Source organism: Mesoplodon mirus, assembly GCF_964341445.2.
Source record: "Mesoplodon mirus genome assembly, chromosome: 18".
Classification (NCBI taxonomy): Eukaryota; Metazoa; Chordata; class Mammalia; order Artiodactyla; family Ziphiidae; genus Mesoplodon; species Mesoplodon mirus.
In genome coordinates, this window is record NC_138994.1 from 34,526,599 (window position 1) to 34,598,687 (window position 72,089).

General features: G+C 40.9%; 1 protein-coding gene across 1 annotated transcript; it reads left to right on the forward strand.

Annotated features, from left to right (window-relative positions):
- Positions 1–3,244: 3,244 nt before the first annotated feature.
- Positions 3,245–31,436, forward strand: LOC309793394 (RAD52 motif-containing protein 1-like; the record flags this gene model as incomplete). Its single annotated transcript, XM_082603866.1, has 6 exons — positions 3,245–3,250; positions 26,227–26,349; positions 26,726–26,894; positions 27,852–27,950; positions 29,601–29,686; positions 31,148–31,436. The coding sequence occupies 6 exons, from the start codon at positions 3,245–3,247 to the stop codon at positions 31,247–31,249; spliced, it is 585 nt and encodes a 194-aa protein (XP_082459992.1). The 3' UTR covers positions 31,250–31,436.
- Between the last annotated feature and the right edge of the window lie 40,653 nt (positions 31,437–72,089).

A 72,089-nucleotide genomic window follows, 5' to 3' on the forward strand; every position in this document is an offset into this window, starting at 1 on the left:
GACCAGTGTGGTGGCTACGTTGGGAATACACTGAATGGGGGCAAAGGGAAGGAGATAAAAGTGCATGGGACCAGAGTGGCAACAATGGAGGTGATGAGAGATGTAGATTGCTAGATACAATTTGAAGGCAAAGCAGGATTTGTAGATGGATTGAAGATGGAGTTTGAGAGAAAGACAGGAGTGACTGTGGCCTGAGCAATTAAGAGATGGAGCTAGGGGGGCCTCCCTGGTGGCGCAGTGGTTGAGAGTCCGCCTGCCGATGCAGGGGATACGGGTTCGTGCCCCGGTCTGGGAGGATCCCATATGCCGCGGAGCGGCTGGGCCCGTGAGCCATGGCCGCTGAGCCTGTGCGTCCGGAGCCTGTGCTCCGCAACGGGAGAGGCCACAACAGTGAGAGGCCCGCGTACAGCAAAAAAAAAAAAAAAAAAAAAAGAGATGGAGCTAGGGAAGACCATGGTGGAGCACGTTTGTGGGGGGAACTCAAGAACTCACCTCTAGACATGTTGAGCTTGCGACGTCCATGAGAGTTTCATGTGGAGACGCTAAGAAGCTGCTGGACTAGGGTCTGAAGCTCAGGAGAAAGCCCTGGGCTTGAGCTACAGGTTTAGAGTCCTTTCTCAGGGTAAAGACGCTACTCAAAGCCTTGAGACCGAAAGAGAAGGGCAGGCAGTGTAGTTGAAAAAGAGAGACCCAAGGACTGAGCCTTAGGTCTGGACAGAATAAGATGTGGCCATTGCTGGGGATGGGGAGAAAAAAAGTGAGGGAAGGAAGCGGGCGTGAGTGGGGAATTATTTGGGGCTGTGGTTCATCAGATCAGAATCAGAATGGAGCACCATTAATGGTGACCAAGGGGTCTGTTTCCCCCCAACTCCACTCCTACCTGCCTGCCTCTAGCTGTGTACAATCCCAGTGGTCTGATGATGGGCAGGGCCGTCAGCTGCTCATTCCATGCTTCTGCACTCTTTCACCACCACCCCTCGCTCTCATAAAGGTTTGGTCATTCATTCAACAAATCTTTGCTGAATGCCTATATATGTGCCAGGCCCTGAGTGAACAAGCTAGACAAGGCCTGTGCCCTTCTGGAGCTTATACTCCATAAGGGGGCTGGGGCAGATAATAAACAATCAACAAATAGACAAACAAGAACATTCCTAATCCAGGGTAAAAGAATAGAGAATGCCCTGCTTTGGTGCAGGGGATCATGAAAATTCTCTTCCAGGAGGGGACATCCGAGCTGAGACCTGAGCGCTAAAAGGATGATGGCCATCAGATCTGGGGGTCAAGGATCTGGCTGGAGGGAGGCTTGCACTGCTGCAGGGGAATGTTGAAGGCCAGTGTGCTGATCATGGTGAGGAGCCCCCTCACATGGGACCTTGGAGGCTATGGTTAGGAATTTGGTTTTATTCTAAGTGTGACGAGGACACCTCCCGTGGGTTTAAGCAGAGGACTCACGTGACAACATTTCACAGACCTCACTGGGTTGGTCAGATGGAGAGCAGACAGTAGGGGGCAGAGTGGAGGCAGCGAAAGGATTTAGGAGGGTTTTCGAGCTGAGGCCACAGGTGGCATCTTGCACTAGGATGGGCCAGGATGCACGTTGTCTTGAACGAACGGGTGGGTCAGGCAGTCATACATATATCAAGCTCTTCTCTGGGTCCAGGCCTATGCAAGGCCAAGAAAAGCACCTCCTAAAGAAACATGAGCGAGGTACAGTCCTTGCCCTCAGCTTACTGAAAGCTGAATTACAGGAAACTCAGACCACACATATTAAGGTGCCGGGTAAACACAAAGCAACCAGTAAGTCAGTGCATAGGAGAGGCTGACTAGGTGCAGAAGGGGGACTGGAAACAGTAACTGGCTACCGCGTAAAGGGGAGACTTTGGAGCCTTCTCCAGACGGGCGGGGCGGCTCATTTTCCAGCGGGCAGTGGCAGAGGGTCGCGAGCAGCGCTGCCTCCCTGCCCCCAGCCCACGGCCCCGCGTGGCGGCGGGGCCTGGATTGTCCAAGAAATTGGCTCCGGGCTCCAGTTTCCCAACTCACTCGGAGCTCAGAGAAGCGGTGACAAAGGCGAGGGCCCTCCCGACACGCCGCGTTCTCAGCCGGCCTGCAGTGACTCACCACCTCGCTCCCTCCCTCACCGCTGACCCCGGGCCAATCCCTTAAGGAGTCTACACCCCACTCTTCTCACTTGGCCGGGACAATTGCCTGGTGGAGTTTTTAGCTCCCCGGGGGCAGGGCTTTTGTCAGCAACCGTCCAGGTTCCTCGAGAGAGGCTTCTCCTAGGGGCTGGTGGAGCGTAAAACCTTTGGGTGGACCCGAAGGCCCCAGGCCCTCCCCGTGCACCGAAGGAGGGCTTTAATGCCTGTGCATTCTTCTAATTTCAGAGCCTTTCAACAGCATTTTATACCGAATACAATTTCGCAAGTCTTGGTGTCCTGGAGGAATTTTCCCTTGGACACCTCTTGGTCAAAATTTGCTAGGGGAAAACAAAAAAGCAACCAGAGTAGGCCCCCAAAGTCTGCAAAGCAGAGACCAGTGGCAATGGGAGGTGAGAGTGCGGCGGACTGACCAACGGGCCCCGGGGCAAGGGGACCACCGCGCGAGGGCGCGGGCCGAAGCTCTACTCGCCCGCGCAACCGAAAGCGGGCGGCGAGTATCGCGAGAGCGCTCAGCTCCCCTGCAGCGAGCCCTCGGGCAGGAGCAGAGGCCCAGGCGGCGGGCGTGGGCTGCGGGGACGCTCGCCTGGTTCTCCGGCTGGCATCTCGGCGCCCCTACTTCCAGCGCGCCCCGTCGCAGCCAGGCGACCTGAGCGTCCCCCAACCAGCCTTGGGCCGGAGTGCTGCCCGCAGTCCTCCGCTCGCCCGGCCGCCGGCGCTCGCCGCCCGGCCGCCGGCGCTCGCCGCCCGGCTGGGACCCGGCAGGTGGACTGCGGCGGGCGCACCCTCCTTCCGGCCCCGGCCCCTCCCTCGAGCCCTGGCGCGCCTCTGCTCCCCGGCCAGAGCTCGCCATCTGCGCCCCCGAGTTACCTGCCTCGGGAAGTCCCAGTTCGCAAGCAGCCGGGACTGTAAAAGGGTGGATTCGGCAGAGCCCAAAACCACATTTCTAGGGGAGGGGTGGGGTCCCCATCTAGAGGGTCGCAGATCGCATTACCGGCCGAGGGGAGGAGACAGCGGAAGGGAGAGTCAACAGAGGTAAAAGTTGCTTTTCGCTTACTACTCCCCCTCCCCCTCCCTTACGCGCTGCGATGCCGGTAGGCTCGGGGACACAGTGTCCGCCCCGGAACGGTTTGGCAGGACAGAGGTATCTTTCCATACGCGGATGCTGCAGTCAGAGCGCCGCTTGGCCTGCAGGGCTGCCGGGCTCCGGGGCCCCGAGGGCGACCCCCGTCTGCCCGGGGGCGGGAAGCAGAAGCCCGCCTCCGGGCACCGAAGATCTAGAGCAATAACAGACGCATAAATAAACCAATGAGCGGCTCTTTGCTGCCAGCAGCAGGGAAACCTCGGGCTGATTAAATGCAGACGCGGGGTGTCTTCCAGGACAGGAGGGCGGCGGGGTAGAGGGAACCGGCGTGGAGGCGAAGGGTGGGGGGAAGGGAGGCCGGGACAGGAGCGACGGGAAAGACCCAAAGCCACGTTTTTGTTTTTGTTTTTTTTTTGCTGTACGCGGGCCTCTCACTGCTGTGGCCTCTCCCGTTGCGGAGCACAGGCACCGGACGCACAGGCCCAGCGGCCATGGCTCACGGGCCCAGCCCCTCCGCGGCACATGGGATCCTCCCAGACCGGGGCACGAACCCGTATCCCCTGCATCGGCAGGCGGACTCTCAACCACTGCGCCACCAGGGAGGCCCCAAAGCCACGTTTTTAAACATGGCGTGGGGGGGGGGGCGGTTTTAAAGGCAACCAGTACGGGGGAGGAGGGGACCGGTCTGCGGGCCTCTGGACCTTTTTTAATACATATTACTTTGAATACATATTACCATGTGAAGTGTTAGTATTCACTTCAAAGTGAAGTTGGTGGTTGGCCACCGAACAGGTTGTCACACGAAGCATTCTAAAATGGGAAATGCCATAGTACTGAAGTTTGTGGTGAAGCGAGGGTCTGTGTCTTTGAACACATCGCTTTTTTAGTCTGCCCTTTTGGCTGGGAAGCTGGGACAATATTTTTAGGTAAGGCGGGAGTTTTGGGGAGTCAGTAAGTGCCTCTCTATCAGCTGGTGTGCTTGATTTTTGCAGTTGTTAGCAAGAAGTTTCATTTCTAATACCATAAGTATTCAATCTACATTGTTTTAAAGTCTGTATACATTTATGGACAGTCCAGTGTTTTACTGGAGCAGGGAGTGATGCCAAAATAACAGGGGAAATCATTTCTACTTGCAAAGGACCTTGTGTAGTTTAAAACTATAGAGCATATTCATGAAAGGCTAAGAATATTGCAGAGGGACCTACAACTAAGTAGACCAGATCTTACACATGCACTTTTGTCCTCTGTTTAAGAAGTAGGCATGGTATTGATATTAAATGCAAATTAGTCTATAATTATCTGTCAGACTCTATTTAAGATTCTAAATACAGGCCCAGCACAAGAAGTAAGGTCCTTTGCCTGTTGTTTTAAATGCTTAACAGTTTGAAATGCCTAGTAGACTTGGGGCCAAGTTTATCAACTTGTCGATAAACAAGAGATGGGGAGGAGCTACTTAAAAATTATAAACAAAGTGTTATGGCTGTTTATTTCCATAAACTTAGATAAGTATACATGCAAATATAATTTGATTTCTAAATAATAGTTTGAATTGTTTTCTAGGAGAGAAGTATGATATGTGTGGAGAGTGTGGCCGCAGCAGCTTGTAGTTCATTTAAATTGCTGGGTGTAGTCAGGATGACTTCGGTAGCACTGGCTAGGAGCCACATAAAACTTAGTGGTCTGTCACTTCACCGGTGGCTGAGATTATACTTTTGAGCTATCCTGAATTTAATAAGGTTAATATTCCTCTTTCAAAAATAAATAGTAGATATAACATGAAGATTTTTAATTTATATGTATATATATGTGTGTACATATATATTTATATATGTATCTATCTTTATTTTAAAAGCTACCAATTGTCTAAAGCAAATTGAACGTTTTTCAGCATACTACTAAAGAGTCATACCAACTTGTTTACTGGTGTAAATTGTACTGGGTCAGTTTCTCCAAGGGCAGGAAGTTGTCTGGTAAAGCCAGAATTTGTTTTTTTTGTTTTGTTTTTTTTGCGGTAGGCAGGCCTCTCACTGCTGTGGCCTCTCCCGTTGTGGAGCACAGGCTCCGGACGCGCAGGCTCAGCGGCCATGGCTCACGGGCCCAGCCGCTCCGCGGCATGTGGGATCTTCCCGGACCGGGGTACGAACCCGTGTCCCCTGCATCAGCAGGCGGACTCTCAACCACTGCGCCACCAGAGAAGCCCCTAAAGCCAGAATTTGTGTGTTCAACTTGTTTTGACCCCCAGAAACCCTGATTCATCATTAGGTTCTTCAAAGAATGCAGGCACATTTTTTTGAGTAAACCATTGTGACGTGTGAATGTTTGTGATTTTTGTTATTTCTGTGCCATATTTTAGGTGTTCTCGGAACATCTGAATTTGCCTTTTTGCTTTCTTCTGTCGATATTCTCCTAGTGGTGAAAATAATCCTGTGAGGCGAGCTTCCTTTCAGTAGGCAATATGTGTAACTAATATAGTTTAAAAACTTATTTATTTTTATGTAAAACTGATGCATGCTATGGTCAACAAATCCAAGCAGTGCTAAGTGTATATAGGAAAAAAGATAAAAAGCCTCTGCTCTCCTTCCTCCATCGTTAGCCATGTCCCCCTAATCTGACCGTAGAAAGCAGTTGGTGTTACTTGGTGTTTGGAAGACCTCTCTTGACTCGGTGCGCGGGCAGTAGTGAAAGCAGAGGGAGAAGTCATGGAAGGCATGGCCACGGAACCCGTTTAGATGTTAGGCAGGTATTCCACCCTTATTTCCTGTGATGTTAATTAATATTGATCATCTTAAACTTCCATTAGTTTAAGATAACTGTAATTGAATTGTTAGTGAAACACTCAAACAGTTAATTGCATTGTCAGGTTGGTAAAGTTTTGATTTGTTGATCTTGTAAGGAAATAAATGTTTGGAAATTGAATTCACGTAACCTTAGGGCTGGGAGTAATGTTGGTAATTATCATCTGTGGAATTTTATGATGAGATGCACAGTATACTTACTCTAGGCTTTGTATAACTCATTATGTTTCCTTTAGTTTTCAGAACAACTCCAAGATAGCTGTTATTTCTGCTTTGCAGAGGAGATTTAGGTTAAATGTGAATTAACGAACATAACGTCGCAAGACCAGTAAGTGGTGGTGCTGGCGCTGTGCCTTGGAAAGGGCGTTCTCTTTCCACTGCAGTATGCTCTGCTGCTTCTATCTAGTCTGTCTTATTTTCCAGATGAGGAAATTGAGGCCTGGAGAAGTCAAGTGACTTTCCCAAGGTCATACAGCTGATTAGTAGTAACATTAAACCAAACTTTTATCTCAGGACTCTTGGTCCTGGCTGGTTATGCTACATTTTACTGAAGTACTGTGGACCAAAGGACCATATGCTGTGACCACTGGATACAAATGCTTCAGAACTGATACATCAGCAGTGGTGTTTTCTAGTATGTATTCAAAGGTTCCTTCTCTCTCTTTCAGAAATTATAAAGAGCTCTGATGGGCTCTTTGGGTGATACCCAGTGCAGTGAACTGCAGGTGAGTAAGGTCTGGGAGAGCCTTATTTACAAAGCAAGGACTTGGTAATGCCTGAGGAAAAGACCAAAGGGACTTAATCTAGAGGAGGGTGTCTGGTCAGCAAGATGAGCTGGGACAAGGTGGAGGAAGTAGGGCCCTGGTGCAGCAGCGGTGACCTGACTCAATTGGCTACTTCTGGGGCCGACTGGATGATGGTGAACCTACTCCAAACAGACTGCCTGATGCTTTGTCAGTTTGTTTGAAGAGAAGTGAGGGTAGGTTAATCTTCCACTTCTGTTTTGCATGAGTAACTGCACAGGGATTCAACCTATCTGCATATGATTGGCTCTTCAGAGGTCCTTCAGTTTTTGTGTCAACATTCTTGAGTGTTGACCGCCCAGTGCTCTGATGAACAGGTTAAGTGTTAAATTGTCTGTTTTTCCTGTTATCTACTATGTGTGTATTGTCATGAATGACTATATATCTGCATTTCTGAGGATCTGGATACCAGGAACATACCAATGGAAACAGAAGGTTAAACTTTTTCCCTAATGGTTGTATTAGTCCTTCAAATTATTTGTTTATTGCTGAAATGCCCTAAGAATGACATTTTAGTCTTGAGTATTTATTATTTCACAGTAATTAATCTTCTTGGTCCATTATAGTATCTTGGCCGTTCAGTATTAAACTAAGAAAATGGTAATACTACAGAAAAACAATTAGAAGACTGTTCTAATATTGTCCTTGTGGGGCATCAGTGCTAAAATTATTTTTTGATGTATTTTTAATGCTAGTCCCAGAGACTTTAATGAGACAATGCTATATACTTTTAGGGTTTATAATTAAACTTAGGCTTGGCTACTTATTGATTGCTAAAGTAAAACATTGTTGTAGGGGTTCTTTGTTTCTTGAGTTAGGGTAGTTTGCACGATTCATCCCCCACAGGTTCATGGGGATGATCAGAAGGCTAGCTGAGCTGGTTTCTTGGTCCTTGGAAAGCTGGGGTCTGGGTTGTCATAGGTCATTGTGATCAGAAGTACATGAGCGTTCTCAGTTAAGGCCAAAGTGAGCAATAAAAGAGAGGTGTGGACCTCTTCCTGAGACTATATCGAGTTTGCATCCTGGGACCCCTAAGTTTGCTCAGTATGGTAGAACTTCCTCTCTTAAATTATAAAATAATTTAAGAATTGTTATTAAGTAAATTGTTAAATATTTGGGTTACTACCCCTAAAACAGTTGATTTTATTTTTGGCATTCTGTTAAAAATATATATAGAGAGATATATATCTCTCTATATCTATCTATATATACATACACACACACATAGATTATTGTACTCCTTTTTAATTATAATGTATATAATTTGAATTTTTCCTACTTATTAGATTATGAAACATTTCCATGTTATAGTTGTCACAATTTTAATTGACATGATTACACTTTGAGAGGCTGCAAAATATTTCATCAAGTCATGCCGTCAATAATTTACTTAACTCTTTTTATGTTAGTTATTTATGTTGCTGGCTCGTTTTCAGTTAATACTTTAATGTACATTATTGTAGATATTATTGTACTTTTCTTCGGGCTCATTAGATCTCTAGGATAAATTTTTGAATGCATTATTGTGTTAAATGGTATGAATGTTTTTATGGTTTTTGATATATATATCGCCATCCTGTTTTTCAAGAATGTTATACCAGTTTGTACTACTAAGAGATATACAGATGTACCTGTTTCGCCATAACTGGATATAAATACATTTTTTCCTTAAAAGTTTTTGCTTATTTAATAGTGTAAATTGGCCTTTGTACTTCTTTGTTCTATAATGTTGAATTTTTCTCTTTGAGTCTCTTCATGGTGAATTGTTTGTTCATATCCTTTGCTATTTTAATCAGTAAACTATCGATGTGGGCTTTGGATGGTAAGGCAAGTATAACCAGCTAATAAACAGGTGATTATTAAAAAGATGATCAGAACCTGTTCGGGGAGAATGTTCAGAGAGAGTCTAGTCTGGATGGTAAGTTTTCTTGAGAACATAGTGGTTGAAGGGGAACGGGTGAGTTATTCCAAGGTTCAGCTCAGCACATGTTTAGTGCGCATCCATTGTGTACCACGTGTTGCATCCTCTTAGTGCTTCTCAAGTCATCGTGGCGTATACTTGGCTGAAGGAGGAGGCTGCTTGAGGCTGCTTGAGGCTTGACTTGTGGGACTTTGGCTGCTGAAGTCTCTTTGTGGAGGGCTGAGGGGATGACTGACTAGAACCTCTTTAGCTCATTCAGGGCATACCACAGTGCCACGGCACAGTCTTTGAGAAGCTCTGTTCTGAAGGATACAAAGACGAATAAAGCATCATTTCCTCTGACAAGGAGCGAATCATCTAGTAGAGAGAGTAGGGGCACCAAAACAAGAAAGGACTAATAGGAATTTGAAGGGTGCTGTAAGAGGGGTTCAGACAAGGTGCTTAGGGGTTCAGTGGAGGGAGTGATACTGCCCCCTTGCGGATGTAAGGGAACACTTCAACTGAGGAGGTGGCATTTAAATTGCACCATTAAATTGCACCACTTGCCCCAGGGCAAGAAGAGGGCATTCTGGAGGGAAGGGTAGCTCGAGCAAAGGCTGAGGGGTGGTGTTGGAAATGAGGTGGATGTCCGGAAACTGAGTATCCAAATTACCCGGACCCTGGGTTACATGAAAGAACATAGTGGACAGTGAGGCTGTTGAGAGGTCATGACTGGGTTTTGGAGAATGCATATGATGGATTGTGAGTGAGGAGAAACTAGAGACAGGGTTTTCAGTCGAGTTCATGGCACTACTCCAGGTGAGGGATGATGAGTGCCTGAGTTAGTGTGCTTGGGAATGAAAGGAGGTGGTGGAGTCAAGAGGTACTTTGGAGGTTGAACAGAGAGATGTGGTGACTGATTAGGTAGGAGGGGAAGGAACAGTCAGTTCTGTGTCTTAAGTCAGAGATGATGCTGAGGTATTTGTGGTTGGATGGCTGGCAGAATGGGACAGCAGGAATACAGAGGTCAGGAGGAAGAGCAGGTCTTAGGGGTTTAGAATAGAGAAAAGATGATTTTGGTTTTGTGTGTTGAGTTTAAGGAACTAGTAGAAAGGTGAAATCAGAATCTTAACCCTGGAAGGAACAGATGAGGAAGTTCAGGGCCCAGAGGAGCTAGAGGGACCAGTGAGGTCTCACAGTTAGATAAAGCAGAGTGAAGACTGAAGCTTCCTGATTCCCAGTGCAGCACTCTCTTCAGTGCCTCAGACTGAGAAACTTCTCTGCTGTGGTGTTTTCCTCGCACCCAGGTGTGCTCAATAGGAAGTTGGAAGTGGCAGAGCTTATGTTGGGAGTGAAGAGTTTATTTTTTAATTACATTTTTTTATTATGGAAAATTTCAGATGTATAGAAGTGGAAAGGGTATAATCAATCCCACTGTACCCATTGTTCAACTTTAATAGTTAGTGATGTTGTTTCCTCTGTTTCCTCCCTCTCCATCAATTCTATTGAAGCAAATCGGATAAAGTGTTTTGGTGAACTTGAACTCTGCGTATCTGTAGTTAAGGAGAATTGAACAGTTCAGTAGGGTATGTTCTGAGCTTTCTGGGTGGGGGTCTAGAGTGAACAGAAGTAGCATTAATTGCCAGGATTCCTGGGCAAGTCACTTACGTCTTCTGAGCCTTCGTTTGTCTGTGAGACGGAGGTAATAATGGCAGCGTCACAGAATCACCTGAGATAAGGTGTAGAAAACCCTCTGTGAACTGTGAGCCTGAAGTGTTATGCAGATTTTAGTTGTTGGTAATAACAGAAAGGTAGTGCTATTCCTTTGGGCTTCTGTGTTGCTGGCATTCAATACATTTTTATTATTCAACAAAGAATGATGTGAGGTACCTGAGGCTTCAACAGGGAACAAAACAGACAAAATCTCAGCTCTCCTGGAACTCATGTTCTAGGTCTGGAGTATAATAGGAAGCTACTACCTTCATAGTGATTAGTGTGGGCCAGACACTGTTCTAAGTGCTTTCATATTTTACCCTATTTAATTCTTGCAGTAATGCCTTGAAGTGTAGCCCTGTTACTATTCCCATTTTGCAGATTTGGAAATCAAAGCAGATTTTTAAGCAGATTGCCTCAGGTCACAATGCCGGGATTCAGATTCAGGCAGAGCTGGCTTCAAGCCTGTACTCTTACCCCTGTGCCATTAAAACGCTTTAGCTCATTCATGGCGTACTAGTGTTTGGTACAAATACAAAAGGTAGGCCCTGATTGAAATTATTCCTAAACAAGTAAGTGTTCTCTTCTTGAGGGAGAAAAAAAGACAAAACCAAATGAAAAAAATGGCAGTACACAGTTCTCTGTGGATGGGGGTATATTAGTATTCTTACACAGAAAAGAATGTTTCTTCCTAACTTTTTATAGGCTTCAGCAACTTTCTTGGATTCTTTAGATACAAATGGCCACCTCAGTGGAACGAAGTCATTTTCCTGCTGGTACTTGGGAAGAGTCTCTTCTTGAATGAATCTCCTTCTTGCTTACAATTCTTCTTTTTTCTCCTACTCCTCTCTTTCCTTACCTTGGGGCAGTTCCCTTCTCTGATTTCCCCTGTTGTCTGATCCTCCTTTTCCTCACAGCTGTGGTGTCCCTTCCCAGTGTCATCAGCTGCCCATGTTCTCAGGGATTTCCTTCCTTCTGCTTTTGCCTTCTCTTCCCTAGCCTGCCTCTGTCCGTCTTCTTGGGTCTTACCCTCTGTTGTGGCTCTTCTGAGTTTCTTCAGCGGGACTAACGTCAGGACCAATTTCCCGCCTCTGGCTCTGGCTCTGCCTTGCCAGCTCGTGGTTCTTCTTCCTGGGCAGGGAAGATGGGGAAATGGGCAGTGAGCATTCCTTAAGTTTGCATCAGGATTAGGACATGGGCCTCACTCCTTTTAAGGAGGGTTAGGAGGGTATTATGGCTTGCATACCTGTGGGGTTTTTTTTGAATATTGTTAAAATATACATAACATAAAATTTACCATTTTAATCATTTTAGCATACAATTCAGTGTCATTAAGTGCATTCACATTGTTGTACAACCATCACCACCATCCATCTCCAGAACTTCATCTTCCCAAATTGAAGTCTGTACTCATTAAACACTAACCCTCCATCCCCCTCTCCCTCAAGCACCTGGCAAACATCATTCTACTTTCTGTTTCTCAGAATTTGAATAGGGTCCATTCATACCATAGGTACCTCATGTAAGTGCACTGATACAATATTTGTCTTTTTGTGACTGGCTAATTTCACTTAGCCTGTCTTCAAGGTTCATCCATATTGTAGCACGTGGCAGCATTTTCTTCCTTTTTAAGGCTAAATACTATGCCATTGTATGTAAATACCACATTTTTAAAAATCCATACAGTTTTTGATAGACACTCAGGTTGCTTCCACCTTTTGGCTGTTGTGAATAATGTTGCTGTGAACTTGGGTGTATACATATCTGTTCAGGTCCCTACTTTCAGTTCTTTCAGGAAATACCCAGAAGAATTGTTAGATCATATGGTAATTCTGTGTTTAATTTTTTGAGGAATCCCCATATTGTATTCCATAGCAGTAGCACCGTTTGATGTCCACCAGAAATGTAAAAGGGTTCCAATTTCTCCACATCCTCGCAAACAGTTATTTTCTATTTTTTGGATAGTAGCCATCCTAATGGGTGTGAAATGATAATATATACTTGTTTTTAAAGGTGTTTTATGTAGAATAATAGAATTTCAGGACTGGAAATGGTATTAAAGATTTCTGGTTCAATTAGCTGTAGACAGCAACAAATGTTCTCATATGTCTTAGCATTTTCACTTCTTTCTCAGTTGGAGAAAGGCATTTTGGGCAGATGGGTCTCTACTGGATCTTCGGCTCAAGATGAACTATGTCTGACCCAGGCAGGGTACATGGAATGCAGCTTTGCCAGAGATCTGCTCTTCTCTTCTGCCAGTGACTCTCTTTCTTATACTTCTTTACAGTTTCCAACTGTGTCTTCTGGGTTATTTAATCTTCTTTCCAGCTTCATTAAGGGATAAGGTAATTGTATTCAAATAAACATTTTTATTTAAAAAAACTAGGTAAGTTAGCAATTAATGAGCCCAAGATCAGTATAAACTGCTCAGATGATTAAAAAGACTCTATTCAATATCAATTTGAAGGAAACCTAAATATTACTCCTGGATGTTAGCTATAATTCCTTACTATGGAAAATAAGTCACCCCTTTTCAATTTTTTTTTTTTTAATTTGGAGGAGATGAGTTAAGCAGCATAAAATAAAATATATTTTATATTTACGAGAAGATTATAACTTCTGGATTAGTTTGGGTTTTGAATCATTTTTAAGTTAAAGAAAACTGTTAGTTTAATTTATATTATGAAAATCTTTACGCCTACAGCAAAGTTGTAAGAATAGTATAATCAATACCCAATTGTTAGCGTTATGTCATAATTTGCCTTGTCTCCCTTTCTCTGTCAAATAGATAGAATTTTTTTTTTCCTGAGCCAGCTGAAAGTAAGTGGCAGACATCTTACATGGCATTTCATTCATACTTCATCATGTGTCTCCTAAGAATGAGGACATATTTCTTCATAAACATAATACCATTATCACACCTAAGAAGATAATTCAGTAATACTAATAGTTATACTATCAGATATCAAGTCCATGTATAATTTTTCCTATTTCTTCCCAAAATATATTTTATTTCTTTAGTTTGTTTTTGACTCTTTAGTTTCTTTTTTTTAAATTAATTTATTTAATGTATTTATTTTTGGCTGCGTTGGGTCTTCGTTCCTGTGTGTGGGCTTTCTCTAGTTGCGGCGAGCAGGGGCTACTCTTCATTGCGGTGCACGCGCTTCTCACTGTGGTGGCTTCCCTTGTTGTGGAGCATGGGCTCTAGGCGTGTGGGCTTCAGCAGTTGTGGCGCACGGGCTTACTTGCTCTGCAGCATGTGGGATCTTCCCGGACCAGGGCTCAAACCCGTGTCCCCTGCACTGGCAGGCGGATTCTTTACCACTGCCCCACCAGTTCTTCTTTTATCAAAAAATTATGTCCTCATTTGTTTTTATGTGATGATGCCTTTATTTATTTATTTTTATTATTGTTTATTTTTGGCTGTGTTGGGTCTTTGTTGCTGCGCGCGGGCTTTCTCTAGTTGTGGCAAGTGGGGGCTACTCTTTATTGTGGTGCGCGGAATTCTCATTGTGGTGGCTTCTCTTGTTGCGGAGCACGGGCTCTAAGTGCGCGGGCTTCAGTAATTGCAGCACCCAGGCTCAGTAGTTGCGGCACACAGGCCCTAGAGTGTGTGGGCTTCAGTAGTTGCGGCGTGTGGCCTCAGTAGTTGTGGCTCGCAGGCTCTAGAGCACAGGCTCAGTAGTTGTGACATACGGGCTTAGTTGCTCTGCGGCATGTGGGATCTTCTCGGACCAGGGCTGGAACCCGTGTCTCCTGCATTGGGAGATGGATTCGTAACCACTGCACCACCAGGAAAGTCCCAGACGTTCCTTTTTTTAATGACAATTTTGAAGAGTCCTGGTTCATGTATTTCATAGACTGTCCCTCAACTTGGGTTTGTGTGATGTCCTCCTCATGACTGGAATGGAGTTAGGGTTTTGGGGAAGGAGATGTTTACTTTTAATATTTTGTTTCATCTCTCTCTCTTGGCTTTTTATATAAGATATTCAGTGCATATAGATATATATTTTAAAAAGCATGCTTGTAGACTATTATTTTATAATCTGCTTGCTATTTTGTAATCTGGTTGGGATGATGGTGGTATGCTTTTTTTTTTTTTTCCAGTACGCGGCCTTTCACTGTTGTGGCCTCTCCCGTTGCGGAGCACAGGCTCCGGACGTGCAGGTTTAGTGGCCATGGGTCACGGGCCTGGCCGCTCCGCGGCACGTGGGTTCTTCCCGGACCGGGGCACGAACCCGTGTCCCCTGCATCGGCAGGCGGACTCTCAACCACTGCGCCACCAGGGATGCCCATTTTTTATTTTTTTGCGGTACGCGGGCCTCTCACTGTTGTGGCCTCTCCTGTTGTGGAGCACAGGCGCCGGACGCACAGGCTCAACGGCCATGGCTCACAGGCCCAGCCGCTCCACGGCATGTGGGATCTTCCCGGACTGGGGCACGAACCCGTGTCCCCTGCATCGGCAGGCAGACTCTCAACCACTGCGCCACCAGGGAAGCCCGGTACACTTTTGTTTTAATTATGCAGTTGGCTCTCTTGCGTTGATTTACATTTTATTTATAAAGCTCCACTGCTTTGGATTATGATGTGTTTACAAGGCTACACAGATAATCTGGAAGGGAAAATGAAGAAATACAAATGACAGAAAATATTTTATAATAATAAAATTTTCTTGGCAAGCAGCAACCTTTTCTCAAAGTCAGTCTTTTAATATAATTGGCTTGCTTCATAAATATGGATTTTTTGTTTTTTCATATCTTTATTGATTAGTAAGCATATTAAATGACTTGGGAGGAATCTCACTCTCTTCAAGAAATAATTTGGAATTATTGATCCAGAATGCTGACAGTTCTCAAAAATGGGTCAGGAAAATCAAAGTAATAGATGGAAAAACAATCTCAATTTTAGCTCTTGATATAACTTTTCTAAAATTTAAGGTTCTTTTTTATAATTTAAGTTACTAAAACAGATGGTGGAAGGTCCATCAAGATATTTATTTTATGTATTTAAAGCATTTTACTTTGCTGTATTGAATTCCATTCATTCTGGAATTTAGGAGAATTTACCTCTTTATGAAAGAGATGATTCAAAGTAGAAAATGATTGATGACCTTCGCTTCCAGTTTTCTTCTCAATAGACTTAGTCTCTCTTCTAATGCTTCTTGCATACTCAGTAATTGTATAAGTTTTAGAGAAAAATGCAAGTCTGGCTGAATATTAAGCACAGTACACTAAATAAAGCTTTTTTCCTTTGCAGAATATTTTACATGTGTGTCCCATAGATTCATCAGAGATTCTAGTTTTGGATAAAGGCAAGTACATTTCAAGACAATACAACATCCCTATCTAGGACATTGGCATTCAAATGAGAAGTGAATTTGGTTCAGGACAGTTCTTGAACTGCTTAGCATTTAGGTTATTTTAGGTCAACTCTTTGGGAAATTCAATTAGAGTATTTATTGAATGGTTTTAGTGAGCTGATTGGTTGTCATGTCATGTCATAGATGATATAAAACATGACTCCTATTTATAAAATAGTTGTGTTGGTCAGATAAGGCATCTTACATGGTGTATTTAATCCAAGATAATGGATGAGTAAGAGGCAGATCATTGTCTAGGAAGTAATTTTGGTTTTGAGAGAGGCATTCTTAGGGAAATAGGCCTTGAAGTGTTCATTTAGAGCTGGGCAGGATTGAGGTCCGGAGAGAGGAGGGAAAGGATATTTGGGTAGAGGGAAGGGCACTGGCAGAGCCTCAGAGGCCTGACGGTTCCTGGGGCCTGTGTGGGAATGGTGGGAAAGTTGGGTTGCAGTCAGCCTGTGGGTGGCCTGGACGTTGGGTAATGAGCGTGGCCGTGAGTTTATGGGCGCCCTCTCTAGAGTGGTGTGTAACTTGCTTCCTCCCTGAAGAAGTGTGACACGCTTGTGCTAGCTGCAGTGTCTTCCCCACAGCTGTGCTGTCCATTGAGGAGAAGGGGGCCTGCTCTGCCATGGCTTCCTTACTCCTCAGGGTATGGCGTGTGAGTTATTTTAATAATGTATCAATCTGCCTTTTTTTTCTTTTGTCACAATGCATTTACTTTCTAACGTGGTCTTGTTTTCAGGGTAATAATTGGGTTTCCACAGGGAAAATAATAATGTGTGAGGCAAATTATTGACTTAAAAAATGAATCTCTAATATTTTTCTAGTAGTTCTTCTTTTGTTTAAATTTTTGTTTCGTTAGTTATGTAAAGAAACTTATGGATAGTAATTTCTGCTCAGGTGGATAGTGGTACTGTTTAGCACAGCTCATTGGTCTTCTGAAACCTTTACAAATGCAGTCTGATTCATTCCAGCCAAGTTAATTATGAGGTACATCATTTTTTTCCCTTAATGGAGACAAATGTAAAAGACAGAGATACAGAAATCATCTTCCGTTTAGATTGAAGAAATTTTAGTTACTACTCTTTGTTCCTGCTATTTGATCACAGTTTATTTTTATTTTTTGAAGTCTGTCTCTAATGAAATAAGATTTAATGTTTTAGAAGTAATAGAGGACCATGACTAAACTAATAAGAAAAGTTAATTTAAGGACAAGAATGGATTTTTAAAAACATAAAAGTACATTTCATGACTTGATTTCAAGATGATCTGGTGGTATCCTTATACTGTCACAGAAGGAAGTCCACAGTGGGACGAGAATGATGCTTACAAATCTGCACCCTTATTATCTATTACTGAACATGTCTTAGTCCAGGCCAGTCTGCCTACCACCTCTGTGGAACACTGTTGATTTCATTTTTCTTCCAGTATTTACTTTTGGTTCTGGACCAATTATCTAGCTGTGACGGGATTCTTCAAAAGTATCCTACATTTTGTACTTAGTGAACTAGTGATTGTTCTGTTTGCAGACATTCTTTCTGAGGCTCTACTCTTGCCTCGAAAACCTACATTTGCAGAAAGGGAAATGTATAGGTTTTCCTTTTCAATGTATTTATTTTTATTTATTTTTTATTTATTTTTCTCTGTGTTGGGTCTTCGTTTCTGTGCAAGGGCCTTCTCTAGTTGCGGCGAGCGGGGGCCACTCCTCATCATGGTGCGTGGGCCTCTCACTGCCGTGGCCCCTCTTGTTGTGGAGCACAGGCTCTAGATGCGCATGCTCAGTAGTTGTGGCTCACGGGCCCAGTTGCCCCGTGGCATGTGGGATCCTCCCATTCCAGGTCTCGAACCCGTGTCCCCCCCATCGGCAGGCAGACTCTCAACCACTGCGCCACCAGGGAAGCCCAGGTTTTCCTTTTATTAACAAACTTATCCTTCTTTATTTCTTTCCAGTTTTTAAAAACCGTGTCCATTGTGACATTGAGATTCATATTTAAAAATAATTTTAAAATTTTATTCTTAAAATTATCGTACAGTAAAACTAACCTTTTTCTTTTATCCTGTTAATTTAACACGTGTAGTTTGTGCAACCAGCACTACAATCAGTATACAGAATAATAATATCACCCCCCAGAATTCCCTGATGCTATCCTTTTACAGTTAACTGTCCCCATCCTATAACCTCTGCAACCACTGACCTTTTCTCCATCCCTATAGTTTTGTCTTTTTGAGAATGTCCTAAACATGGAATCATACATGTAAGCTTTTGAGACTGGGTTCTTTTACTCTGTCTTTGAGATTCATCTAAGTTATTGCATGTATTGAAAGTTTATTCCTTTTTATTACTGAGTAGTTTTCCATTGTCACTCATTAAAGGACATTTGCGTTGTTTCCAATTTTTAACATTTAGGAATAGAGCTGCTGTAAACATTTGTGTACAGACTTTTGTGCAAACATAGTTTTCATTTCTCTATCTCTAGGGTAGCTGTCTCTGGGGAGAGGGGATTGCTGGATGGTATAGTGAGTATATTTTTAACTTTATAAGAAACTGTCAACCCTTTTTCCAGAGTGTCTGTACCATTTTATATTCTCCCACTAGCAATGTACGAGAATTCCACCTATTCCACATCACTGACACTATCAGTGGTTTTAATTTAGCCATTCTAATAGGTACGTGGTAATATCTTATCATTGTTTTAATTTGCATTTCTCTGATGACTAATGCCATTGGACATCTTTTCATGTGCTTATTTGCCATCATTAGATCCTCTTGGTGGAGTGCCATTGAAATCTTTTGCCTAGCTTTTAATTGGGTTGTTTTCTTACTGTTGAGTTTTGAGAATTCTTTATATATTTTGATACAAATCCTTTTTCAGGTATGTGATTTGCCATTGGTTTTTTCTCAGTCTTTAGCTTGGCTTCGTATCCTTCTAACATAATAGTTTCTTTCAAAGAGGAAAAAGGTTTAATTTTGAGAAAGTCCATTTCATAATTTTTTTTCTTTTTTATATTATACTAAGATGGGTAGATTTTAAAATAAGTTTCTGTTCTATAAAAGTGGTGAAAAGTAACTTAGTGATGGGAATGTCCTCATAAAGTTGACTTTGTGGAAGGTGCAAATGTTATTTTCTGGAAAGGTAGTACTAATTAATATACCTCTTAGTCTTGGGAACATCTAGGACTTTTGTTTAACCAAAGGATGCAATTGGTTGAGGTTTGTGAGGGTTTTCACACTTTTTAAAAAAATGATGATCACTAATGTGGTTAAATATGTATACTTTCATAATGCAGAACTATGTAGGAATTAGTCCTTAAGACTCTTCCAGGGTTAAAAGAGTGGTATATTACATTCCCATTTGATGCTTTGGGGAGTGCCTGAGTTTGAGTTTCTGCTTCACTGGAACAGCATTAGAACTCTGAGTGTAGGTTCAGATTCAGTGGCATGGCTAAAAGCACGAGCTGCATCAGAATGTCTGCATTTGAATCCTGCCTTTTATTTACAGTGTAACTGTGGGTGAGTAACTTAACTTGTCTGTGCTTCAGTTTCCTTATCTGTTAGTGGGAATGATAATAATAACATCCACCTTGTAAGGTCATTATGAGGACTCAAGCAGATTACATAATATAGTCATTTCAACGGCCTCTGGCCCACAGGAAGCATTCAGCAAATGGCTCTTGTTATTATTCTTATTATTATTGCTGAAATAGCTTTATGATAAAATTGTTTAAACAAATGTTTTGGAATATTTTCAAGAGTCAGAATAACCACATATCACACTAAGTCATTTCTCTCCCATGCCCACTTTTTTCTCTTTGCACTTGTTATTATTAATCAATACCTGTGACCAGTGTTTTTAATAATCATGTATATATACACTGTTTTACAAGCCAGCTATCAGTTCATTCCATTTTTCACATCCTGTGAGGTACTAATCAGATATACACATATACATCAGTTCGCTTCAGCTGCCTGAAATATCAACCTAAATTGGCTTAAGCTGGAAAGAAATTTGAGTTAGGCTCACCTAACTGCAAAGTCAGGCACAGCTAGCTGGATTCAGGGCTCAAGTAAAGTCATCAGGACTCAGGTTCTCCCCACGAGTCAACTCTGCCTTTTCCTGTATGGACTTCAGTTGTCGGAACTGTATGTTAGAAACTTGGCTGTAGCATATTCACCCCCTGTAGCCTGTCAGCGTTTAGATTCAGCCGGAAAGAGCGCCTGTCTCTTTCCCAGAAGCCTCAGCAAAAGTCTCATGATGTCTCATTGGCTCTTATGGGGTCACATGTCTGACCTGGAGCCAATCGCTGTTTGAGGCTGTGAGACTGGGATTGGCCAGTTCTGGTCACGTGTCACCCGTGGCTCTTTGGCGGAGTCGAGCCCACCGGAGCCACGCTGACTGAGAGGCGGGGAGAGGTACCTACTCTGAGGGACTTTGTGGGCTTTTATTACCAGAAAAAGGGCTGGACGCTGGCTGGTCAAACGACTAATGTGCTGTTAGGCTCTTTTTGTAGATCGGCAACGGATCACAGGGGTTAATGGATTTGAATTAGACCGGATTTGAATTAGAACCTTGGTTACTGATTCCAGCTTTTTTGTCTCCAGGAATGCCGTTCCCCACGGGGGCAGGAGTTTGCAGAAAGTTAGTGTTGTGTATTCTTTTGGTGAAAGTCGGATAATGTTTAACAGGAAGAGAAAGAGTCAAGGCAAATAGGGGTGGCCTTCTCAATGGGTGGACGTGGTGCTTCTTCCCACACTGGTGGGTTTAAGCGACTCAGCGCCCTTCTCCGGGCCTTTCTGTCCCCGTGGCAGAGGCTGTACAAGACCCAGCTTGGTCAGTGTCTGTCCGCTACATGGCAGGGTTGCATGCTGTAGACACGGGTGTATCCGTGTATCCCGGCCAAGAGTGTTGGCTACATGGTGAGGTGTGTCTGGTGCTGGCGTCGTTTAGAGGTAGTTTCTAGATCTCTGTATTTTTTATAGTCCATTTTAGTGTGGCTTGAGACATTGTCTCACTTTGACTTCGGCTGGCAGTTTCTATTTTATGTTTTTCAAGAAGACGCTTGAACTTCTTCAGGAGTATGTGTAGCCAGGTCATGCTGTTTTCTGAAGAACCAGAGAAGGCAGTTACCAGAGACCTGCCTTGTATGGAGAGCTACGCTACAGAAGTACCCGCAGTGAGGTTCAGGGAGACCGCAGTTAGAAATGAACTGTTGGGACCTGATTAATTGTGGTAGGCATCTTCATATCCAGTGCTGAGGTGGGCACCTGAGCCTACATATCAGAGACATTAACTCTTGAAATTAAGTCACTTCCCCCCATAGCTCCCGGAGTTAGTAATTCTGTCCCTAATCTCTACTTCTGTGTTACTTTTATTGAGATATCCCTGGCTGATATGTTTGGTGATTAATGTTGATGGTAGGCTTTGTGATCTCCCCTCAGAGCCAGTTTTAGGGGTTAGCTTGTGTTTGTCAGTGATGTACAAGTACACTTGTTTCTCCAATGGCTATTGGAGAGCATAATCATTCTTATGATTGCATAATCATAACCATTATTATTTTACCGAGATGGTGAAAATGGGTGAAAATAATTCCTCTGTCAAGTAGATAAAGTAGTTACATAGCATGATATTTTATTTTCTAAAAATAGAGTGTTGTATGTTGAAATCTGTAAAGTGATTTCCACTTTGTATAAATTGAAAATATGGAATTTTAGTGAAATAACAATAGCTAACACTTACTGAGCACTCACTGTATGCCAGGCATTCTTTTAAGCACTTTACACGTATTATTTCGCTTAATTCTTAAGAGAAAATAAATAACCATAGGAGGTAGGTATTAGTTGTCTCCTTGCCATTTTAGAGGTGAGCAAGTTGAGATACTTGAGGCTAAGTCATTTGCTCCAGGTCACACAGCTGGTGAGTGACACAGTTGGTGAGTGACAGCTGGTGAGTTCTGAATGTAAGTCCTCTGGCTCCAAGCCTGTGCTTTGGATCACTATGCTGTGTTCTGTCCCTAGTAAAGATTTTAGCTCATGTGTTGTTAGTTTTTCTTTTCATTTTGCTTCTTTTTGTAATATTTTCTAGATGTGGGCTAGGAGTTTTATAGAGAAGATTTGCTAATTCTAGGACCTTTGGAATCCATGGATTTATCCATCTTCTGTTGCTGTTATTTGGCAAGCAAACACTCTATGCTTGTTTAGATCAGTAGGTGTCAACCAGGAATGATTTTGCCCCCCAGGGGACATTTGCTGATGTCTGGAGACAGACATCTTTAGTTGTCGTAAGTCAGGAGACGTGCTCCTGGCACCTAGTGGTCAGAGGCCAGGATGCTGCTGAAACATTTATGAAGCACAGGACAGCCTTCCGCAACAAAGAATTGTTCAGCCCAAAATGTCAATAGCATCAACTCTGGCCTATAGAATAAGTGACTGATGATCTTGTAATGCCATTCTGATCTCTAACGGGCAAAGTCACATTAGTAATGTAGAAATGATTACTTTTGATGTTTTGATGTTTGTTTGATAATTGATTTCCCCAAATGAATGCATGTTTGTATAAGGGACATAAACACCAACCATAACTTAAATATTGAAGTTCCCTTAAAGTAAACTGGGAATTATAGCCCACTGAGGGAGAGCTGAGGAAGTTTAAAGGGAGGCCATGTAATGCCTGAGGATACAATACTCTAAATATTTGTTGGATTACCTTGTGAATTACACAATTAGATTTCATTTTTTGTGTTGTATTAACTTGTCAAATGTATAAACATTTTAAATATCCTGTAATTTTTAAAACCGTGTTTTGGTATATTTTTAATTAAAAATTTCATACTGAGAAAAGTGGAGAATCTTACATTGTACCCCGTGTATGTACCACCCATATTTAACAAATGCTAACAAATACTGAAGTCCATTTTGAGCTCTTTCTCATGCCATCCCTTAGGTGTTTCTACATTTTTTATTATACCAAACGTCTCAAAAGTTGAAGGGGCCTGGAACTCTTCCGTTGTCTGTCGTCAGGCCTCACTCACTGCTGCTGCCTTTTGTCTGCCTGTCAGCTTCTCCCCTCATCTTTCACTGCAGTATATAGGCGGTGGAGGGCGGAGCCAGGTTGTCTTTTCAAAGCTGGAAAGGCCAGGCCGAGAGTGGATGCGTAGGCTGGAGGGAGGCGGGAGGACAATAAGTATGGGTTTCCCCCAATGACTGAAAGCAGAGCGTTCCCATGAAACCTTTCATAAGCCGAAGTGGCGTAAAGCGAAGAAGCAGTGACCATAGGACACATCTTGCTAACGGATGCACAAAATAAATTGAGCTAAAGTACGGAAGCTCAGTGACAGTTCAAAGCTATGGTGGCTTGATGCTGAGGTGCTGAGTGTGGTTCCCAGGAAGGAGCTGGGTGGTGCCCCTTGCACCCGCTTTTGCAGCGCACAGTGCGAATTGCCTCTGTACGGGCTGCTGCACAACACGTGCCGGGCACTGTTCTCATTTTCCCCCCTTTTTTGTGAAAATAGATACCTCTTTGGATTTCTTTTGGTTGGGAAAACAGGCACTAACGTGGGTCTTTCTTAAAAGCGAAGTGGCATAAATTGAGCTTTGGAAGGATGGAGGAGACCTGTACCTTGGGGCCGTTTGGTGAGGTAGAAAGTGGGGAGAGTGAGCGAGGGTGGGAAGAGGCAAGAAGAGCAGTCTCGGAACCAACAGAGATGGTGGTGGGAGGTCTGCAAGCGTGGTCCGCCGGAGCAATGTTGTGACTGTCAGGTCAGAGGATCTTAGGTCTTCTTTGCCCAGGATTGCTGCTCCCTGCATTATGAGTGGTATAGCTCAGGAGAGGCTGCGCTTGAATTCTCAATCTCTATTACTTGGACTGCTTAGTGGTTTGTTATTAATGGCAATGCCTGCTTATCACCAGTTGTTCACAGGACTTCTACATGATAAGTTCCTTTTTTTTTTTTTTTTTTTTTTTGACCACACCATGCCGCCTGTGGGATCTTAGTTCCCCGACTAGGGATCAAACCCTCTCCCCGCCCCTTTCCGCCGTGGAGGAAGCGCGGAGTCCCAACCACTGCACTGCCCGATAGGTTCCTCCTTTATTTAAACACCTCCCATCATGCTCCATTGCTATGGAATAAAGCCCTCACTTCTTGTGGCATTGGAGGGCATTCTTAGCTCCTTTCCCACTTTCTCTGACACACCTGGAGTGTATCATGTGCTTTGTCTTGTCTTGGTGACTTCTTGTGCATTCTCTCTGATAAACTCCCCTGTGCTCTCCCTATCATCTCTTCACAGTGAACTTGTGTTCTTTTGAGGGCAGCTCATGCCTTTCGGCAGATGGAAGGTATTTCTTGCTATTTTTCATTTGTGCTTTGCCTGTCTTGCTAGAGTCTGAGTTTCTTGAAAGCAGTGATGGCATGCTTCCTCTTTGCGTTTAGTGCTGCTAACACAGGGCCTGGCCTCAGGAAATATTTGCTGAACTGAATTAATAGCCAGTTCGAACTTGCCCTTGAGCCAGTGTTTTGTACTGGTGGGAAAAATCCTACACGGTGTGGACTTTGATTCTCTGAAGTGTCAGTTACAGTATTGTAAGACGGAAGATAGGAGTCTGGGATAGGAAACAGTTTTGCACCTTCTGTTTTTTTTTTTTTTTTTTTTTGCGGTACGCGGGCCTCTCACTGTTGTGGCCTCTCCCGTTGCGCAGCACAGACTCCGGACGCGCAGGCACAGCAGCCATGGCTCATGGGCCCAGCCACTCTGCGGCATGTGGGATCTTCCTGAACCAGGACACAAACCCGTGTCCCCTGCAGCGGCAGGCGGACTCTCAAACACCCTGCCACCAGGGAAGCCCTAGATTTCTTTTGTTAATGCAGAGCCTTAGTTTACTACCCACACCCCCGATATTATTACCTCCTTTAATTATGTGTTCTTTGTAAATTTTAATTATTTATTTATTTGGTTGCACCGGGTCTTAGTTGCAGCAGGTTGGCTCCTTAGTTGCGGCTCAAGGGCTCCCCAGTTGCAGCAGGCAGGCTCCTTTAGTTGCGGCTCGCAGGTTCCTTAACTGTGGCATGTGAACTCTTAGTTGCAGCATGCATGTGAGACCTAGTTCCCTGACCAGGGATCGAACCCGGGCTCCCTGCATTGGGAGCACAGAGTCTGAACCACTGCACCAGCAGGGAAGTTCCAATTATGTGTTCCTTTATTCATTGGCATGTATACATAATTCTTATCTTTTTCCCCCTGTATTTTTATAAACACAGAAAAGTGAATAACATCTTAAAATAAAATGAAGGAAAGGCCTAATGTATCTGAGTTTTTCTCAGTAGCACGAAGGGAAATGTTTGCCAGCAAGAACTGTGGCAAGGTTATCCCAGATGTCAACTGTCTCTACTACCAGGGGCTCAGAGCCCTTCTGAAGCTTCCTAATTGTCCAGGACAGCTCCATTATGGCCCACCGTACAGGGCCTAGCCTCTCATGCGACACTCAACATTTAAAAATTAGTCTTCATTTCTCCTTCCCAGCAGGCAGCTTCAGTTGGAGAAAGTAACTTCATTTTCTTATGTACTCGTTCATTCACTCAGTCAACAGACCATCACTCCTCTATTATATGCCAAGATCTATGCTTGCTTCTGGTAACAAGGAAAGAATGGTTCCTTGTTATGGTTCCTTCAAGCACTTAAGGAGCTCATAAACTAGTGACAGAGGAAGATGCACAAACCAGTCAATAAAGAATTAACAATGCTTTGACTTTCTTTGTATTATTTGAATTTTTATGACTATATTTATATACTACACCCTGTTCAAAGTGGAAATAGATATTTAAGAAAGAACTAGTGATGTAAAAAATCCACAGTAATATGTAAGTTATTTAGAGAGTTAAGACTGGCGATATTTGCACTCTCCAAGAAGCTTGTTCATGCAGATGAACCCCTACTTCTTTTGGTTGCTTTATTTACATTTATAGAGGTATAGGTATTCCCTCTTCTAACAGGGGTTAGTAACTTGGGGAGGGGGTGCTACAGATTAAGGTCCTGATTCAGTGGCAGGTCCATCTTACCTCCTCTTCAGGTCATATTGTCAAGCAGGAGCTACAGGATGAGACGAGTAAAACAGTTCACTTCCTTTGCTTACCCCCAGCCCCATGATAGGCTTCTGCTGGGCTTCCTTGGTTGTTTTCATCATCACTTTCACCACCAGAGGTCAGGGAACCTTCCAGTTAATCAGGGGCCCTGGAAATGATGCAGAAAAGTACTGACTTAAACATAATAAATAACATTTATTTAGGGCTGACTGTGAGCTCATTGCTTAAAATGTCCTACTTAATCTTCACAACCACTCTAGGAAATTGGTATTGATAAATCTCAGGTATATCCAAAACAAGTCTCTATGTAGGATTGTGATATTTTTAGGACTTTTATGTCTTTAGGTTCGTCTTGGCACCAGACATAAGGCGGTTCAACATAATACGCTGGCCCTAAACAGCTCCAGATGCCAAGAATTGGCAAATCACTACTTTGGTTTCAATGGGTGGTCAAAAAGGATCATCAAGGTGAAGTCTGTAGATTTTCTTTGACTCACCAGACTCCTTTCAACATTGAACTCCTAGACTTTAGAGAGAAGAATAGAACAGGGCTATGGGGAGGAGATGTGAGAGCCTTCCACATGGAAGTATGTGAGCATTGGCCTGCCACCTAGAATTAGTGATAATCTCAATGACTTGGATGGCGGTGTCCATAATTTTCGCCAGTATTTGTATGGTATATGATAAAAAATAGTTGTCCATATCTAGTCATTCATTTGCAAGTCCCAACTTGATTTTGAAGCTATTGCATACCTAAACTATTACCTGGGATTGCTGGAGTTTCGTTTTTATTTCTAACAACAGGATATTTTGAAGTCTAGCCTTTAATTCATAATCCTAACAGCTTCAGGATCTTTCTAACCTTGAAGAAAGGGGAAATGAAGCTATTGTGACACCAATTCAGAAGCAAAGCCTGAAGTTCTTCTGTGCTTTAGAGGTGGTGTTGCCCTCCCATGAGTGCAGGAGTCCCGGAGTTGTCATGGCTGAGGAACCTTTGCATAAGTTGGAGGAAGGTCTGTTTTCCAGTATGTTTGTGTGTGGGGAGGTGAGGGAGTGGGATTTCTCTTTTTTCCTTTCTTTCTGAAACTCACCTTTTCAGACACATCATCGCTTTTCTAAGCCACTAAAGCCCTGGGCAGATTTTTTCTGCCTGACAATATAGGTTTTTATCTTAGGCAATACCTGACAGCACCTTAAACTTTAGAATTTGAGAACTGACCGCCTGCCAAGAAGCTTAGGAGGAAGGAAAATTAGTTAGTTTTTGTTGTGGTTGTTGTTAATAATTTGTTATGTGCTAAAATATTCCTTCAAATACAGATGTCTTCTGGCCTTCAGTTATCCCAAGAAAATCATTGTCTAAAGATTGAAATAAACTCTTGTGTAAATATTCAGTCCTTTGCCTCCTATAGAAGGGCCTGAGCAGAAAAAGTTAATGTAGATCCCTAGAAAGGGGATTCCGATTGGTACTGAGTTTTTTCCTAGAATCCATGGCACTTGGGCTTAGGGTTTTAACTCAGAGGCAGAGCTGTTAGTGAATGGAGTGGAGGAGGCTCCACCATCCACCTGAGTGGGTGATGGTTGAGGAGAGGCCAGATCATCTGCACTACCGCCAAATCTATGTCACTGTATGAATCCAGCCCTTTACGCACAGGAGAGCAGGGTCTGTAGCAGTGCAGCCTCAGCTTGTCCATTTGAAATCTGTGAGTAGTATGAGACTTGTGCACGTTCTTGGTTTCCATTTCCCATCGAGTGTTTTAGGAACCTCCAGAATAGATCTGAGCAGTCAAAATGTGCCATGCCAGGGTATACCTACAACAGAGACATTCACCCGTACCCCAGTGTTGTGCCTGCCCTTAATCACTAAGATAATGATCTAAGAATCACAGATGCATTTTTAGTTTTACACACATAACCTAGAAATCAGTTATTCAGACAGGCATTTTACATTCATCTGTTTTGGTTGGATTTAGGGTCATTATCATTCCTTATGGAAAGGAAGGTAACCCAGAAGCTTGCTATTCAGAAGGCTATGACAGATGCATTCCAGAAACTGCTGATTGTGGCTTTAGGTAAGACCTTTTTGATTGTCCTTGAAGTACTTCAGTTTCAGTGAGCAAGTAAAGTTACTTGAAAAGTTAATTGGATGAAAATAATGGTTAGCGAAAACATTACATATTCTTTCATTCACCAGGTGCTTTCACAGCAGCAGTCTTAAATTTGTTCTTTGTGGCATTTATGAGAAAAATGACAGCAAATATTATTGTCCCCAGTGTTTAGATGTAGAGTGACTTGCCACAGTTCCTACAGAAAGCGTTTGATCCCGTTCTTCCCCAATTGCTTGCTTATCTTCCAGAATAGTGCAGTGATGATAAGCCTTGGGCACCTGCGTTTGAGTCCTAACTTCGTCTCTTAGATTTTGTTGTTGTCGTTGTTGTTGCAATTTTAGGCTTTTCTAGCCAGAGGCATTGGAAGGTATTTAATATCTCTAAGCTGCAATTTCTTTATCTGCAAATAGGACTAGTAATACAGCTTATCACCTAATGGAGGCTATTGTAAGAGTAAATGAGATGATGAATGTAAAAAGCTTAGAACTATGCCTGAAACATAGTAAGCAGAGAAAATATATTGACTATTATTATTATCGTTTTTTTCTTGTTGAAGAGTTTATCAGATGATGTTTTTGAAATCAGTTTAATTTCAGTTTTCATTTCTGATATATTGGGTGAATATGATTCTTATATAATAATTGGCTACGTCTTTGTGAGCCTTGAAAGTGGTCATGCTATTGAATAGTGTTGATTGTGTTCCCTATCGAGTTATACAGCAGTGAGAATGTCACAGGCTGTGCCCAAAGGAAACTTTATGATGAGTAGATTCCCGGAACAGAATTGCTCCCCTGCTTCACAGCCCTGCAGGCTTAGAGAAAATCCGAGCAAAGTTGTCAGAGACCTTATTTGCTTGTAAGAGTTGACCCTGGATTGGTCTTGGCCTTCCAGCCTGGGCAGTCCTTCCAGTGAAGTTTGACTTCCCTGGTCATCAGGCAGAATCTCCATCAGCTGTCAACTCTGGGTAACAACCTTTAAGAACGAAACTAAATGTCTGGGTTGTTTGTCCCTAATATGCCAAGGTATTCCTTATATGTACTCCAAACTCCTTAGACCAAAAAGCCTGGTGGCTCTAGCTTGCCTTGAGGAAAGCTGTATTGTCCAAAAGGTACATGGGCTAGTTTCTGCCAGTAGAGTGTTCAAATGCTGTCTCTCTCTGTCTCTGTCTCCAAAGCTTTGTTCATTGTATCTGGTAGAAGTTTGGTCCCAAGGAGTAGGCCCTGGCCTTGCTTCTAATATGAAGTATCTATTATAGTCCAGTGGTATCTCTCCAGGTTTGAACTCATTTTGACCCCCACCTAATGCCTTCCTATTTCATTGTATTGTGATTGAACATTTTTGTTTCCACAGCTTTTAATTTCTATGTCATTATTCCTTAGTTCTTATTTCTAAGATCATAAAGGTTTTTGAACCAAAGTTGATACTTCTTATATATTTTTTCACAACTAATTATGATAAAAACTGGAGTGTCAGATGAGGGAACTTCTAGGAAAATGCTCTTATTTTCTGCTTTTAGAAATCAAAAGAATGTCTAATTATTGGGTGCTACCATTGTATACAGGAAGTTTTAGAGCAAGAAAACTTCTGCATTGATCCTTGTTAACTTTATCTCAGAAATTGGTAAAACAGCCGTGGCATATAGACTCTGTGAAGAGGTCACAGATGCTAGAACCAAAGAGGAACTACAGGATTTAATTCAAGTATGTGTATGTGGAGATACAAACTCAAGGGGTACACAGCCAGTGTAGCCATAATTCAAAACAAGCAGCAGGATTTGGAAGACTTTGGCATGTCTACTCAGCTCTGTCTTCCTTAGGAAAATGTGAAACTCTGAAACTGCTTTTGAGGCAGGGAATTTCTAGGACTTTCCCAAGTCCCGAGCCTTGTCTCTGGCCCGTTATTTGAAGTTTGGAGAGCAGGATTGAGGGCCATCAGTGTACGTCTACAGTTGTGGACACAGGAGAAGACACAGGCCCTTTAGAACTCCCCTCAAATAGAATTGCAGGGATTTGGGAACAAAGTAACTATGGCCTTAAGTGTGATTATGCTACAGTGTTTTAAAACTATTCATGCCTTTCAAGTAAGGTATATTACCCAGATCTCAGCATCTCATATATATCTTGTGTTAAATATTTTGCCGAAGCACCTTTCTGTAAACCAATTATATGGATGCCTCGAATTAGGGATTAAGTTGTCAACGTAACTTCTAAAAGAAAACATTAATGTACTGTATATAGGATTTTTATTAAAAAGGAGCAAAAAATGTGTTTCATGTCATTGAGAGCTTATTTTGGGGCTAGTTTTCTGATGATTTAACTCACCCCAACGTTGCAAAGTTTGTTTTGAAGGGAAGAAAGTAGAGAAAGAAAAGGTGGTTATGTTCTGAAAAATGTAGAAATTTTGAAAGTTTTTCCTGTACAAAATAATTATTTTAATTCAATTGAAATCAGTCAAGGAAACTTCAAACGTATCCATGTTTGGACATTAAGAAGTCTAGCTTCCTGTGAAATGTGAGAGGAAAGGACTCCGTATTGATAGTAAAGATTTCGGAAAACTGATTGTAACAACAGATCCATTCCTAAATGAGGCCAATCTTGGAATCAGTTCCATTGAGAAACCATTATGTGCCAGGCACTGGAAATAAGATGAAGCTCCTTCTCTCTTGGAGTTTAGGTGTTACAGGTGTACCAGACAATTAAAAAGGACTAAAATTAAATAGATTATGAAAAGGACTGTGAAGAAAGTAAACTGGGTGCTAGTTAGAGTATTTGGAGAAAACTACTTCACATGCTGACTTTAACATTCTAAGTGTCTTCTCCATGTCTGCACACAGGGTAGACCTCTGAAAAGTGACACAGTAGTTTTTTCTAGATTAATGGTTCTGTTGAGACAAGGTGGGATGGGGGAAGTTTTCCCATGCTAATATAAAGGGCCATTCGCTTGGTTTTAGACACTCTTTCCCAGAATGAATTGCTCACCTGCCCCAAACCCCTCCTACAGAAGTTCTGGAGTCATCACTGATTCAGTGGTAACCTCTGATGACAGAGTGGTGAATTAATAATGAGACGTGAATACTGAGAGTTTGGAGGAAATGGCAACAATTTAGAATAATTGTAAGGTGTGTTCCCCTCCCGCCACCCTGACTGGTGCTCATTTTGCAGGTCAGCTACTTTTCTTGTCAGCCCTGTAGCCAAAGGGAGGAAGAATGTCTCTCAGACTTCAGCTTCGAGGAGGAAGAGTTCAGATTGTCAGAACTGGACTAGCACTTTTGAATTTCCCAGAATGCCACATCCTGTGGTTTCCTCGGGAAGCTCTGCATCCTTCCCAACCCCCCTCCACCCCTGGGCTGCTGGAGTTTGGGGCCACTGGGGTCTGCAGCCCAAATCCCGCCTCATTGTTTGGGGCCTGGGAGGGCAGGGCGGGGTTGGGAAGGGGGCCCGGCAGGAGGTAATTGTCTCCTTTGCAAGGGGAAGGGTGGCTTGTGCCCTGGGGACTCTGGGAAAAAGGCTCACTCTGGTGGTGTGCATTGGATCTCCGCGGGAGCCTAATAAAGGTGGAGTAACTACAGATGTCATAAATAACGGGTGGGACGTTAGGTGGGGGAGGGGCGTGCGGTTGCTAACGGTTGCTAACGGTGAACCCTCACGTCGCAGCGCTGGCATAACGGTTCAGTTCGGCTCTGAAGGAGGATGTGGCTCTGGCTTCTCGCTGGCCTGGGTCGCTGTGCCTGGGAGCCGCCACATGTTATGTCCTGGCTGTGCCTCTGTGTCGCTGCTGCGCCCCACGGCTCCTCCTCACATGGCAACGACTGTGGCTTCTAGTCCAGGCAGTTCAGCCTCCAGAGTGGGCCCTGAGCCGCGTCCAGGTGACCCCCTAACCCCCGCGCCTGACCGAGACTTGGTCTTCATACACCTCAGACAGCCCTCCCAAATTGCCCCTTGCCCTTACACCCCTGGAAGAAGCCGGGGGCTTTAATTACTTGACGTCCTCGTCTCCAGTCCAGATGTTGGCCCTGCCTCATCAGGAGTTGAGTGAGACTGAGGCTCCATACCCGGACACGGATTCCGTTGTAGAGCTGCCTATAGGGCCAGATCAGTTTGCTGTTCCACATCAGTATCTGAATAACGAGCAAATCCAACATCAAAAGCTCCCAGAGGCGGTTCCAGTGCTAGAGTGGGATCAGAATCAGCCCTTGGTTCTGCCTCCTCGACACAAAAGTAAGACTAAACACATAGGTCTAGATCAGGCTGAAGGTCACCAATCATTTGAAATACTTGTTCCACCTCTAGGTAGTAAGAGCTCAAAACCAATGAGCTTTATTGTTTCACCCCCAAACCTGAAGAAAGATCTAGTTCAGCATCGACGGCTTGCCAAAGTTGTTGTTGGAACTATAGGCCAATTTGAAAAAAAACACTCAGTGTCTAGAACAACAGTTGCAGGGTGATTATTTACATCCAAGTATGGAGGCCTTTTATCCTGAGGAGAGCATACCTAGGGATTTTCTGGGGAGCCCAGATGAACCTCCAGAGCCCCATGAGGAAGCTGAAATGTCTGAATCCCAGCAGGAGGCCCAAACTCGTCATCCAGAGCTCACTGAGGAGGCTGAATCTTTACCTCATCAAGAGGCCCCTGCTCAGCATCCACAGACCCCTGAGGACGTTGAATCTTTTTCACCCCAGGCAGAGGCCCAGGCTCAGCATGCAGAGCCCACTGAAGAGGTAGAACCACCTCCACTTCCGCAGGAGGCTCCATCTCAGCCTTCAGAGGCCCCTGAGGAACTAGAAACTTCAAGTCCTCAGGAGGCCCGCGCCCGGCCCTTGGAGACACTTAAGGAGGTTGTAGTTTGACCATGTGTTCATCATGGGGTAAATGAAGCTCAGCAGTCACACTTGTACAATGTCACTGTTAAATCTCTGGCTCTGGCACTTCCCATAAATCCACAGGTCACTAAAGAGGTTGAACCTTCTCCAGTCCAGCAGAAGACCCCATCTCAGCCTCCAGAGCTCCGTAAGGAAGTTGTAGCTCAGTCTCCATTGTATCCCGAGGTGACAGTTCCAGCACAGAGCAGGATCATGCTGAGCATCCAACATCACCCAGTATCAAGAGCAGTGGTTCTCAACCAGGGTGATTTTGCACACAGGTGACATTTGGTAGTGTCTGGAGACAGTTTTGCTTGTCAGAACTGTATATGCTACTGGCATCTAGTGGACAGAGACCAGAGATGCTACTAAACATCCAACAGTGTACAGGAGAGCCTCCCACAGCAAAGAATTATCCAGCCCGAAGTGTCAATAGTGCTGCCTAGCTAGAGAAATAAAGATGACTTAACACAAGTATTTAATGAGCATTTAGTATTTTGTATCTACTGCACCACATATATAATCATGAAAGTATAAATCATAATATCTCCCACAGTGAGATTTCTTTAGTGTATGGAGGGAGTAGTGATGTTATGTTTCATCATATATAAATTAGAATTATTGCCAAAGGATAAATGTTCTGAAAGAGTATCTACTTTTCTAATTCTTTTGCTTGTGTCTTTTTTTGTAGAAATCTTGGTTGCAATTTACTCCCAGAACTGAGCTTTGGAACGTTTCAGGCCTGGCATGGAATGCAGTTTTTACACAAGTTGTAAGTGAAATAGAAGATGAATACATGTAAACAACTGTGTGTAAAAACAATCATGCAGTTATTGGTTAGCTGGGTGTAAGTAAGCCCAGTATGAATTCTGGAAAGTATGTCTTGAGAGCCATTTATTTTTTTTTTCAAATGAGGAAACTAAGGTACAAAGAGGCCAAGAGACTTGTTTAACTCATATATATGAAAGGCTCTGCTTTCCATAGTACTGATCTTTGGCATGGTCAATTAAAGGCCCCGAACCAAAACACTCAGATTAGCATTGTCATGGAATCCCACGGATGCCTCTCCAATATGCGAATGGTCCAGGCACTTCCACTTTTGAATTTCACTTTGATTCCTTTTCATGTGCAAAGTTCCTAACTGCTCAAAATGTATGCAACACAGAGCTGCAGAGAACTAAGTTTAGCAGGGTGTGGTTCAGTGGGTGTGGGTGCTTCCCCAACCATCATTAGCTCTTTTAAATGGTAAAGCAGAAAGAATTCCTGAACACCAACCACGGGGCTCTCCCCAGCCACCCAGAACATTATTTTTCAAAAAAGCATATATTGCTGAAGTGAATTATCTGTGGCCAATAGGAACCTTTGAGGTATGGAAAAAGACGTTGTTTGTGTTCAGCTGTAGTGTGAAAAATATAAAGAAAAGACTTTGCTGTGGCCTAATTCAATATATTTTCTTTGCTGACTACTCTTCAATAAGAAGTGTGGGTTTTACACCCCTTCAGCTCAAAATTTCTCTTATTTCTCATGACACAAGGAAATAATAGTGGGTACGTTCAATGGCCCGAAGGCGATTTTAGACTCAAGGTAAAGAGCTCTTCTACACCTGGCTTTGGAAAAGACTCTCCTACCTGTCTTGTGGTTCAGAAATCCAGTTTCACACAGTTCCCACATTTTGGGTTAATGAAGGTGTTGAGGCTGTGTCTGGAGCTGGATTAACAATTCCTGCAGATGCCTATCTTTAGCGGCCTCCTTCCTTTCCCTTGTTAGTTTGCTGACGCCTACCTTGGGGAGAGAGCACCAAGGGTCGGTTTTTCTTTTGTTAGCACACCGGAGAGCAGGCTCGTGAGGTCCCTTCACCAGGAGGTTTTAGTAGCGTCAGTACAACGTCTTAAACTCACCACTTTCCTAAACATCCTAGAACACCAAGAGTTCCTTATAAGAATCAGAGTTTCACTAGAGTTATGTAGGCAACACAGGAAAATACATTGTGGAAATAAATAAATAAATCACAGTTTAAAAATTAACGAATTCATTCCAAAACATTCACTGAGTGCCATGCCCACTGTCTGTGAACACTGTACTAAGTGCTGGGGATACAAAGACGCATAGGGCAGGGAGTTTGTCCCCAAGAAGCTTTCATACTGGAAGGAGAAATATGGATGTCGATGGGAAAACATATATGAGAGCCATTCTAGCATCTATGCAGCAGGGTAACAAGGTGAGGGAGGGGTGTGATGAAGTAGAAAACGGGTGGTAGGTTAGAAAAGATTTGTAATGGAAGAGGCACCAACATGTTCCTTTGGAATTTGTGCTCCTCTTAAATGACAGAAAAAGGTAGTGAAAGAATCAGAACTATCTGGTGTTGTAAATAAATTAGTACTGTACTCCGAAAACTCATTCACAGTTACTTTCAAAAGATTGTCACAGTATAGTAAGTCTTTGTTTTGGACTAAGTCTTTCTAATAGACAAAGCTAATTTGCTTCAGGATACATTTGCCATGGTGAGATATAAACTTTATTGCATCTCTTACCAAAGGCAAGCCACCAAGGGAAGATGCCACCCTCGAGTTAAATCATTTTACTACCTATAATGACATATTACTGGGGTGTTTATAAGTTGCCTGCATTAAATAAGTTTGGAAAAGGGCCCCAGCTGAGGTGGACTTATCATGAATTCAATGAACCTTAGGCTTCAGGGCTCCTCACTTGCATAGGTCCCTTCCAAGGTCTTGAGAGGGGTCCTAGCGATTTTTCTATTTATAACTTTGCATGTTTTTATTAGATAGGATTTCCCAAAGTAGATGAGGTTCAGGCCGCACAAATCCTTGATTCATCACCGGGTGTCAGGTAATTATAAGTCAGTAGGTTTCTTGAATGAAGCCTCTATGTTACTGAGAAATATCAGGTGAAGTAGTTAGCAGTGTGGTAGTCTATTTTAAATCCGAAATCTACCTCAAAGATGAGCCAAGAGCTTATTAATAAAGTACCACTTTTTCAATGGTGGTAGTAATCATATCTCTTTCAGATAAAATCAGGAATGAAATATACTATGGAAAACCGGCAGTGGTTGATAATCCTAAATGTTAAGTATGCTTTTTTTCTCTGACTGTAAAGTGTTTCTCCTTCATTCACCTATGCAGGTCCAGACGGATGGCTTATTTTTAAAAATTCTTTTAGTCACTTCATTGGATCTAACAATACAAGCTCCATGATTTTAGAAACTGAAGGACTCTACAATGTAGAAAGGCTATATAACTTAAGCAGACAGAGCACATTCACATGCTGGCTTGTCCGTGGTACATCAATATTGTACCAAGAACATAAGCACGAAGAGAGAATAAGAGGAAAATCAAAGCCTTATCCCTATTGAATTATTTACCCCATTGTTGAGAATATCAGTGCGGGAGGTGTGTCCACACTATGAAGGCAAATTGAGCTGCGGTCACAGAGCCGCCCTAATGCTCCCCCAGTCAGCTAGCATTGGTTTCCTTTACATAGCTATGTACACACAAAAGCTTACACACTTGAGGGTGTTGTCCTCACTTTTTGCTATGTACTAGAATCCTGGCAGCTTCTCAGATTTAGAAAGGCATAAACACTAAAAGCAAAAATAACTTGGGTCTGCCCTTTGGGGTGGTTCAGGGTGGCTGTTTTATTTGTAATAGTTCAAAATTTTGAGATTGTCACACCTAGCAACTACTATACTTTTCTTCTCCCCACTGCATCTTATTCTTCCCACCTGTAGTATTTTCTCCCATTCCATAGGTTTATTCACTTTCTTGATAGTGTCCTTTGAAGCACAAACTTTTTAGTTTTTATAAAATCCAATTCATCTATTTTTCCTTTGGTTGTTTGTGCTTCTGGTATCATATCTAAGAAACTGTTGTCTAAAGCAAGGTCATAAAGATTTACTCCTGTGTTTTCTTCTAAGAGTTTTATAGCCTTAGCTCTGACATTTGGATATTTGATCCATTTGGAGTTAATTTTCATATACGGTGTGAAGTGTAGGAGTCCAGCTTCATTATTTTGTGTGTGGATGTACAGTTGTCCCAGCATCATTTGAAAAGACTGTTCTTTCCACATTGAATTGTTTTGGCACCCTTGTTGAAAATCAATAGACCATAAATATGAGGGTTTATTTCTATATTGTCAATTCTGTTCCATTGATTTACATGTCTGTTCTTATTCCAGTACCACACTGTGATTGCAGTAGCTTTGAACTGAGTTTTGAAACCAGGATGTGTGAGTCCTCCCACTTTGTTCTTTACCAACATTGTTTTGGTTATTCTGTTTCCTTGAATTGCCATAGGAATTTTAGAAACAGCTTGGCAATTTCTGGAAAGATGTCAGCTGGGATTTTGATAGGAATTGCAATGGAACCATAGGTCGATTTGGGAAGTAGTGAAATTTTAATAAGATTATCTTCCAGTCCATGAATCCAGCATGTCTTTATATTTATTTAGATCTTCTTCAATTTCTTTCAACAGTTTTGTACTTTTCAGTGTGAATCTTGCACTTACTTGGTAAAATTTTTCCCTAAGTATTATATTTGTTTTGATGCTGTTCCACATGGAATTGTTTTCTAAAGTCCATTTTTTGATTACTCATTGCTGGTGTGTAGAAATAATATTGATCTTATATCCTACAACCTTGCTGAAGTCATTTATTAATGCTAACAGTTATTCTCCTAGATGCCCAGGAATATGTCTTGTGGTCTTCCAGTTTCCCAGGAATACATTGGAATATTGCAAAGTGTCTGTGGACATCTCATTCCTCAGCTTTTCTTTTAAAGCTTTGCGGTTGGGTTGTTTTTTGCCCCAAACTGTTATCCATTGCCTCATGCCACCGCCATGTTAAAATATTTGCTTGAAAATGTTTTCCAGAAATGCCACCTGAGCAGAGGCTTTTCTCACTAGACAGCCCTCAGTCAGGTCAAAGGCAAGCCTTTCAAGTGAGGTCTTCCAGGGGACCACCAGACATGTACAACAATGACAGTTCTTTGGGAATGAGGCTTTGAAGGACCTCCCAGTCCATGCTGCTCGTTCTGGTACCAGGGATGTGGGCTGTTTTTCAAGGCTACCACTGGCATGGAGACCAAAGGTCGAGGGCAAGTTAAAGCAACACAGATCTCGTTGTTCTTACAGAAATTAATTTGTTTTCCTTGAATAACTTGCTCCCCCATTTACTGCCAGCGTGTTGGTTAAATTCCCAGAGTTCAGAAGACGTTGATTCTGACCATTTTTGCCAGTTTTGTTGTTGTTTTTGTTGCTTCTATGCGGGGATGAATTTTCAGATGTCCTTCCTCCATCATTTTTACTGATTTTCCTGCAATTTTTTTAAAAAAATCTATAAAGTCTCAATGGCCATAGGCTAATTAAATATTTATCACGAGAGATGATTAAGGAAAAAATAAATAAAAAGAGAAATAAATAAATAAATAAATAAAAAGAGAAAATATTATTCTCATAGAGGCTTTCCCAGATGGGTAGATGAAGTTTGAAAAGGTATTTCTATATTTAGTGCTGTCAAAATTAAGGTTAAAGTAACAGATGTTTCAAAAAAAAAAAAACCCTTTTTTTTCATTCAGGTTAAACACAGGCTTTAGAGTCAGAACTGAGTTCAAATTCCAGCTCTGCTTCTTACGAGCTTGATGACTTAAGACAAGTTATGTAACTTCTCTGTGCCTCAGTTTCCTCATTTGTACAATTGTGTAATATATATATCACATAAGGTTACTGTGAGGATGAAATGTTAAATGCTGATCACATATGCATGGCAACCCAAAAGATATTAGTTTTGATAATTATCTTTATAATATTCTGTAAAAGTACACTAATAATTCTTGAGTAGAGCTAACCTAAAGTCAGATATTCTCTTCTTTCTTCCTGTTTCTTTTCTGTTTTTTTTTCCCCCTTATTTGTTTTAAAGAACTAAGGGGGAAAAAAAGAAAGAAAGAAAGAACTATGAAGAAAATCTATTCCAACATTTTGGAATAAAATTTTGTTCCCCAAAATTAATTTGTTTATTTTATTGATATATAAACAAAATGTTATTTATTTATTCAGCAAACATTTATTAAATGCCTAGTAACTATTAGGCACTATGTCAGGCACAGGAATAATAATGACAATAAAGTGTGGTCCCTGCTCTCAAGTTGCTGACAGTCTAGGAGAGTGACAAGTAAACAGTTGATTACATACACAGTAACAAAGGCTATGGCACCAGAATACACACAGGACTATGTGATGGGAGTATGGCTTTCACCAGTTCCTCTTGGATTTCTCTCTTCTTTGGCTCCAGAACCAAGGAATTAGCCTTATTTTTGTCTTTAGCTGGGTAGTTTAAATCATGAAATTTTTCAAACTTTGTAGAGATGAAAGAAAAACCCCTTGAATTATGGAGGACACTAGAAATAGTACTTTTTTACAGAGCAAGGGCTTCCTACCAGCATAGTCACTTCGAGGGTTTTTAACGTGAAAAGTACTTTGGCATATTTTTTCTTTGCTAGCCACTTTTTTTCTATTTTATTGTTTGTTTGTTTGTTTCTCTTCTCCACTTTATCATCTAGAGACCTGGGTAGTTCCCAGTGAAAGAGTGTTTTACAGATTCTAAGGGAGATTTATAGGTAAAGACAGAAAATGATTTTTTTTAACCTTCAAGTTCCATACGCAAAAAAAATGACTATAAACTTTCATGGAAGTAATTGAAAATGCAGATAATTTTAATTCCATTCCATTTTTCAGAATTCTCAATCGTAATCCTTTGCCAACAGTGGAAGATTCTTGTCTTTTTAAAGTGCCAGCATTAAACTCTTTGTAAGTATTGTAACAGTTTCATGGCTCATGAGATAATTTCTGCTCCTTTTGACTTTCGTCAAAAATTGAGTACTTTGGCTAAACAGTCATAATTTAGATTTTAACTGGGTTATTGAAAATAAGAGTTATTGGCAAAGAAAAGGATTAAGAAAGAATATATATGGGTAAGAGAGCCAGCAGAGGATGAGAACAGTGTTGAAGAACACATATAGGTATGGAACATGAAGATGCATATAGGAATAGTATTTATCCAAGAAAGCAAAAAGGAATAAGGGGTACATTATTTTTTTAAAAAAGAGTGATCAAAAGAGGTAGACGCAATTGAAAATGAGAAGTGAGGCTAATAGAAAATGATTGTACTGTTCAGCACCAAGGTCATTAATTTGATGATGCAAATTTAAATTTCTTCCAAAAGAGCTCTTTGGAATTATCATCTATGGCAAGTAAGAAGCCAAAGTGGAAGTAATCCCATGTTACGTATCTTTTTCAGTTTAGAAATTTTGTCTTTGGGTTTTATATCATGCATGTTTGGGCTTCTCCTTCAGAGACATGGGAACAGCACAAGTGTCACTTACAGCAATTGAAAGCATCCTCATGATGACCCTTGAATTGGAAACACTGTAAGTTGATTTTTCTTACATTGATTTTCACTCAATTGTATTTTTAGGTTTGTTTGATTATCTTCTTAAGTCAGGTTTATTTATGTATAATTTTCATTTAACAAACTTCACTCTTTTTAAATATACAGTGTGATGTGTTTTGACAAACGTATAGTTCTGTAGCCACCACCACATTTGAGGTCAAGAAAACTTCTGCACTCCCAAAAGACCCCCCATGTCCCTCTGTAGTCAATCCATCCTCCTGTCACTACCAGCCCCTGGCAACCACCAATCTGATTTTTGTCCGTATAATGTTGCCTTTTCCAGAATATTTGATAAATGAAATCATGTGGTATGTAGCTTTTTGTTTTTGGCTTCTTTCACTTAGCCAGTCTCTTTGGAGATTCATCTGTTTTGTTGCACCTGTCAGTAGCTCATTCCTTTTGAGCACTGAGTTGTATTCTAGTTGTGTGGATACACAGTTTGGTTACGCATTCATCGTTTGATGAACATTTGAGTTTCTTCTTGTTTTTTGGCTATTATGAACAAAGCCTCTGAAAACACTCACATGTGTGTGTGAACATATGTCTTGTGTGAGCATATGTTTTCATTTCTTTGGGGTAAAATACCTCAGGGTGGGATTGCTTCATCATATGCTAAGTGCCCATTGAACTCTTTTAGAAACTGCTGAACTGTTTTCTAAAGTGCCTGTGCCATGTTGCTTTCCCACAAGCAGTCTATGAGAGTTGCAGATGCTCTACATCTTCACCTGATCCTTATATTTGTTTTTTAAAAACATTTTAGCCTTTCTAGTAGGTGTGTAGTTGAATCTCGTGGTTTTTGCCACATTTTGCATTTCTGTAATAGGTGATGATGTTGAGTGTCTATTCATGTGCAAATATCTTTTTAAATGAAGTGTCTGTTCAAATCCGTTTTTTAATTGGATATTTGCATTGAGATTTAAGAGTGTTTTATATAAAAAGCAATGGAAAAAGTCCTTGCTCTCAGATATGTGTTTCGTAAATATCTTCTCCCAGATTGTGACTTATCTTCATTATATTAAAGTGTCTCTGAAAACTAGAAGTGTTAAATTTTTGATGAACTCTAATTTAGCAATTTTTCATAAATTTTCATATTTAATTTATTTATTTGGTTGTGCTGGGTCTTAGTTGCGGCAGATGGGCCCCTTAGTTGCGGCTCATGGGCTTCTTAGATCTGGCATGCGAACTCATAGTTGAGGCATGCATGTGGGACCTAGTTCCCTGACCAGGGATCGAACCCGGGCCCCCAGCATTGGGAACTCGGAGTCTTAACCACCAGGGAAGTCCCTTAGCAATTTTTCTTAGATGGTTTCTGCTTTTTTGCGTCTTAATCTAAGAAATCTTTCTCTGAGACCCCACTGTCTAACCCAAAATCACAAAGATTTTCTCCTACGTTTTCTTCCAGACGTTGTATAGCTTCATTTAGGTCTATGATTCATTTTGAGTTAATTTTCATATATGTTGTGAGGGAAGGGTCAAGTTTTATTTTTTAGCAGTTTAAAAAACTATTTCTGTAGGACCCTATTGTGACAGTTTATTACACAACCTACTGCACCTTAAATTGTGCCATCCCCCCTCCCATATGGCAAGCTAATAGAAACTTTCTGTTACGCCAAGGCTAGTTGAGGGGATTGCGTGAGATTAGTATGCGGAAACGGCCCTGCATTTAGCAGTCTGTTCCAACCGTCTTTGTCAGGTCACCTGACAAATGACTGTCTTCACCGTGCCGTCACGCATTGGTCAGTGCTCTAGCCTCATCTTCCTCAGTGTCCCACGGCATCTGCCACAATTGTGATCCCTCTTGTCAGCTAGATGCCCTCCTCTCTGTATATTAAAAAATTATTTCCCTGTGTAACGACGATACTGTTAATACACAGTATTGAAGAAATTAAATTCCTACACAATAATATTACCTAATAAAGTGTTGCTATTCAAATTTCCCCCATTGTCTCTCTTATATAATATCATTTCTTTTAACAGCTTTTTGAGGTATAACTGACATGCAATAATCTGTGTTCACACACACACATACATACACACCATGAAGACATCACGAAAATCAAAATGTCCATCACCTCAGAAAGTTTCTTAATGTCTCTTTGTAATTCTTCCTTCCCATCGTTCCTTGCACTTCCCAATCGCCATGCAACCATTGATCTGCTTTGTGTTTGCATTTTCTAGAATTTTATGTAAATGGAATCTTACAGTGTATACTTTTTTCTAACTGGCTTCTAACCCAGCATGATTATTTTAATCTTCATCCATATTGTTGTATATATCAGTAATTCATTTCTGTTTATTGCTGAATAGCATTCCTTTATATGGATGTACCACCATTTATGTATTGACCATTGATGGACATTTGAGTTGTTTCAGTCTTTGTCTATTACAGATAAAGTTGCTATGAATATTTGTGTACAAGTCTTGTATGGATGTTTACTTCCATTTCTCCTGGGTAAATGCCTGCCTGTAGAATGGCTGCATCATTGGTAAGTGTATGTTTAAGTTTTTTAAAAATACCTATTTTCCATAGTGGTTTGATCATTTTACATCTCTACCAGCAGTGTATGCGAGCTGCATTTTCTTCACGTTGTGGCCAACATTTGCTATGCTCAGTATTTTTAATTTTAGATAGTTTAATAGGTGTGTAGTTGTATCTCACTGTAGCATCCCTAATGATTAATCATGTCAAACATCTTTTCATATGCTTATTTTCCATCTGTATATCTTTGAATCTTTTATCTATATTTTTCTGGAGTTTTGAGAGTTCTTTATATATTCTGGAAATTAGTCCTTTATCCAATAGGTAAGTTGCTAGGTATTTTCTCCCATTCTGTGACTCATCTTTTCGTTCTCTCAGGAGTGTCTTTTGCAGGGCAGAAATTCTTGATTTCGATGGTGTCTAATTTATCTATTTTTTTCTTTTATGCATTATGCTTTTGGTGTTGTATCTAAGAAATCTTGCCGAACTCAAGGTCATAAAATTTTTCACCTGTTTTGTTCTAGACGTTTTATACTTTTATGTTTTACATTTAGATCTTTGAACCAATTTGAGTTCATTTCTGTATATGGTTTAGATGGAAGTTCCTTTTTTTTTTTCCTTTTTGCACCTGGATATTCAGTTGTTCCAGCATCATTTGTTGAAAAGACTATCATTTCTCCACTGAAATGCCTTTGAACCTGAAAGTCAGTTCTCCCCCTCTCTCTACTTCAGAACTTTGTATTCTGTTCCTTTGGTCTTTTTGTCTCTCTTTACACTACTATCACAATGTCTTGAAGGTGTAGCTTCATAATCCTTGAAATCAGTTACTGTTAGTTCTTCAACTTTGTTCTTTCTCAAAGTTGTTTTAGTGATTCTAAATTTTATTTCCATATGAATTTTAGAATTAGCTTGTCAATGTCTATAGAAAAGCCTACTGGGGTTTTGATGTATAAATCGATTTGGGGAGAATTGATGTCTCAACAATATTGAATCTTCTGATCCATGAATACTTTATATCTCTCCATTTATTTAGGTCTTTCTTAGTTTCCCCCGGCAATATTTTACAGTTTTCAGTGTGCAAGTCTTTTGTCAGATTTATTCTAAGTATTTTATATGTTGGATTCTTTTATAAGTAGCATTTTAAAACTTTGATCTCTGATTGTTTGTTGAGACAAATTCATCTTTTTGTATGTTGATCTTGTACCCTGCAAACTTGATAGACTCATTTATTAGTTCCAGTAGCATTTTTGTAGCTTCTATCAGGTTTTCTACATAATCATGTTATCTGCAAGTAAAGATAGTTTTACTTCTTCCTTTCCATTCTGAATATGTCTTTTCTTTTTGTTGCCCTATTGCACTGGCTAGAACCTTCAGTGCAATGTCAAATAGAAGCAATGAGAGCAGATATCCTTGCCTTGTTCCTGATCCTGGTGAGAAAGTACTTTGTCCTTCACCATTAAGTATGATGTTAGGTTTTTTGTAGAAGTCATTTATCAAGTTGAGGAAGTCTCCTTCCATTCCTAGTCTACTGAGGGCTGTTTTTTTTTTCTTTAATCAGGAATGTATGTTAGATGTTTTCATTCTTTTCCTGCATCTATTGCAATGATTATATGATTTTTCCCTTCTTTTCTTAATTTGTTTATTTATTTTTGGTTGAATTGGGTCTTCTTTGTTGTATGTATCCAGTATTCTTAATCTTTTATGTAGATCCATATTCCAATCTGGTGTCATTTTCCTTCTGCTTAAAAATACTTCTTTTAACATTTCTTATTGTGAAAGTCTACTAGTAATGAATTCTTTCAGCTTCTGTATGTCTGAGATAGTCTTTATTTTGCTTTTGTTTTGACAGATCTGGGTATAAAACTCTAGCTTGATAGAACTCAATTCACTACTTTAAAGATGTTATTCCACTGAGTTCTCGTTTACGATTTTTCAAGCAAGAATTCTGCTGTCATTGTTATCTTTGTTCCTCTGTATGTAGTGTATAATTTTTTCCTCTGGCTCCTTTTAAATTCTTCTCTTTATTGCTGGTTTTGAGCAATTCGATTATTTTTTGTGCCTTGGTGTAGTTTTGTCCATGTTTCTTCTGCTTAAAGTTCATTGATCTTCTTGACTTCGTGGGTTTATAGCGTTTACCAATTTGGAAAAAATTTGGCTGTTATTTCTTCAAATTTTTATATTTCTCCTCTCCTTCATGGACTCTAAGTACACATGTATTAGGCCACTTGAAGTTGTTGCACAAGTCACTGAGGCTCTATTCATTTTGTTGTTGTTTTGTTACTCCTTTTGTTTCATTTTGGATAGTTTCTGTTGCTATGCCTTAATGTTCACTGACCTTCTGCCGTGTCTAATTAGCCTTTAACCTCCTGCAATATCTTTTTCATTTAGACATTGTTTTTAATCTCTAGACGCTCAATTTAGGTCTGTTTTACATTTTCCATGCCTGTACTTAACATTTTCAGAGTTTAGTCTGGGTTTTTTAACATATGAAATACAGTTATAATAACTTTTCTTCATGTATAATAACTTTTTAAAAGTTCTTTTCTGCCCATTCTAACATCTGTATCGATTATGGGTTATTGTTGATTGATTGCCTTTTCTCCTCAGTATGGGTCATATTTTCCTACTTCTTTGCATGCTTGGCAATTTTTCATATGATCCCAGATATTGTGAGTTTTAGTTTATTGTGTGTTATGTATATTTTTATTCCTGTAAAATGCCTGGGCTTTGTTTTGGGTGAAATTAGGTTACTCAAAACAATTGTATTCTTTTAGGTCTAGCTTTTAAGGTTCGTTGGGTAGGAGTCCAAGTAGCCTTTAGTCTGGAGCTCATTATTTGCAACTACTGAGACAAGTCCTTTCTGCGTATCATGAGGTTTTCCAGTCTGACTTGTAGGAACAGGTACTATTCCTACAACCCTGTGTGATATCCAGTTGTTCTTCTTATTAATCCTTTCATGTGGTTCTTTTCCTGGCATCAAGTTATTCCTCACACAAATGTACTGACCCATACTTTGTTGAATTCTCAAGAGCTCCCTCTGCATATCTCCAGAGTTCTTTGTCTGTGCACTTCTTTTCTCTCTGATACTCTGCTTTGTGAACTCTAGTTACCTTGGTTTTCCCAGACTCTTCTCTCCATTTCGTCTGTCAGGGAGCCCACTAGTCTCTGTCTGGACTTCTCTTCCCTGTACCATGACGTGGATACTCTCTCAGAGAAGTAAGGGCAATTATAGGGATCACTTCATGTATTTCCCATCTCCTCGGGAATCACTGAAATGTATTGCCTGAGGTTCAGTTTCTTGAAGACTGTTGTTTCATATGTTCCATCTGATTTTTTCCTTGTTTCAGCTGGGAGGTTAAGTTGGCCCTTGTACTTCATCTTGGCCAGAAGCCAATAACATTCTTTAAGTCTGTTTTGTTTTGATACAGGGTCCAATTAAAGATGAGGCATTGCATGTCATGTCTGTGTTTCGGTTAACCTAGAATTTTTCCCTACTATCTTTTTTTGGTCTTTTATGACATTGGCTTTTTTGAAGAGTCTAAGCCAGTTGTCTTGTAAATTGCCCCACAATCTGTATTTGTCTGTTTCCTCATTAGATTCAAAGTAAACATTTTGGGGAAGAATACTATATAGGTGATGTATTCTTCATACTTCATCCCTTGAGGTGGCCCAGTGCTAAGTTTGATCACTTGATTAAGGTGGTCTATTCCATATCTCTCCATTGTAAAGTTATTTTTCCCCTTGGTAATTGATAAATAATATGTGGGGTGATCCTTGGGATCAGTGAAGATCCTACTTTCAAACAACTCTTCACCCAACTGTGCATCAATGATAATCCTTGTCTGAATCGATTATTACATTGATAGTTGCAAAATAACACTTTCCTAATTCTATCCTTCCTTTTGCATTTATTAGCTGACATTATTCTATAAAGAAGAGCTCCCCCACTTTTCATTTGGAGTATCATTATGAACTCATGTGCTTTTTTTTCAATTAACTACGTTATACCTTATTATAATGATAATGTTATTCTTTGGAATGTTCCTTTTGTCCAGATTTGGTCAATGCGATCTCTGTTATTGTTTAGCCACATGATGCTTTTTTATTACTAGAATAATTTCTAATATATTACTCCTCACAAATAGGAACTGAGAAAGTGACTCCAGAATGTGCGGTCTTATTCATACTCTTCTTAGAAGTCTGCCTTCTTCGGGTGTACTCTCAACCCAAAGTGAGGCTTTCGGGTTGGAAGGAGATACTTCTGAATTAAACTGCAGTTCAATGTCACCCAATTCTAATCCCTATTCCCTTTTTTCTAGGCATATCATACCTACTGCCATCCTAATCCTTCTGTTGGGCACCTCTCTCCTCCTCGATATTTATTTCCAACAGTCAAGGGCAGCAATTGGCCAACCGGCCCCTATCCAGTTCTATAGTCCATATGCCCCAAGAACTCCTTTTTGCACTGGTCTGTGGTGGCCTTGGCCTACCTCTTCTACCTACTCAGGTAACTCTTTTACCACGAATTTAATGACCTGTGTTTCCATTTATAGGATCTTACCCAGCCGGAGGGCCTGCTGCCTCTGCCAATTTAAAAATACTATTGAGGTCGTCTGTGAGACAGTCAAGCTGCGTTGTGACAGTGAACGCCTGAGGGACGTCACACGTTGTGGTGAGTCTCAATTGCGGGATAATACATTTTTAATTTTTAATTTAATTTTTTATTTTTAATCAAGGATGATACATTTTAAAACTAATGATGTAATTACATTATTTTAATACATTCATTCAGAGTTCCAGCTCCCTAAATTTCTAAGAATTACCCCCTTGCTAAAAATCAGATTCTTGGTTACATTATTAAGCTAAGAATAGCTCAGTTACATTATTAGCTTCATAATGTAACTGATCTGCATATGTAAAGGAACCAGAGAAAGGAATGGAAGGGGGAAGGGAATTCACATTAATGGCCACATATCCTATGCTGCCCTCTGTGCAAATGAGAACTTATTCACATAGTACATCACAGTTTGTAAACTGATTTTATATACATTAGGTCTCAAGTACCCTTTGTCTTATAAGACAGGTGTAAATATATTTTTGTTTATTTGGTTTGTTTCTGCAATTTTATAAAGAGTACAAGTGATGCTGTTTTAGGTCCTATCTGGAGCCTGAGAGTTTCTGCTTCCATAAGCAGAAGCTGCTACCAAGCCCTTCTAATGCATGGGAGAGCTAGTTATTTCTTTGACTGTCCAGCTCTGAACTTGCTCTGAATCGCAAGTTTTTCCATCCAGAAAACACTCAGGGGCTTTCAACTATTTTTCTATATATTAGATTTATGGGCACTAACTTGATGACTTCCAAAATGTGCTTTCATGCCCAGGTAGCTTGAATACAGGTCTCTTTCAGTGATCTAGAGCACATCATAAATAATAACACTTTGCCACTTATATAAAGACAATATTGCTGATTTTTCAACACAGTTTTTTTTTTTTCTTTGGCCACCAAGCTGGTGGGATCTTAGTTCCCCCACCAGGGATTGAACCCGGGCCACAGCAGGGAAAGAGCCGGGTCCTAACCACTAGACCACCTGTGAACTCCCCCAAACATTTTTTTTTACTAATTATATTACTCCCTTCTCCCCCAGAAGTGGGCAGAAAAGGCATTTTTACTCTCCTTTTACAGGTGAGGAAAAACAAGATCAGAGGTGTTAAGTGCTATGACCCTAGGGCCCCGATCTCCTGTCCCCAGTTTGGGGCTCTCTGCTAGCCTCTGCTCCTCCTTTCTCATGACCCTTCCCTCCTCCTTTGACCCTCACCAAAAATACTTTTAATCCTTTTGGGAGACAAGCCCAGCTACACAATGGTACACATTACCTTCACACAGTCAGAAGATTTGGATGGTTCCCCAAGTAGAGCTGGAAACATTAGAAGTAAAATGAATTGAAAGCAAAGTAGCCATCCGACAGAAGTTGCTTTTTCCCGTCTACATTTTAGGGCCTCAAGTATTATTCCATTGATTTGTTGAACATTCCACATGGGCATACAATCTGGCAAATCTCTTAACTTATACCCGAGATCCCTGCCCAAATTTTAGCAAAGAGCCAGGGCGGACATAGTGTTTTTTTCTGTATAGAGCCTTCTGTTATGGGGACTGGGATATATAGAAGCAGGGACTAAGCAAAGGACTCAGTGGGTAGTTGGAGAAGGACATGTCCAGATGACGACCTGTTAGCGGCGGTGGTTGTCGTGGAGATCTGTGATAGCAGCAAGAACACAAGCACACTGAAGAGGTGGAGAGAGGAAGCCTCACACTCCTGTGCCTCTGAGGCAGGACAGGATGGGGTATATGAATGTGAGGAGTCACAGTAGATCTGCAGAGAGTCCAGCTAATTAGGGGAATATTTGTCTTCCAGCCTTGGCTTTTCTTGAGTACTGGCCCCTGGGAACCAGTGGAGTAATCCTGAATATAGTTCCTATATTTCACGCTACAGAATTTTCTGAGTAGATAGCCCCTTTTTCAAGAGAGCCTTTTTCACATTTTGTTGTTGCCAGTCATAGGCTTAAGTGTGGGTTTCTTTTTCTCCTAAGTGGCACTCAAACTTTGACTGATTCCTCATTTCTTTGGCTGTGGACTGACAAAAGGCTGTCCCATCAGTCTTCAGTGATGAAAAACAGTCCCTTCTTTTTTTGACAGATGAAGAAACATCTATAGAGAATGCAGGAGGATCGTTGATGAAGTTGTTCCAAGCCCAGAAGAAGAACAACAGCATCGAGCTGACTATTGAGTCAGAGAGGATGTCCTCACCTAACAGTGCTGTCAGCTTGTCAGGCTTCATGAATGAGCAGCTGGACTTTAATAATAAAAGTGGTATTATCAGTACACTAAATTACATACTGCCTTATATCTCAGAGGGAAATCTAGGAGATGTGGAATCAACATTATTACCATTCATTCAACTTCTTTTTTCAAATACACAAGATGGAGATATGCCACTGGGCCTTTTGAAAAACAATACAAGGAGCCCTTCTGTTAAACCTGTACCCAACAATTCAACTAATAAAAACAAATTGAGGGAACTCCATTTTGTGGAAAATTTGTTAGATGCAGAAACTCAAAAAAAAAATTGATGAGGTTAAAAAGGAAGAAAAACCTGCCATGCGTATGCATTCCAACCTTTTAAGTGCCATGTTTACACGCTACATCTTTCAAAAGAAATTAGAAACTGCCCAACCACAGAAAGACAGCCTAGCAAAGATTGAGAGTACAGAGGAAAAGCTGCTGAGAGTGAACAAGGTCCTCAAGGGGCATACAGAAAATGCACCTCAAAGCAGTGGGAGATGAGAGAGTCAGGAGGAAACAGGATGCCCAGCCATCTGTGACGAACACTGCCAAAGAATGAAAGCTCAGGAGGCCATCCCCAAGAAAGCTGAAACAGCTTCTCATGGTGCAGAGGCCCAGGAAGCTGGTGGGAAAGTCCTCCAATGCAGAGTCTTCATTCCTAAAGGAACACAAGGCCGCAGGCTCCTCTTTCCTGAAACCGTACTTCAAAGGCAGGCCTTGTTCCTCCATCCCGCCAAAATCCCCATCTGAGGCTAAAAGCAAATCAAAAGGCTTATCCAACGCTATTCATGTTTTCGAAGATGCAAAGGCAAGAGTTAGAAATATTAAGGACTTTGAATTAATCTCACATTCTGGAAAAAAAATAACATCTTCCATAAAATTAGGTCTCATCGGGTCCACAGAAAACCCAAAGTTAAAAGGAGTCGAGGGGCTTCCCTGGTGGCACAGTGGTTGGGAGTCTGCCTGCCGATGCAGGAGACACGGGTTCGTGTCCTGGTCCGGGAAGATCCCACATGCCGTGGAGCAGCTGGGCCCGTGAGCCATGGCCGTTGAGCCTGCGCGTCCGGAGCCTGTGCTCCGCAACGGGAGAGGCCACAATTGTGAGAGGCCTGTGTATCGCAAAAAAAAAAAAAAAAAAAAAAAAAAAGGGAGTCGAAAGTTCAGAAAGAAAAGTTCACTTGATAGAATGATGCTTGCAAGCCCTCCGTTCTCTGTCGTGAGGAGTCTCATAAATTCCCCTCCACGAGAGGCTGTTTCGTCTTCAAGAGAAGTGACTTCTCAGGAAAATCCTTTTCCAGAATTATTTTCTCTTTCAGACCCTTCTGCAAAAAACACTACTTCAGAAAACAATACTGCACAAAATGTTTCTGAAGCAATTATTTCTACAGGAAACGCTACTCTGCCAGGAGGAACCGGCCCTGGAAACACTAGCCATAGGAACGTCTCCACTGCACATTCTACTGTTGCTGCAGACAGCAGTATGCCAGCTGTTCAACACACCAACAAAACACAATGGGAGCACCACAACACGGTCACTGAATTATCTTCTAAGCCCACAGGCTTCACTTTCCCAGGGCTCGCATCCCCGGGTGATCAAGTTGAAACTCAGGTAAACCAGCAGCTCTGGTCCCTCATCCCCAACACTGACGTGCAAAGGCTCATTTCTCATGTTATCCAGACTTTGAAAATAGACTGCTCGGACACCCACGTGCAGCTGGCCTGTGCCAACCTCATCTCTAGAACAGGCCTCCTGATGAAGCTTCTCAGCAAGCAGCAAGAAGTAAATGTGTCCAAAGCGGAATGGGATATGGACCAGTGGAAAGCTGACAACTATATCAGTGAGAGCACAGAAGCCCAGAGTGAGCAGAAAGAGCAGGAGTCAAGTGAGGTGAGGATAACCCCTGACACATGGGACTTGGACTTTTACTCAGTTTAGGACATGCCATTAACGTGCCCAAGCGGGAATACCACGGGCTCCTAGTCAGTATCTTATCTTCAGCCATGAAACGGGCTAAGACAGTGATCTCCAACTTTGCTCATTGAGAGAGTGTGTCACTATTCCTAGGGTAGACGCGAAAAGGACATAACACAAGATAAATAAATTGTAGATAAATTGTAGAAGAAAATGCTAATGATAAGACTAATAACATTCAATTTGACTTGTTCTTATAGAAGCTACTCGCCTGGAAGGATTGGGTTTCATAGTAGTTTAAGAAGAGTTAGCTATCGTTTAGAATAGGATTAAGAATCGTAAGTTTTCATCCCTTCTATCGCCTTGTTTTTAAAAATTGTTATATATTTTTTTAGCTCACAAAAGAAGTTCCAGGTTATGACTATAACAACAAACTCATCTTGGCAGTATCTGTACCTGTAGTAGTGACGATTTGTGTTAGAATTCTCTGTCTCATTGAGGTAAGGACAATAATTAATTCAGATTCAGAACCCAGAAACTGAGAATCAAATCCACCTTTCCACCTGCTACTACTTGATTCTTCCCTTTAGCCATGAGGACTGACATACACTTTGTTCTTTTAATGAAAATTATATTCCCAGGATGTTTTTGTGTGTGTGTGTGTGTGTTTTTTTTTTTTTTTTTTTTTTTGGCTGCCTTGGGTCTTCATTGCAGTGCATGGGCTTCTTACTGAAGTGGCATCTCTTGTTGTGGAGTACGGGCTGTAGATGCACGGGCTCAGGAGTTGTGGCACACTGACTTAGTTGCTCCGCAGCATGTGGGACCTCCCCAGACCAGGGATCGAACCTGTGTGCCCTGTGCTGGCAGGCGGATCCTTAACCATTGCACCACCAGGGAAGTCCCCACAGGATTTTTAAAAGGAACTTCACTCCCAGGAGATCCCTATGGAATTGGATCCCTGATAACAAGCTATTGGACTATTTTGACACGTGAAGTTTATAAGAAGGCCAGAGTTGACATGATAGTAAATTTTCTTCAGCTCAAGAAAGTATGCTGACTTGATGTACTCACCAGTCACTCTCATTCTACTGTTGATTTCTTTCCTTCTTGGCTGAAGTGATGAGAGATATAGGATCTCCATACTCAAGGAGCTATCAGTCACCCTGGGAGGGCTAAAAGGACATGCCTAAAAGACAAAAGTGTGATCTCGTCAATTCCTCAGGTTTACTTAGCAGCTTTCTTCTCCGGTGTATTAGGACTTGTGTAGATAGGTTCCATTAAAACACTGCAAGTAAACTCTTGCAGCAGGCTACACTCAAATATTTATAGTAGCCTATTCCTGGAGCTAGCCTGTTTACCTTTTGTTCAGTTACATAGTGGTTGATTACTTTTCCCAGCAGGCAGTTGCTAACATTAAAAGAGTGATTTTAATAGGCTGACAGTCTTGATTCTACACTACCACTCCACATTACTTTAGTTATCTTTTCTCCTGTAATGGCAGCCCTCCATTCCAGCCAAAGCAGCTCCTCACTATACGCTAGTTACACCATAGCCATTCCTACTTTTGTCTGTGCCTTTGTCCATCGAAAATTCCTTTATTTTGCTTTGCCTGTGGAACTCCTATGAATCTCTGAAAAGCCAACTCAAGTTCAGATATCTTTCTCTGTAAAGCCTTCCCTGAATACTCCAGCCCTCCTGACCCTAGTCCTGTGAGGTTTGTCACCATTTCTTAAGGGCCATAGCAAAGCAGTCCCCTCCCCTCAGAACTCACAAAAGCGGTAAGCAGTTTTTTGAAAGGCAGCCCCCCAGGAGAGAACCACCAAGGTTAGCACATCATGGAGCTGAGCAGAGATGTGTAAGGACCAATGGCTTCCTGGCCTATCACACTTGAATCAAACCTGGCATGATGTACTAACTTCTAAAGAGAAATGTATCTATCTGCAGGAGGGTTGGTCACTACTGAAAGCATAGAAAAGGTGAGGAGAGACCAACATGGGCAGTGCCCATCTTCACATTGCCCAAGAGTAGAGATGGCACCTTAGGCAGCATATCTGAAGAGTCAGGCCCACTAGCCAGGCTGCCTGTTGAGCAGATGGATGGATCCAGTTACCTCAGGCCTTCCCATTAAATTCTGGATTCAGCTGATTCTTTTTCTAATTCTGATCTCACCAAGTAGCCTTCGATTCTGTGATTGTGCTTCAGTGTGCCACGGAGGCCTGTCCCCACAGAAGGTAATTCTCTGATTGTGTAGACACAGATGCCCCGTGTGTAGAACAGATGTATTTCTCATTGTCAAGTAATAATTTGGCATTCTGATGTTTGATCAATCCTGTGATATTGATAAAGTGAGACTGCTACAACAGGAAGACGTGAGTTCTCGCTTGGTGAGGAAGAGTATGATTTCTGAGCCTAGGAGGCCGGGGACTAGCTTGCTAGTCATTGGCCGTTGCCCAGACTGTACCCTCTACATCTCAGGTGGCATATGGCCTTTGGCATTTTTAGAATTTCTGTAAAGTCCCCTTTTTATTGTTTTTAACTTCTTGCATTTGTTTTGTTTTGTTTTGTTTGGGCCTGTGTGATCTTAGTTCCCCAAGCAGGGATTGGACCTGTACCCTCGGCAGTGAAAGCGAGGAGTCCTAACCTTTATTTCCTCTCCCCACTTATACGATAAGCTTTTGGAGGACAGGGGCCATGCAGTGTTCTTCCTATGGTAGACAATAATGGTGTTCAACGGAAGAGAGGTGAGGCGTTATGTCAATTCCACAGTGAGGAATAATGCAACCGAATATTTATTTGAAGTAGGATAGAGTCCAGCAATAGACCCCTGTGTTCTTAAGACTTTTGAAATGTCATGTTTTAATATTGCAATCAGGGGAAGAAAATGAATAAATGGTGATAGAATAGCTGCCTAACTATTTGGGGGGTAAATAGCAGATCCCCATGTTTCATGTTAAATGAACATATATCCATAAATGTGAAAAAAGACCACATAAAGGTATTAGAAGAAAATAAAAGCAATATTTCTATAATCTTCTGGTGGGAAAGAGCCTTCAGAGCCTGATGCCACAAGCAGAGCCTTTGATATATTCCACCATCTTGTCTGTGACACCAGCTTAGCACTGATTCATGCCGAGCGTAAGATGAAGAGTTTTCCATATATTGTCTGATTTAAAGCCCACAGTCCTGTGAGGATGATATTACTATCCCTCCCTCATAGATGAAGGAGATCAGTGTAAGGCCCCAGCGGCCAAACCGAAAGCAGAAGGCAGTTTCACCCGACTGCAAAGCTGGTGCTCCCTCCTCCACTCTTTTGTCTTGTCTCCTTAGAGACAAAAACACTGGAAATATTCGAAACACTGAAATTCAATGAAAGCCAGTATTTCTTTACCATAAAGAGTTTTTGTTTGTTTGTTTCGAAGTGGTGGGGTTTGGCCATGCTGTGCAGCTTGCAGGATCTTAGTCCCTTGACAAGGGATTGAACCTCGGGCCACAGCAGTGAAAGAGCCACACCCTAACCAGTGGACCACCAGGGAACTCCCAAGAGTTTTGTAAGTCAACAAGAAGAAGACAAACAGTCCAGGGGAAAAGGGGGCGAGGGCTGTGAAGAGTAGGAGGTGTGTTGACAGTCTGCCACCATATCTGCCTGTCGTCTCCTCATGGCTCATGTGGGGTGGGTTTTGTTAGCCAGGCCTTTGTCACCTCGTGACGTAAAAATCACCTCTAAGATTTTCTTCAAGTACTTTTATAATCTGTCCAGAATTTGTTGTATTTGTTTGTTCGTGTGGTTGAGGTAGGGGATCTAACTTTTTCCCCCTACATGAAGATCTGATTCTTTTCAAATCTTTCACTGAATGGTTTATTCTTTCTTCCCTGGTCTACTATGCTATCTTCATCTGGATGCTGTTCTGTGATCCAGTTATCTTGTCCTGTACCAGTACTGATATCACACTGCTTAATTCCAGTTGCTCTATAACATATTTTATATCTGGTAGGGCAAGGTCCTACTCTTTGACCTTCTTTGGCATACATCTCATAACTATTCTCACATATATTCTCTACCAAATGTCAGCTGGCCAGGTTTATTTAAAAATTATTTTGGTTATAAAATGGATTGCATTGAATTTTTAGTTTCATTTGAAGAGAATTGACCTCTTTACAACATTCTAGGAGGATGGTATCTCATGCCATGTAAGTACTTCTTAATGTCCTTCAAAAAAGGTTTAATATTTTCATCACATAGGTCTTACAAATTTGTGGCTAAATTTATTCCTAGGTGCTTTATGCATTTTTATTGATATAGTAAATGGGATGTTTCTTCTGTTTTTTAGTTAGTTAGTTGTGTTATATGGGAAAGCTATTGAGGCTAATATGTTGATCTCTTGATTTTGTATGGAGCCATCTTACTCATGTTACTTCCAATAAAATTTCAGTTGATTCTTTTGGTCTTTTTGGGTCCCTTGTTTCATATGCAGATATGTTTGTCTCTTCTTTCCAATACTTCGTTTTTCTTATCGTACTGATTAAGACCTCCTCCACAATGCTCAATAGTAGCAGTAATGATTGGGCATCCTACTCTTGTTCTTGACTTTAAAACAATGCTTAGGTTTCTGCCAGATACTTTTATTTTCTTTTCCTACTTCTAAGAGTTTTTATTAGGAATTATCTGTTGAACGTTATCTAAAACAGTCAATAAAATATATCGCCAGCTGCATGCAAGACCCTAAGTTAGGTACTGTGGAAGAGTCAAAGGATTCTTAAACAGGGTAGAATTCCTTTCCTTGAAAGAGTTAACATCTTACTGGATAGATCAGATTTAAAGTAAAAAGGAATGAATAAGGATTTGGAAATAGTTGTAATGGATAATCATGATCCTGTTTTCTTTCAAAACAGATTTCTTCTCATAGAATTGCAAAAGAGGAAGATAGAAAAAGAAGCAGAAGGTAAATATTGGTCTTTGAAAGCAGAATTTTATAACTAGAGGAGAACTTAGAGCTCATCTATTTCAGTTTCCTCACCAAAGGCAGGAAGAACGTTTAATTACCCTAATGGTTTACCCTAGTTTATTTATCAGCAGAATTAGCTCCCCAGCCCAAGCTGAGTTAGAACAGGACTGGCACACATTCATCTGCTCTCACTAGTCCTTTAAGGAAAGAGGGTGGACGGGGAGAGGTTTTGGTTGTACCTGTTCCTGCTGGGCTGATGCCTGGCTCCCAGGCATCAGGCCAGGCCAGAGGCCTTCTAGGAGGCTCGGGGGTAGGGAGGGCCACATGGTTGGGGATTTAGGGGCTGGCCTCACTCAAAGCTGACGAAAGGTAGAACATATGAGTCCCTCCTGGAAAGTGGCAAGAAAACTTTCCTTCTCATCGTACTGTTTTTCAGGCCCCTACTCTCTATTCCCTTTATCCAAACCTCATAGAATTTTAACCGGGAGAAACTTTAGACACTAGTTTGTCTCTTCCTTTTGTAATAAGGAACTGGAGAAAGAGAAAGGGAAACTATCTTGCCCCATGGTCATACTGCTAGTGATTACCGAGAAGAAGATGGTCCCTTTCCACTGAGGACTTCTCCACTGATCACACACTGTGCTTGGGCTGTGAGCTACGTTTTATGTCACAGTTGAGTAGACACATACTATATGGACATAAGTAGTTTCTGAAACAAACTTATTGTGCACTGTGATTTTTTTCTCTTCTATTTGTATTCGAAAAGAGTATTTTGTGCTTCCCTGCTGGTCGTGGCCTTTAAACGGATTCCACAATTCACTGACACCTGAGTGACAGCCTGCAGAGTGAAAGTCAGAGAGCTATAGATGACTTTGCTCGTTGGGTTCAGGTGTTTACTTGGTGTGATTCAACTTATAGGATAGAGCAGCCAGGAAAATAAAATCGCCTTCTCCCCACACCCACACCCCCAGCAAATGCTGCATGTGCGACTAAGTCCGAAGCGGACTGGTGTGAAGCGCGTCTAAGGGAGTAACAAGTTTCTGCCCAGTGCCGTTGTGCAGTGTTTTCACTGCACGAGGGCAGTTGGCCAAGGGCAAAGAAAGGTGAACGGGGCTGAAAATCCTGCCTATGCTCCATGCTAAGCCACATAGAAATGTCTCTCCAGAGACACTTGGGGTCCATTTTGGACAGACACAGAGAACTTCTGGAAGGCCAGCATGCATGCAATGATTTTCATGATCCCGGGTCTGTGTTGATTTTGCTCATTGTGATTATGGACTGAGGTCCCCATTTAGTCCTAATGAAAGCAGAGATAGCACATTGTGAGAGAGATGAAAAGTGACATGTAACACTAACTGGGTGTGTTTTCCTCCAAGTGGCTTTTTTTTGATTTCTGCTGCGTAAGAGAAGCTCAGGGGAAAGTGAGAGTCAGGTAGATGTGAGGAGGATAAAGTACTGTGGCCAGAGAAAGCAGGGGAGATGCAGAATTAATATTTCCCTTTCTGTGTTCTAGGAGGGCTTTTTCGGGAGAAGGCGGCCACTTTGGCTTAGGGATATGTATAGGCCTCTCAGCGCCACACGCAAGGAAAACATGGCCCAAAAGCTACACGACAGGGAGTCTTCTGATGAGGATGAGATATTTCTGCATCCCAGCAGGAGGCCCAAACTCGTCATCCAGAGCTCACTGAGGAGGCTGAATCTTTACCTCATCAAGAGGCCCCTGCTCAGCATCCACAGACCCCTGAGGACGTTGAATCTTTTTCACCCCAGGCAGAGGCCCAGGCTCAACATGCAGAGCCCGCTGAAGAGGTAGAACCACCTCCACTTCTGCAGGAGGCTCCATCTCAGCCTTCAGAGGCCCCTGAGGAACTAGAAACTTCAAGTCCTCAAGAGGCCCTTGCCCGGCCTTTGGAGACACTTAAGGAGGTTGTAGTTCGACTAGAAGCACATCATGGGGTAAATGAAGCTCAGCAGTCACACTTGTACAATGTCACTGTTAAATCTCTGGCTCTGGCACTTCCCATAAATCCACAGGTCACTAAAGAGGCTGAACCTTCTCCAGTCCAGCAGAAGACCCCATCGCAGCCTCCAGAGCTAATTAGGGAAGTTGTAGCTCAGTCTCCATTGTATCCCGAGGTGACAGTTCCAGCACAGAGCAGGATCATGCTGAGCATCCAACATCACCCAGTATCAAGAGCAGTGGTTCTCAACCAGGGTGATTTTGCACACAGGTGACATTTGGTAGTGTCTGGAGACAGTTTTGCTTGTCAGAACTGTATATGCTACTGGCATCTAGTGGACAGAGACCAGAGATGCTACTAAACATCCAACAGTGTACAGGAGAGCCTCCCACAGCAAAGAATTATCCAGCCCGAAGTGTCAATAGTGCTGCCTAGCTAGAGAAATAAAGATGACTTAACACAAGTATTTAATGAGCATTTAGTATTTTGTATCTAATGCACCACATATATAATCATGAAAGTATAAATCATAATATCTCCCACAGTGAGATTTCTTTAGTGTATGGAGGGAGTAGTGATGTTATGTTTCATCATATATAAATTAGAATTATTGCCAAAGGATAAATGTTCTGAAAGAATATCTGTTTTTCTAATTCTTTTGCTTGTGTCTTTTTTTGTAGAAATCTTGGTTGCAATTTACTCCCAGAACTGAGCTTTGGAACGTTTCAGGCCTGGCATGGAATGCAGTTTTTACACAAGTTGTAAGTGAAATAGAAGATGAATACATGTAAACAACTGTGTGTAAAAACAATCATGCAGTTATTGGTTAGCTGGGTGTAAGTAAGCCCAGTATGAATTCTGGAAAGTATGTCTTGAGAGCCATTTATTTTTTTTTTTCAAATGAGGAAACTAAGGTACAAAGAGGCCAAGAGACTTGTTTAACTCATATATATGAAAGGCTCTACTTTCCATAGTACTGATCTTTGGCATGGTCAATTAAAGGCCCCGAACCAAAACACTCAGATTAGCATTGTCATGGAATCCCACGGATGCCTGTCCAATATGCGAATGGTCCAGGCACTTCCACTTTTGAATTTCGCTTTGATTCCTTTTCATGTGCAAAGTTCCTAACTGCTTAAAATGTATGCAACACAGAGCTGCAGAGAACTAAGTTTAGCAGGGTGTGGTTCAGTGGGTGTGGGTGCTTCCCCAACCATCATTAGCTCTTTTAAATGGTAAAGCAGAAAGAATTCCTGAACACCCACCACAGGGCTCTCCCCAGCCACCCAGAACATTATTTTTCAAAAAAGCATATATTGCTGAAGTGAATTATCTGTGGCCAATAGGAACCTTTGAGGTATGGAAAAAGACGTCGTTTGTGTTCAGCTGTAGTGTGAAAAATATAAAGAAAAGACTTTGCTGCGGCCTAATTCAATATATTTTCTTTGCTGACTACTCTTCAATAAGAAGTGTGGGTTTTACACCCCTTCAGCTCAAAACTTCTCTGATTTCTCATGACACAAGGAAATGAGAGTGGGTACGTTCAATGGCCCGAAGGCGATTTTAGACTCAAGGTAAAGAGCTCTTCTACACCTGGCTTTGGAAAAGACTCTCTTACCTGTCTTATGGTTCAGAAATCCAGTTTCACACAGTTCCCACATTTTGGGTTAATGAAGGTGTTGAGGCTGTGTCTGGAGCTGGATTAACAATTCCTGCAGATGCCTATCTTTAGCGGCCTCCTTCCTTTCCCTTGTTAGTTTGCTGACGCCTACCTTGGGGAGAGAGCACCAAGGGTCGGTTTTTCTTTTGTTAGCACACCGGAGAGCAGGCTCGTGAGGTCCCTTCACCAGGAGGTTTTAGTAGCGTCAGTACAACGTCTTAAACTCACCACCTTTCCTAAACATCCTAGAACACCAAGAGTTCCTTATAAGAATCAGAGTTTCACTAGAGTTATGTAGGCAACACAGGACAATACATTGTGGAAATAAATAAATAAATCACAGTTTAAAAATTAATGAATTCATTCCAAAACATTCACTGAGTGCCTTGCCCACTGTCTGTGAACACTGTACTAAGTGCTGGGGATACAAAGACGCATAGGGCAGGGACTTTGTCCTCAAGAAGCTTTCATACTGGAAGGAGAAATATGGATGTTGATTGGAAAACATATATGAGAGCCATTCTAGCATCTATGCAGCAGGGTAACAAGGTGAGGGAGGGGGGTGATGAAGTAGCAAATGGGTGGTAGGTTAGAAAAGATTTGTAATGGAAGAGGCACCAACTTGTTCCTTTGGAATTTGTGCTCCTCTTAAATGACAGAAAAAGGTAGTGAAAGAATCAGAGCTATCTGGTGTTGTAAATAAATAAGTACTGTACTCCGAAAACTCATTCACAGTTACTTTCAAAAGATTGTCACAGTATAGTAAGTCTTTGTTTTGGACTAAGTCTTTCTAATAGACAAAGCTAATTTGCTTCAGGAAACATTTGCCATGGTGAGATACAAACTTTATTGCATCTCTTACCAAAGGCAAGCCACCAAGGGAAGATGCCACCCTCGAGTTAAATCATTTTACTACCTATAATGACATATTACTGGGGTGTTTATAAGTTGCCTGCATTAAATAAGTTTGGAAAAGGGCCTCAGCTGAGGTGGACTTATCATGAATTCAATGAACCTTAGGCTTCAGGGCTCCTCACTTGCATAGGTCCCTTCCAAAGTCTTGAGAGGGGTCCTAGCGATGTTTCTATTTATAACTTTGCATGTTTTTATTAGATAGGATTTCCCAAAGTAGATGAGGTTCAGGCCCCACAAAACCTTGATTCATCACCGGGTGTCAGGTAATTATAAGTCAGGAGGTTTCTTGAATGAAGCCTCTATGTTATTGAGAAATATCAGGTGAAGTAGTTAGCAGTGTGGTAGTCTATTTTAAATCCGAAATCTACCTCAAAGATGAGCCAAGAGCTTATTAAATTATAAAGTACCACTTTTTGAATGGTGGTAGTAATCATATCTCTTTCAGATAAAATCAGGAATGAAATATACTATGGAAAACCGGCAGTGGTTGATAATCCTAAATGTTAAGTATGCTTTTTTCTCTGACTGTAAAGTGTTTCTCCTTCATTCACCTATGCACGTCCAGACTGATGGCTTATTTTTAAAAATTCTTTTAGTCACTTCATTGGATCTAACAATACAAGCTCCATGATTTTAGAAACTGAAGGACTCTACAATGTAGAAAGGCTATATAACTTAAGCAGACAGAGCACATTCACATGCTGGCTTGTCCGTGGTACATCAATATTGTACCAAGAACATAAGCACGAAGAGAGAATAAGAGGAAAATCAAAGCCTTATCCCTATTGAATTATTTACCCCATTGTTGAGAATATCAGTGCGGGAGGTGTGTCCACACTATGAAGGCAAATTGAGCTGCGGTCACAGAGCCGCCCTAATGCTCCCCCAGTCAGCTAGCATTGGTTTCCTTTACATAGCTATGTACACACAAAAGCTTACACACTTGAGGATGTTGTCCTCACTTTTTGCTATGTACTAGAATCCTGGCAGCTTCTCAGATTTAGAAAGGCATAAACACTAAAAGCAAAAATAACTTGGGTCTGCCCTTTGGGGTGATTCAGGGTGGCTGTTTTATTTGTAATAGTTCAAAATTTTGTGATTGTCACACCTAGCAACTACTATACTTTTCTTCTCCCCACTGCATCTTATTCTTCCCACCTGTAGTATTTTCTCCCATTCCGTAGGTTTATTCACTTTCTTGATAGTGTCCTTTGAAGCACAAACTTTTTAGTTTTTATAAAATCCAATTCATCTATTTTTCCTTTGGTTGTTTGTGCTTCTGGTATCATATCTAAGAAACTGTTGTCTAAAGCAAGGTCATAAAGATTTACTCCTGTGTTTTCTTCTAAGAGTTTTATAGCCTTAGTGCTGACATTTGGATATTTGATCCATTTGGAGTTAATTTTCATATACGGTGTGAAGCTTCATTATTTTGTGTGTGGATGTACAGTTGTCCCAGCATCACTTGAAAAGACTGTTCTTTCCACATTGAATTGTTTTGGCACCCTTGTTGAAAATCAATAGACCATAAATATGAGGGTTTATTTCTATATTGTCAATTCTGTTCCATTGATTTACATGTCTGTTCTTATTCCAGTACCACACTGTGATTGCAGTAGCTTTGAACTGAGTTTTGAAACCAGGATGTGTGAGTCCTCCCACTTTGTTCTTTACCGACATTGTTTTGGTTATTCTGTTTCCTTGAATTGCCATAGGAATTTTAGAAAGAGCTTGGCAATTTCTGGAAAGAAGTCAGCTGGGATTTTGATAGGAATTGCAATGGAACCATAGGTCGATTTGGGAAGTAGTGAAACTTTAATAAGATTATCTTCCAGTCCATGAATCCAGCATGTCTTTATACTTATTTAGATCTTCTTCAATTTCTTTCAACAGTTTTGTACTTTTCAGTGTGAATCTTGCACTTACTTGGTAAAATATTCCCCTAAGTATTATATTTGTTTTGATGCTGTTCCACATGGAATTGTTTTCTAAATTCCATTTTTCGATTACTCATTGCTGGTGTGGAGAAATAATGTGGATCTTATATCCTACAACCTTGCTGAACTCATTTATTAATGCTAACAGTTATTCTCCTAGATGCCCAGGAATATGTCTTGTGGTCTTCCAGTTTCCCAGGAATACATTGGAATATTTCAAAGTGTCTGTGGACATCTCATTCCTCAGCTTTTCTTTTAAAGCTTTGCGGTTGGGTTGTTTTTTGCCCCAAACTGTTATCCATTGCCTCATGCCACCGCCATGTTAAAATATTTGCTTGAAAATGTTTTCCAGAAATGCCACCTGAGCAGAGGCTTTTCTCACTAGACAGCCCTCAGTCAGGTCAAAGGCAAGCCTTTCAAGTGAGGTCTTCCAGGGGACCACCAGACATGTACAACAATGACAGTTCTTTGGGGATGAGGCTTTGAAGGACCTCCCAGTCCATGCTGCTCGTTCTGGTACCAGGGATGTGGGCTGTTTTTCAAGGCTACCACTGGCATGGAGACCAAAGGTCGAGGGCAAGTTCAAGCAACACAGATCTCGTTGTTCTTACAGAAATTAATTTGTTTTCCTTGAATAAATTGCTCCCCCATTTGCTGCCAGCGTGTTGGTTAAATTCCCAGAGTTCAGAAGACGTTGATTCTGACCATTTTTGCCAGTATTGTTGTTGTTGTTATTGTTGCTTCCATGCGGGGATGAATTTTCAGATGTCCTTCCTCCATCATTTTTACTGATTTTCCTGCAATTTTTTAAAAAAAAATCTATAAAGTCTCAATGGCCATAGGCTAATTAAATATTTATCACGAGAGATGATTAAGGAAAAAATAAATAAAAAGAGAAATAAATAAATAAATAAAAAGAGAAAATATAGTTCTCATAGAGGCTTTCCCAGATGGGTAGATGAAGTTTGAAAAGGTATTTCTATATTTAGTGCTGTCAAAATTAAGGTTAAAGTAACAGATGTTTCAAAAAAAAAAAAACCCTTTTTTTTCATTCAGGTTAAACACAGGCTTTAGAGTCAGAACTGAGTTCAAATTCCAGCTCTGCTTCTTACGAGCTTGATGAGTTAAGACAAGTTATGTAACTTCTCTGTGCCTCAGTTTCCTCATTTGTACAACTGTGTAATATATATATCACATAAGGTTACTGTGAGGATGAAATGTTAAATGCTGATCACATATGCATGGCAACCCAAAAGATATTAGTTTTGATAATTATCTTTATAATATTCTGCAAAAGTACACTAATAATTCTTGAGTAGAGTTAACCTAAAGTCAGATATTCTCTTCTTTCTTCCTGTTTCTTTTTGTTTTTTTTTCCCCCTTATTTGTTTTAAAGAACTAAGGGGAAAAGAAAGAAAGAACTATGAAGAAAATCTATTCCAACATTTTGGAGTAAAATTTTGTTCCTCAAAATTAATTTGTTTATTTTATTGATATATAAACAAAATGTTATTTATTTATTCAGCAAACATTTATTAAGTGCCTAGTAACTATTAGGCACTATGTCAGGCAGAGGAATAATAATGACAATAAAGTGTGGTCCCTGCTCTCAAGTTGCTGACAGTCTAGGAGAGTGACAAGTAAACAGTTGATTACATACACAGTAACAAAGGCTATGGCACCAGAATACACACAGGACTATGTGATGGGAGTATGGCTTTCACCAGTTCCTCTTGGATTTCTCTCTTCTTTGGCTCCAGAACCAAGGAATTAGCCTTATTTTTGTCTTTAGCTGGGTAGTTTAAATCATGAAATTTTTCAAACTTTGTAGAGATGAAAGAAAAACACCTTGAATTATGGAGGACACTAGAAATAGTACTTTTTTACAGAGCAAGGGCTTCCTACCAGCATAGTCACTTCGAGGGTTTTTAACGTGAAAAGTACTTTGGCATATTTTTTCTTTGCTAGCCACTTTTTTTCTATTTTATTGTTTGTTTGTTTGTTTCTCTTCTCCACTTTATCATCTAGAGACCTGGGTAGTTCCCAGTGAAAGAGTGTTTTACAGATTCTAAGGGAGATTTATAGGTAAAGACAGAAAATGATTTTTTTTAACCTTCAAGTTCCATACGCAAAAAAAATGACTATAAACTTTCATGGAAGTAATTGAAAATGCAGATAATTTTAATTCCATTCCATTTTTCAGAATTCTCAATCGTAATCCTTTGCCAACAGTGGAAGATTCTTGTCTTTTTAAAGTGCCAGCATTAAACTCTTTGTAAGTATTGTAACAGTTTCATGGCTCATGAGATAATTTCTGCTCCTTTTGACTTTCGTCAAAAATTGAGTACTTTGGCTAAACAGTCATAATTTAGATTTTAACTGGGTTATTGAAAATAAGAGTTATTGGCAAAGAAAAGGATTAAGAAAGAATATATATGGGTAAGAGAGCCAGCAGAGGATGAGAACAGTGTTGAAGAACACATATAGGTATGGAACATGAAGATGCATATAGGAATAGTATTTATCCAAGAAAGCAAAAAGGAATAAGGGGTACATTATTTTTTTAAAAAAGAGTGATCAAAAGAGGTAGACGCAATTGAAAATGAGAAGTGAGGCTAATAGAAAATGATTGTACTGTTCAGCACCAAGGTCATTAATTTGATGATGCAAATTTAAATTTCTTCCAAAAGAGCTCTTTGGAATTATCATCTATGGCAAGTAAGAAGCCAAAGTGGAAGTAATCCCATGTTACGTATCTTTTTCAGTTTAGAAATTTTGTCTTTGGGTTTTATATCATGCATGTTTGGGCTTCTCCTTCAGAGACATGGGAACAGCACAAGTGTCACTTACAGCAATTGAAAGCATCCTCATGATGACCCTTGAATTGGAAACACTGTAAGTTGATTTTTCTTACATTGATTTTCACTCAATTGTATTTTTAGGTTTGTTTGATTATCTTCTTAAGTCAGGTTTATTTATGTATAATTTTCATTTAACAAACTTCACTCTTTTTAAATATACAGTGTGATGTGTTTTGACAAACGTATAGTTCTGTAGCCACCACCACATTTGAGGTCAAGAAAACTTCTGCACTCCCAAAAGACCCCCCATGTCCCTCTGTAGTCAATCCATCCTCCTGTCACTACCAGCCCCTGGCAACCACCAATCTGATTTTTGTCCGTATAATGTTGCCTTTTCCAGAATATTTGATAAATGAAATCATGTGGTATGTAGCTTTTTGTTTTTGGCTTCTTTCACTTAGCCAGTCTCTTTGGAGATTCATCTGTTTTGTTGCACCTGTCAGTAGCTCATTCCTTTTGAGCACTGAGTTGTATTCTAGTTGTGTGGATACACAGTTTGGTTACGCATTCATCGTTTGATGAACATTTGAGTTTCTTCTTGTTTTTTGGCTATTATGAACAAAGCCTCTGAAAACACTCACATGTGTGTGTGAACATATGTCTTGTGTGAGCATATGTTTTCATTTCTTTGGGGTAAAATACCTCAGGGTGGGATTGCTTCATCATATGCTAAGTGCCCATTGAACTCTTTTAGAAACTGCTGAACTGTTTTCTAAAGTGCCTGTGCCATGTTGCTTTCCCACAAGCAGTCTATGAGAGTTGCAGATGCTCTACATCTTCACCTGATCCTTATATTTGTTTTTTTTTTTTTTTTTTTTTTTTTTTTTTTTTTTTTTTTTTTTTTTTTCTTTTTGCGGTATGCGGGCCTCTCACTGTTGTGGCCTCTCCCGTTGCGGAGCACAGGCTCCGGATGCGCAGGCCCAGCGGCCATGGCTCACGGGCCCAGCCGCTCCGCGGCATATGGGATCCTCCCAGACCGGGGCACGAACCCGTATCCCCTGCATCGGCAGGCGGACTCCCAACCACTGCGCCACCAGGGAGGCCCTATATTTGTTTTTTAAAAACATTTTAGCCTTTCTAGTAGGTGTGTAGTTGAATCTCGTGGTTTTTGCCACATTTTGCATTTCTGTAATAGGTGATGATGTTGAGTGTCTATTCATGTGCAAATATCTTTTTAAATGAAGTGTCTGTTCAAATCCGTTTTTTAATTGGATATTTGCATTGAGATTTAAGAGTGTTTTATATAAAAAGCAATGGAAAAAGTCCTTGCTCTCAGATATGTGTTTCGTAAATATCTTCTCCCAGATTGTGACTTATCTTCATTATATTAAAGTGTCTCTGAAAACTAGAAGTGTTAAATTTTTGATGAACTCTAATTTAGCAATTTTTCATAAATTTTCATATTTAATTTATTTATTTGGTTGTGCTGGGTCTTAGTTGCGGCAGATGGGCCCCTTAGTTGCGGCTCATGGGCTTCTTAGATCTGGCATGCGAACTCATAGTTGAGGCATGCATGTGGGACATAGTTCCCTGACCAGGGATCGAACCCGGGCCCCCAGCATTGGGAACTCGGAGTCTTAACCACCAGGGAAGTCCCTTAGCAATTTTTCTTAGATGGTTTCTGCTTTTTTGCGTCTTAATCTAAGAAATCTTTCTCTGAGACCCCACTGTCTAACCCAAAATCACAAAGATTTTCTCCTACGTTTTCTTCCAGACGTTGTATAGCTACATTTAGGTCTATGATTCATTTTGAGTTAATTTTCATATATGTTGTGAGGGAAGGGTCAAGTTTTATTTTTTAGCAGTTTAAAAAACTATTTCTGTAGGACCCTATTGTGACAGTTTATTACACAACCTACTGCACCTTAAATTGTGCCATCCCCCCTCCCATATGGCAAGCTAATAGAAACTTTCTGTTACGCCAAGGCTAGTTGAGGGGATTGCGTGAGATTAGTATGCGGAAACGGCCCTGCATTTAGCAGTCTGTTCCAACCGTCTTTGTCAGGTCACCTGACAAATGACTGTCTTCACCGTGCCGTCACGCATTGGTCAGTGCTCTAGCCTCATCTTCCTCAGTGTCCCACGGCATCTGCCACAATTGTGATCCCTCTTGTCAGCTAGATGCCCTCCTCTCTGTATATTAAAAAATTATTTCCCTGTGTAACGACGATACTGTTAATACACAGTATTGAAGAAATTAAATTCCTACACAATAATATTACCTAATAAAGTGTTGCTATTCAAATTTCCCCCATTGTCTCTCTTATATAATATCATTTCTTTTAACAGCTTTTTGAGGTATAACTGACATGCAATAATCTGTGTTCACACACACACATACATACACACCATGAAGACATCACGAAAATCAAAATGTCCATCACCTCAGAAAGTTTCTTAATGTCTCTTTGTAATTCTTCCTTCCCATCGTTCCTTGCACTTCCCAATCGCCATGCAACCATTGATCTGCTTTGTGTTTGCATTTTCTAGAATTTTATGTAAATGGAATCTTACAGTGTATACTTTTTTCTAACTGGCTTCTAACCCAGCATGATTATTTTAATCTTCATCCATATTGTTGTATATATCAGTAATTCATTTCTGTTTATTGCTGAATAGCATTCCTTTATATGGATGTACCACCATTTATGTATTGACCATTGATGGACATTTGAGTTGTTTCAGTCTTTGTCTATTACAGATAAAGTTGCTATGAATATTTGTGTACAAGTCTTGTATGGATGTTTACTTCCATTTCTCCTGGGTAAATGCCTGCCTGTAGAATGGCTGCATCATTGGTAAGTGTATGTTTAAGTTTTTTAAAAATACCTATTTTCCATAGTGGTTTGATCATTTTACATCTCTACCAGCAGTGTATGCGAGCTGCATTTTCTTCACGTTGTGGCCAACATTTGCTATGCTCAGTATTTTTAATTTTAGATAGTTTAATAGGTGTGTAGTTGTATCTCACTGTAGCATCCCTAATGATTAATCATGTCAAACATCTTTTCATATGCTTATTTTCCATCTGTATATCTTTGAATCTTTTATCTATATTTTTCTGGAGTTTTGAGAGTTCTTTATATATTCTGGAAATTAGTCCTTTATCCAATAGGTAAGTTGCTAGGTATTTTCTCCCATTCTGTGACTCATCTTTTCGTTCTCTCAGGAGTGTCTTTTGCAGGGCAGAAATTCTTGATTTCGATGGTGTCTAATTTATCTATTTTTTTCTTTTATGCATTATGCTTTTGGTGTTGTATCTAAGAAATCTTGCCGAACTCAAGGTCATAAAATTTTTCACCTGTTTTGTTCTAGATGTTTTATAGTTTTATGTTTTACATTTAGATCTTTGAACCAATTTGAGTTCATTTCTGTATATGGTTTAGATGGAAGTTCCTTTTTTTTTCCTTTTTGCACCTGGATATTCAGTTGTTCCAGCATCATTTGTTGAAAAGACTATCATTTCTCCACTGAAATGCCTTTGAACCTGAAAGTCAGTTCTCCCCCTCTCTCTACTTCAGAACTTTGTATTCTGTTCCTTTGGTCTTTTTGTCTCTCTTTACACTACTATCACAATGTCTTGAAGGTGTAGCTTCATAATCCTTGAAATCAGTTACTGTTAGTTCTTCAACTTTGTTCTTTCTCAAAGTTGTTTTAGTGATTCTAAATTTTATTTCCATATGAATTTTAGAATTAGCTTGTCAATGTCTATAGAAAAGCCTACTGGGGTTTTGATGTATAAATCGATTTGGGGAGAATTGATGTCTCAACAATATTGAATCTTCTGATCCATGAATACTTTATATCTCTCCATTTATTTAGGTCTTTCTTAGTTTCCCCCGGCAATATTTTACAGTTTTCAGTGTGCAAGTCTTTTGTCAGATTTATTCTAAGTATTTTATATGTTGGATTCTTTTATAAGTAGCATTTTAAAACTTTGATCTCTGATTGTTTGTTGAGACAAATTCATCTTTTTGTATGTTGATCTTGTACCCTGCAAACTTGATAGACTCATTTATTAGTTCCAGTAGCATTTTTGTAGCTTCTATCAGGTTTTCTACATAATCATGTTATCTGCAAGTAAAGATAGTTTTACTTCTTCCTTTCCATTCTGAATATGTCTTTTCTTTTTGTTGCCCTATTGCACTGGCTAGAACCTTCAGTGCAATGTCAAATAGAAGCAATGAGAGCAGATATCCTTGCCTTGTTCCTGATCCTGGTGAGAAAGTACTTTGTCCTTCACCATTAAGTATGATGTTAGGTTTTTTGTAGAAGTCATTTATCAAGTTGAGGAAGTCTCCTTCCATTCCTAGTCTACTGAGGGCTGTTTTTTTTTTCTTTAATCAGGAATGTATGTTAGATGTTTTCATTCTTTTCCTGCATCTATTGCAATGATTATATGATTTTTCCCTTCTTTTCTTAATTTGTTTATTTATTTTTGGTTGAATTGGGTCTTCTTTGTTGTATGTATCCAGTATTCTTAATCTTTTATGTAGATCCATATTCCAATCTGGTGTCATTTTCCTTCTGCTTAAAAATACTTCTTTTAACATTTCTTATTGTGAAAGTCTACTAGTAATGAATTCTTTCAGCTTCTGTATGTCTGAGATAGTCTTTATTTTGCTTTTGTTTTGACAGATCTGGGTATAAAACTCTAGCTTGATAGAACTCAATTCACTACTTTAAAGATGTTATTCCACTGAGTTCTCGTTTACGATTTTTCAAGCAAGAATTCTGCTGTCATTGTTATCTTTGTTCCTCTGTATGTAGTGTATAATTTTTTCCTCTGGCTCCTTTTAAATTCTTCTCTTTATTGCTGGTTTTGAGCAATTCGATTATTTTTTGTGCCTTGGTGTAGTTTTGTCCATGTTTCTTCTGCTTAAAGTTCATTGATCTTCTTGACTTCGTGGGTTTATAGTGTTTACCAATTTGGAAAAAATTTGGCTGTTATTTCTTCAAATTTTTATATTTCTCCTCTCCTTCATGGACTCTAAGTACACATGTATTAGGCCACTTGAAGTTGTTGCACAAGTCACTGAGGCTCTATTCATTTTGTTGTTGTTTTGTTACTCCTTTTGTTTCATTTTGGATAGTTTCTGTTGCTATGCCTTAATGTTCACTGACCTTCTGCCGTGTCTAATTAGCCTTTAACCTCCTGCAATATCTTTTTCATTTAGACATTGTTTTTAATCTCTAGACGCTCAATTTAGGTCTGTTTTACATTTTCCATGCCTGTACTTAACATTTTCAGAGTTTAGTCTGGGTTTTTTAACATATGAAATACAGTTATAATAACTTTTCTTCATGTATAATAACTTTTTAAAAGTTCTTTTCTGCCCATTCTAACATCTGTATCGATTATGGGTTATTGTTGATTGATTGCCTTTTCTCCTCAGTATGGGTCATATTTTCCTACTTCTTTGCATGCTTGCATGCAATTTTTCATATGATCCCAGATATTGTGAGTTTTAGTTTATTGTGTGTTATGTATATTTTTATTCCTGTAAAATGCCTGGGCTTTGTTTTGGGTGAAATTAGGTTACTCAAAACAATTGTATTCTTTTAGGTCTAGCTTTTAAGGTTCGTTGGGTAGGAGTCCAAGTAGCCTTTAGTCTGGAGCTCATTATTTGCAACTACTGAGACAAGTCCTTTCTGCGTATCATGAGGTTTTCCAGTCTGACTTGTAGGAACAGGTACTATTCCTACAACCCTGTGTGATATCCAGTTGTTCTTCTTATTAATCCTTTCATGTGGTTCTTTTCCTGGCATCAAGTTATTCCTCACACAAATGTACTGACCAATACTTTGTTGAATTCTCAAGAGCTCCCTCTGCATATCTCCAGAGTTCTTTGTCTGTGCACTTCTTTTCTCTCTGATACTCTGCTTTGTGAACTCTAGTTACCTTGGTTTTCCCAGACTCTTCTCTCCATTTCGTCTGTCAGGGAGCCCACTAGTCTCTGTCTGGACTTCTCTTCCCTGTACCATGACGTGGATACTCTCTCAGAGAAGTAAGGGCAATTATAGGGATCACTTCATGTATTTCCCATCTCCTCGGGAATCACTGAAATGTATTGCCTGAGGTTCCGTTTCTTGAAGACTGTTGTTTCATAGGTTCCATCTGATTTTTTCCTTGTTTCAGCTGGGAGGTTAAGTTGGCCCTTGTACTTCATCTTGGCCAGAAGCCAATAACATTCTTTAAGTCTGTTTTGTTTTGATACAGGGTCCAATTAAAGATGAGGCATTGCATGTCATGTCTGTGTTTCGGTTAACCTAGAATT